The following is a 60,957-nucleotide window of genomic DNA, read 5'->3' as shown; positions in this document are numbered from 1 at the left end:
AACTTCCTCGATTTTGCCACAAACGCAGGTTCTAAAAGAACAATAATCGGTTATGTCCAGCAATGTTGAGAATACAAAGCAAGTAATATTTCTACACCATCAGAGGTATAATATGGTACGTCGATGCAAATTTGATTCGAGTTTGAATGGACATTGTTTATAAATGAAATCATTCAGATAAATTTTGTAGCATAGGTACCGCTTGACGTCATTATCAAGTTTTATTAAAAAATAAAATAAATATTGAAATTGCGATTTGGTGCGATGGCGTCTCGCTTGGGATAAAAAATTATGAAAAACGGTTTAGAATTATTACAAAATAAATTCAATGGGAACTATTTCTACTTGTGTTATGTGCGTGTCACGTTATTGATCATATTTATAATTCATATGATACAAATTTGCTCTCACTGAGTTGTTGATCTATTACGTATGTTTCGTCCTCTCTTCGTATTAGGTGTAACCGAAACTCCAGTGTATTATCCTTGTATACCCTTTTGGAAAGTAATATTTAAGCAAGCATATGAAAATGATACTAAAGAGGTCGTCAAGATTACTGCTAGTTTACCCGCGAACGATCTCAGTCAGGTTGAACATAACTCCATTTTCCACTAATTTGAAATGATGTATGTCATGACAAGTCCTCCGGAATTCATGTGTATCGCCGGGATTCGGGATGTCGGATCCATCGAACCATTTTCCTTTAGCTTTGCTGAACTGAATATATAAACACACTTTCATCAATTCGATGCTTGTAACGGAGCCCATCAGGTACTTTTCCTTTAAACGAATCTGCCCAAAGCGCAAAAACGTGTAGGCCTACAGTAGGCTAGCCTATAATATTTTGTTTTTTTATGTCGTACCCGATCGCTGATTCCATAGATTGTTATACACCGGACGTGAATATTAATGAGAGACATGATTTTAAAGTGGCATGTGAACCTACATTAACATATATATTCAGAAATTTGTATTATTGAAAAAAAATTATTTAAAAGATTTCAGTCTTTATAACTTAATTATAATGAATTTCATATTTAGTTCTGTAAGGAATAATGAAACTAAGTTAGTGATCTATTTCCAAGGTTACCTGTCCCTGTCCCAGTCGATAGCTTGATATTCTTCCATTTTGGGGCAAACTTGGGAAATTGCGGTTCCTCCCAGAAAACATATTACAGAAAGACAACATTTTTTCAGTATCTAAAACCCATGGGCTATTTAGTAAAATACAGTGGCCCAGTGATATTTTTCTTCGGTGAACGTATAATGAGCTACAACTCTACTCAAACGCAGTCTACTGCTCGATTACCAACACCGTCGACAAGGAATATGGTAAGTCATATATATATATATAAATGTTCCCGCGACATGCATTATTTGGGTTGGTGGCGAAAGCCGTGTTGCTTTTAAGGAGCTAGAGCCGAGGATCTAGGACCTTTATGGCATTTTACATTTTCCTGAATTGTCTTAGTAAACGGGATTTGAATCTTTTAAAATAGGTTACTTGTTATCATGATTAATACCATCGAATTAAATGCGTGTGTTACGTTCTTTTGAAATTTCTTTGCATCTAAAAAAAAAAATTATCCGTGCTATATGATTTCTTAATGCTTGTCAACATATAGGGAAGTACTGTAATTTTTCTCTCAAAACTGCTCACGCCTATTTAGGTTAAAAATTGCAAGCGTCACATTCTGATACGACATGGCCCAGTTGATATCCTTTATTTTTTATATCATATTTCAGAGTAATTTAAAATACGTAGCTTGTTGTGACACCAAAGAAATGTGACATGACTATTATGCAATATACAGAGAAAGATTATCGGCCAGACGCAAATAATTTTCAAAAACTTCGCTTCATCGTTTATAGAACATTTATATACAAATTTATTGCAGTCGTTAAATATCAGATTTCTCCTTCAAGACGCACGATGCCCGAGATCACGTGATATTCCATTACCACGCTTCAACTGCTGCAAACATTGCAAGATCAATCGTTTCGAAGGAGAGAAAAAACGATGCGATGCGATGAACTAGCCTTCGGTAATAACTCTAACTAAACTTTTTGGCAATGAAAATCCGTCACATGCTTGTGTAATAAAATGTTGCGTTACAGATATATGTATAGAGTTCAGCTAATAAAAATTACACAATTCTGACAAATGGGCTGACGTCCATTCAAGCGAGTGAGGTTGGAAACGTGCTATACATATACAGCCAAAATATGCATATACCGCTAACTCATATACATACAGAGCCAACTAAGTGTGCATATGCAGTCAATGTTATATGCATAAACAGAAAACCTAATACACAAATACAGCCATTTGGATAATGTACATACATAGCTTATCTCCTATGCATATGCAGCCAATTGAATATACATACTGTATACGTTCATTCATGTAATGTACATACACAGACAATGTTAGTTATATGTATATATCTATATATAGTCAACTCAATATACTCATAGGCCTACAGCTATTTAAGTCATGGACATAATAAGCCGATGCCATACGTATGTATAGTCAACTCTATATACAAATGAATGTGTTTATTCGATGCGAATATCTAAGTCAAATCATATGCATATACAACCAATGTCTACGTATAGTCAATTCAATATACATTCATTTATTTGGTGTACATACAAACGTGATATGCGTCCGAATATACTTATACAGCCATTTGAGTGACATATCCTATGCTGATTGATGACAAATTGTTGTATACTTGGAGTGAACAATCCCAATTAACATTTCTATAATGTGAATTACTGTTGTATTTACATGTGTAGATATTGTTGCTATTTCTCCAAGAAAGCGGGTGTAAGATGACACTGATGACGTCATTATCAATGCTTCACTTATGTCGCTCAAAGTCGCTCTTTGTCACTGTTAACCTCTCTCAATCAAAGACCATATATATGCTCAATCATCGAACTATGTTGTTTACGATGCGATTTTGGGTACGATGTGGACCTTAGGGTCGTTTTGTTATTATTCATGCTGTTGTTGGAACAATTGCTGAGAAATTTTCATTGGTAAAAAAGACCGTTGTTGTCTTCACAAGGCTTTCTCTTTTTATTTATCTTTAAAGTGTCTGTGGACTCTATGGGATTCGGTTTTCTATATGAAATTTTGTGTAATGATGTCATCAAAAGTAAAGAATTGTTGTTTATATAACTTTGTGTGGTTCATGAGATTTGCTAGTGTTAACACTTTTTAAATTTCCTTATGCCCCTTCTCTGATTTCTAAGTTTTCATTTTTTTTTTCTTTTTTGCGTGCTTTCGTTGAATATACTAAATTAAATCATGTCTACTATATATGTGTAAATTTACTTCATGAATGTAGTAAGTTTGTAGTTCACAGTTTTTGTCTCATTTTCATTTCAACAAACTTCAGAGAATATTCCAGGCCTTTCCAACTATACCAGACCACAGATATTCCATATTTCGCTTTCCCTCCTTTGATATACAGTCCATTCAAATTTGTTGCATGACAAGCTCCGTACCAGAATGCCCCCTTAAAAGTAACAGCACAGTTGTCAGATGATGTATCATGATCCGCGTCTTTAGTTGTGAAGGGTCGCCCTAGATGTTGAGAATGTCCAAGTGAATCGCCAGCATTTCCACTGTATTGACCAACCGTTACACGGTAATTTGTTGAAGAATCGCCAATCGAGAATGTTCTAGAAATAATAGAGTATATAAAAAGATGCAAAACCCTAGGGTTTCGGCCCTGCCATAAATGGCTGATCTGTGTCATAATTTGGGTTTATGGCTAAATTAAATGTATTTTGGGGGGTCAATAGTATTTCATAGTGGTCTGCATGTGAACAAAACCAATTTCAAAACTCAAAATGTTTGAGTTTAAATTACCCATGCTTGATCCGAGTGTTCTTAATTACGGTGATGTCATCATATTTTTTTTATGTATAATTTTTATTTTGCAACAAGGTCAATTTTATTTGTATGAGTATTTCAAAGCTTAAAAATAACCAAATAATCTATTGTTAGTTGAAAACGAAGTATTTTGAACGCGCGAGCAACGTTCTTCGGCTCATAATAAACAAACAAAGATACCAGACAGCACGCGATCAAATGCTCTTCGATAAAACGAATATCACTTCACTTACAAATCCCAGTCTTGTTTTATCTTGAAGGTGACGTATATCTCTTCTAAAAGAGAACTCTTTCTCTCGCATATCAATCACGTGTCGACCACAGCGTTAAAAGTGAGAAACTTTTTCTCGAAATTTTTTGAATTTTCTCTCTTCTTACTGGCATATGGTCGGACGAATTTACGCTACGTAATGTGGGCGCGTTTTAGTGGGAAGCGACGAAAATAAGCTTTTCAGGGACACATTAATGGTGTCTTTGGCATTTTTGGTTGGTGAAATATTAAAAAAATTATAGAAGGGTGTCAAAATGACCCAGGAACACCAGGGGTCATTAGGTTAAAAATTGATTAAAGATTTTACATTAAATTGAAGGTTCGATGTCATACCCATATTTTGCATAGGCTTTGTTTCCTTCCCAGTCTTCCATGTCTACTCTGAGTTCATACGTCTTGTCTTTCAATATATGATAGATATTTTCTAAACCTAAAAATCAGTAACGTGAATACGTTTTTTTTTTTTGTCAAATTTGTTGTCCGCATAGCTATATAGTGCATTTCACATAACTGTCTGTTAATCTCTCTGTTGAGGTTAATATTGGGATATGGGCAACATGAATATGGATATTTAAAATGGACGGGATGAAATATATCTCCAGCATTTTTCCATTTTTTTATTTCATTTTTTTGTTTATTTTTTTATTGACAGCATTTATAAGTAACTTGTTGCAGCATAAAAGGTTGATACCATTTAAGTGGATAAAAAAAACTCACCAAGCCAAAATTCTCCAATCGTATTTCCAAACCCATTCACATAATCATTCCATCCACGATAAAAGTCTTCAGAGCCATCCATTCGACGTTGAAATACCTTTGTGAGAACATTACACTTTCAAGTCAAGTTTGAATTGGTTTGTTTTTATTATACATGGAGATTTTAGATAATTTTTCAACAAATTCTAATTTGATTAAGTGAATCGATTCAACTTACGATCCATCCACCTTCATCTGTCATGAGATCACAGTAAACTTCAGTCTTTTCAGAAACAGGGGTAGGATAGATTTCAAAAACTCCTCCGGTTTCATTCCACAAAAGTGAATTGAGTTTGTGTAATCCTCGACAACTATCCGGATAATAACGATCTGAATAAAATTATGAAATTTTGCATATATATATTTTTAATGTAATGTCGTTGTTTTTTCAGGAACAACGTATTACATTAATTGAAAAATGATATTATAATGTACAATCAATCCATTCGCGTATAGTATTCAAATTTATTGGTATTTTTTCATACAGAATTGCCTAATACAAAATTTGCCAGAGCATACATTTTATCGGTGTCAGAGAACGGAGGCAAGTTTAAATCTTTTATTGGTCAGACATTGAGCGTTCAGCAAAATTTCACATTAGTTTTATTAGTTGATTTAGCTCTGTCGATTTTATACCGAGAATATATTTGTGTCGCCGACATACGGTAACATGTCACGAATTGAATCCCAGTAGTCGAGGACGTAATCGCGACAGTTTTTATTCGGCGAAACCAAGTTGAGCCAATTATGGGATCGCTTCATGACTTCAAATACCCATTTTTACCTCTGTGCAATGCTTCTTCCAACTTATTGTATTTTTGATTTAGACGCATTTCCGCTTCTGCAATGTTGAAAAGAAAGTAATTGCTAAAACTAATTTACCAATATTACATGCGGATAAGTTGTAAATTAATCACAGGTGCCGAAAATTTGATGCTTGAAAATGGGTAGTTGATTGGGCGAGATTTATTTACTTATATATGATTGTGTGCCAAACTGACTATACTGTATATATTACATATTACGAATTGCTCGTCTGAATCCATGAAAATTAGAAAAGACCGGGACAAATGTATGAATTTAATATTACATATATATAGTACCTGTAATGTCCTCTGATATTTCGGTATTGACACGATTGTAATCAACGATTCCAGGTTCTCCTTTTTGTCCCGGCATACCACGTGGACCAGTTTTTCCAACCCGACCAGGTTTTGTTTTCTGATTGGCACATGATTCACTTTGGCCACCGCTTGTTTGGTGTATTTTGCAGTATTCGTAAATCGTTGTGCAGAGCCCTGTGTCTTCTTGACTAACGACTGAACTAATACCGTACAATGAAAGTACGAGAACGATGTATATGTCGTATGAGCTCATTTTAATATATCTGATAATGGAAATATATATTCATCCAATTGAACAACACGTTTTGTAGAAATATAGTTAGCAATATACAGAGGTATTCAAATCAGTAATCTATATTTGATTGAATATTTCCCTAAAAATACGCCTGTGTACTTCCTGCTACACTTATTGCTATCTAAAATTCATATATCATGATTGTGACTTGAATTCTGGATTACTATTCCTTGTTAATTGACAAATACAACTTGAACTGTATTTATAATGAATATTAAAGCATACAATGCGCTGGATATTGTTATCCTGTTTTACCCAGGATGGATGTCTGATTACTAATTCTACTACACGTTCTCAGCTGTTTATGAAAGTTGGTACTTCAAGTTTCGAATGCCTTTCGTTCGCTTTAGCTTATCCCCCGGGCGGTAAACACACCATGACGTTATTCTAATCTTTGCATTTCGGTCATTAAACTGCTTCACAGTATGCCAGTTTTTGTTTTTAAAAACATCCTACTGAATAGAACGTAATGCTAGATTCAATATATATAATGGTCTTCTGAAAGTGACGTCGAATGCCGTTTGGAGACAGTAAATATCTCATTGCGGATAGCACATCGTGGCCAATGAGTTGAGTGGACGTGTTTCCATAATACAGCTTCCTCGTTCATACTGCCAAATACAATTCGAATGTTTTTGAGATAGGAAGTGGCAGAAACTTGTGACCTACAAGGCTACAAAGCGAACGTTTCAATTTCTTACAATAACTAACTTTTCTACATAACTTAGAATTTTAAAGAAAACAATTTGACCGTAACAGGACTGAATGAGTCAGTTACAACTGTTGGTGTTAAAGGCGCAGCAGAAAACGGCATTGCCTGAATTCACGGGTGATAATATGAAAACTGGGCTTGTTACGTTATTATTTACAGCATTTTCATGTAAATTTGCCGAAGTAACACATCGAAACAGTCTAGTAACTAGCAAGATGTAACTGGAAAAGTACTTCGTAACAGGAAGTACTATAATCATATGGATACGAAAATCAAGTATAACCCTAAATGCCATAATTTCGAGTTCAGTGGACGGGAAATATGGTAATTTGAAACCTTCGGCACTACCTCCCGAATATACTAATTAGTGTCATTTAATTATAGGTATATGACCAATATATTTCAACTGCCAACTAATTCTGAACTTATCATTATCGTACAATTATCACCAACAATCATATTTTTGATTTTGTATTTGTTAGGATTTCTTGGTGACGTCCATGCATTTTATTATTTTGAATTAGAGACCACCAGAAAAAATTTGTGCAAATTAATAATTATTGGGTAAGTGTAAATTAGAATAGGGAATATTACCTGGAATGGCCCGTGATCATCTTAGAACGATTTACTGATTACTTATTTCCAGTCCTATCTAAATAGAATATGACTACTTTTGAAAACTACGTTGTTTTTTAAAATCAATGTTTCCCCGTCTGAAAAAGATATTCTTTTTTAATTAACCATTCTTCAGTGGTATAGGTTGTTTGTTCAGACTTCAGAGATTTGTTAAAAAAATTGTTTGAAAAGGCTGTGATGAAAATGAGGTAGCTTCATCTATATTGACTTATGCAGCACCATCAACATGGGACCAGAGTTGGATCAATTACAATAATTCAGTTGAATTACAAATACCATTACAATTACTCCCTTAAATTTTTCAATCACATCAAAATTACTCCGTGCAAAAAATATCAAATTACATTTACAAATACATTTACAATTACAACAAAGCAATGCTCAAATATATGGACACGTTACACAGAGTGAAGCAGTTTTTACCCTTGACGCTGCCGATACCCTCAAAAAAATTCCGAGTTTCGCGTAGCAAGAATCAAATCAGACAGCCAGTGTTCCCATGAATAAAATAATACAGCAAAATCTTGGACGAAATATCCGATTTTATACGAAATTTAGAAATGAAAAAAGTAATATCCTTCTAGAAAAAAATTCCATCTTCAACCACTGAAAATTTCACAAAGCATTTGGTCCAGTAATCGAAGAGAAAAGCGACTTTTCAATAACTATGTCAAAGAACAAGAACAACAACACAAAATACCAAAAGTTTTGGTCAAAACGATCATTGTGGCCACTAACCTGACTAGTATATTTTGATTCGTATTTACAGTTTCACTTGCTTAAAAACTGTTGGATTGCACTGGATGAAAATTAGGCCGCGAAAAGTTTCTGACCCCAATAAATTTATTCTTTCTGAAGGGACTGATGTTGATGTTAGTCCCAAATAATTCTTGGCTAAAGAAGCAAGCCTGGGAAATTCTTCTGATTTTTTCTTCCAATGCATTAATGGGTTTTCGTCAAAATGCAAACTATCGAATAGCATTCGAAATCACAAAATGAGGTATTGTTTACGACCACGACTGAAAAACTGTCTGAGTGTCTTAACGGATGCGAAAAGGCATATTGTTACGTCACTTTTTCGGATCTTGCTGATTGACTAATGCTACGAAATAAAAAAGGAAGGCGATTCTCGCAAAACAATCCTTGGAAAAATATTTCGCCCTTTTCGTGTCATTGCGGGCCAGATGAAAGGACGGCGTAGTTTGGTGACCCCTGGTCTAATTGAAAGTGTAATTGAGCCAAAATTTTAGCAAATTACAGTTACACAGAATGAAAATGCCTCAATTACATTACAATTACACGAAAAACTGTAATTAATTACATCGATTACAAATTACAATTGATCCAACTCTGCATGGGACACGTGGAAGTGTGAGCCATTCGTTTAGCGTGCAATGCCTTGCGAAAGACTTCGCTACAAAGGCTGAGTCCATTCTAAGAATCCTAGTCTATCGGCAAGACGACGACATTCGTAAAATTGTTGCGTCATGCTAAGATGCCCTTTGCTCAAAAATATCTTCTTTCTATAAGGAAAATGCTTATACTCATGAAGCTATGCTCTATTTCAGGGTTGTACAACCTCCCATACAGGAGGGCCAGATACGAATAACTGGGTTGACCGCAGATCGCATCTTTGTTTAATGAAGATTTTGTAGTTTTGTAAAACACCAAATTTTCTGAGGGTTCTATACAGACTTGGCAAGATTGTGCATTCGTGAAACTGCACGGCTGGGCGTGATTTGGTTCCAATTCTCAATCAAAAAAGATGATTGACAAGCACTTAGCAATTGCTTTAATATTCGGTTATCAATGAAGGGGTTTATGAAATTTAGATACATTTGCCTACCTAGCGAATTTCATTTAAAATATAACAAGCTGACTTCTAAAAACTCAAATTAAACTTTCCAATAAAGCCAAACCTAATTTCAACAGGATGCAATTAACTTCCAATTACCTACTCATTTCCTCGAAACTTCAGATTTTGCTGTACTCGTTAGCATTGGACGTCTTGTTTACAATTATTATTGATGATTTATCCAGTGCTCATTTTTTCTTTTTGCAAAACTGCGAAAGTGGACTTACGTCTGGAATTAGGAAATGATTACATATATCTGGTTTGATAATAAATAAAATTAAAACGTAAAATATAGTCATGAGAACGATTGGATGGCGTTGTTTCAGTGGCTATAGTTATATGAGATTTTGTATAATTTGCCTGAAAAAGTGTCGGAGTATTCGTAGGATTCAAGCCTGAGTGCATTTCGGAAGCATAGGAAGCATTGAGAAATCCCCCGGCGCTGTGTAAAGTGCGGGAGACAAATTGAAGAAATCACTGAATGTTTCGGCGCATTCCCCAAGCCTTCGTCAATTTCATATCCACTTGCCAACGCTTCGTTTGTCAATTATCGCAATTAAACTAAAAGGTAACGCATTAATAGCGGGTATAATTTTTGTTAGGTAACCTATTTTTCAATTCAATTCATCTCAACGTGGTCAAAAAATGATAGTATGTTACTTGAGTATCACGGTATAATAAGAGAAACGAAACAAGTATTATGCCGTAATACAGGGGTCGGCAACCTACGGCCCGCGGGCCGGATTCGGCCCGCGACGCTTCACTAAATTATGGTAACAAAACATTCGTTTTGACAAATATATTTTTTGTATTATAACCTAACGATTATATAATTCACAATTACTCGTTTATTGAGCATATAATTTAATTATAATTAAGCAAATGGCAACAAAACGCAGAAAAGTTGATGCTAAGTGCAAAGGGTTCAATGGCGCCGAAAATATTCAAATGGAATTTTATGAGATGCAATGAGGAAATAAATCTATATTCTATTCGAGAGATGTATCACTGCTTAATTTTTATGATAAAAGAGTATCATCCGTTCGATTTTTCAACTTTCTAAAAATATGTGCGGCCCGCCAATGACTTGCAACCTTAATTTTGGCCCACGAGCGACAAAAGGTTGCCGACCCCTGCCGTAATAGATTTGTAGTAAGATTGCACGCTTAGATCAATGTATTCAATATACTGTGACCGTATTATTGGTTTGGGTACCCGTTCCGTAATGTTACCTTTAATTATCAGGGATGCCAAATAGTCCTTTAACGTAAGATTTAAGTCAATATATGAAAAAAATAATGAATTTTCCTCTCAAAACTGCTCACACCTATTTTTGATGAATTGAAAGCGTCACACTCTGATACGATGGCCCAGTTGATATCCTTTTTATGTCATATTTCAAAGCAATTTGAGAAACGTGGCTTTTTGTGGAACAAACGAAATGGCATGCCCATTATGCAATATACAAAAAAAGATTATCGGCCAGGCGCAAATAATTTTCCAAAACTTCCCTTCAACGTTTGCAGATCATATATATATATATATATAAATTTATTGCAATTTGTCAATATTAATATTGATTGATCACGTCATAGTCCATTACTTAGCTTGAACTTCTGCAAACATTGCAAGATCATTTGCATTGGAAGAGCGACAAAACGATATGCGATAAACTAGCTATTGTTAATATAAAAAAGCTAGAGTATATCAAGAAATCTTTATGAATCTATTTAATATATCCATCATAAAAAAAACTCTCGATTTGTATAAGTTATTATTAATATTGTTGTAAAGTATATATTTTACAAATGCTGGCTAATGGATATTATATGTAAACCATATAAAATTCGTCTATTGCTTCTGTCTCATTTTCATTTCAACAAACTTCAAAGAATATTCATGACCTTTCCAGTCATACCAGACAACAGAGATTGCGTATTGTGCCTTTCCACCTTTGATATACAGCCCATTCAGATTTGTTTTATGACAAGCTCCGTACCAGAACGCTCCCTTGAAAGTGACAGCACAGTTTTTGTCACGATATGTATCATGATCTGCGTCTTTAGTTGTGAAGGGTCGTCGTTGATGTTGGGCGTCTCCTAAAGAATTTCCAGCATTCCCACTGTATTGACCGACCGTTAAGCGATAATTCGTTGAAGAATCGCCGATTGAAAATGTTCTGAAAATATTAGAGCATACAAAAACAATCAATTATAAACGTGATTTTAAATTAACATGAATGTTCGAAGTTATACCCATATTTTGCATAGGCTTTGTTTCCTTCCCAGTCTTCCATGTCTACTCTGAGTTCAAACGTCTTGCCTTTCAACATCTGGTGGATATTTTCTAAACCTAATAAAATTTTGTAGTTTTTCTCAAAATGAATTAAAATTACACGTTAAAATCGGGAAATGCGAATTGAGAACCCTATGATAGATCATTCTTCGTAACAAGTTAAAAACTCGAAAACTATAAATTTTACATCGACACAACCCGAGATAAATTCTTAAGATCCCAGATTAGTAAGATTCCCACGGAAATAACCTTTCCGTGAACAATCCTGATGAATGCGTTGATGCGTTTAAGAGGAATAAGTTAGGATATAACATATTTGTCTTATTCATCAATGGGAAAAATGAAATGTTTTTCAATAATTAAGTAGGCCTACATTACCGAGCGAAGCAAATTAGAACAAAATGATCAGAAACAAAAAAAAATCTTCTGCTGATTTTTCACGTATCCGGACGCACATTATCCATGTCCTTAAACGAAAAAAATGCACATCGCACATCTATTCGTATATTTATTGAAGGCCATCGATGGTATTTATGTGAATAGGCAAAACTCACCAAGCCAAAATTCTCCAATCGTATTTCCAAACCCATTTACATAATCATCCCATCCCCTATAAAAATCTTCAGAGCCATCCATTCGACGTTGAAATACCTTTGTGAAAACATCCAACTTTTAAGTCAAGTTTGATTTGTTTTGTTTTCATTATAAATAGAGATTTTAGATAATTTTTTATTTCTAAATTCTATTTTGATTAAGTGAATCGATTCAACTCACAATCCATCCTCCTTCATCTGTCATGAGATCACAGTAAACTTCAATCTTTTCAGAAACCGGAGTGGGATATATTTCAAAAACTCCTCCGGTTTCATTCCAAGAAAGAGAATTGAGTTTGTGTAATCCTCGACAACTATCCGGATAATAACGATCTAAATATAATTATTCAATTGTTCCGCGCATATTTTTAATGTCATGGTGTTTTTTCCTAAACAACTTTCCCATGACACCTTTTTCAGGCATAATTTTACTCTATGGTAACTATGGACAAAAGGGGGGTCGAATACACAATCAATTCGTGTCTAATATTCAAATTTATCGGTATTTTATTTTTCCATACAAAATTGCTTAAAACAAAATTTGCCAGAGCATACATTTATTTTATCGGTGTCAGAGAGCCGGTGCAAGCTTGAATCTTGTATTGGCTAAACAATCAGCGTTCAGCATATTTTCACATTACTTTTTCTAGTTGATTTAGATTTGTCCAAACGTTGCTGTCTTGTCGATTATATATCGAAAATAAATTTGTGTCGTCTACATATTCGCTAGATTAAAACAAGGCTCTATGTCAGGAATTAAATCCAATTTGATGAATGTATTGAGAAGATACCAACATAGAGTATTCAGGGGCGTAAGGGCAAAAGCTATTATTAGGCGAAACCTAACTGGGCCAACTATGGGATCGCTTTATGTCGTACGATTTAAATATTATTTTTACCTCTGAATAATTCTTCTTCCAACTTATTGTATTTTTCATTCAGACGCATTTCCTTTCTGCAATGTTGAAAAGAAACTAATCGTTATTACTAATTTACCAATATTACATGTGTATAAGTTGTGTGTTGATTATGGGTGCCGAAAATCGGATGCTTAAAAATGGGTAGTTGATTGGGCTAGATGTATTTACTTATTATACATGACTGTGCCAAACTGCATATACTGTATTACTTATTACTTGTTTAATTCTCAATTACATCTTTGCTATTCTAGCATGTAATTGCAGGTAATATTATTATTAAATATTTAATTTTGATTATATGAACTAATGGATAATCGTCTGCATCCATGAATATCAAAAACACCAGGACAAATGTATGAATTTAATGATTAATATAGTACCTGAAATGTCCACTGATATTTTGGTATTGACACGATTGTAATCAACGACTCCTGGCTCTCCTTTTTGTCCCGGCATACCACGTGGACCAGTTTTTCCAACCCGACCAGGTTTTGTGTTCTGATTGGCACATGATTCACTTTGGCCACCGCTTGTTTGATGTAGTTTGCAGTATTCGTAAATCGTTGTACAGAGTCCGGTGTCTTCTTGACTTAAGACTGAACTACTACTGTACAATAAAAGTACAAGAACGATGAATATGTCGTATGAGCTCATTTTACTGTTAATTTATCTGTAATATATAATATAAGTATATTTTTATTCAATTGAATAAAACGTTTTGTAAAATATACTCAACGATACTCGAAGATACATTTTAACTATAGTTAAAATCTCTAAGAAATGTTCGGTAAATTTTCCCCTCATTTTGTGGGTAAAAAATTACAAAAATGAGTCGGTAACGGATTTTACGAAAAAAAAACGGTAAATATTACAGGCATTGGGGGCGGGGCAGTATATAACACTGCGTGCGCACACTGCTAAAAGACAGCAGCCAATAAGAGGCGGTATTCAATCACGTGAATTATCACGCCATCCGATTCTTTGTCTTTTGACTTGTAAAATTGGACTTTGAGCGATGCTCTTTGTCCGTTTGTTGGTTATCGTCAGTTGTTATTGTTACCGTACCGGAAGCAGGATAGTTGGGCGATATGCAGATTTGGGTTTGCAAATGTCATAATGTATGTGTTGTGTTTGTTTTAGTGCCAACTATTACTGTCTAAATAGGATTCGATACTTCTGTACCGTAGAATACGATACTGATCTATCGTACCGTACCCTGGTACGGTACCGTACCCATCACCGGTCTTACTACTTACTGAATACAGCGCGAAACACCGCAAAGAGCGCGAAACAGCGCAAAAGAGCGCGAAACAGCGCAAAACAGAGGGCTCGCGCTGTTTTCCTCCGTTTTGCGCTGTTTCGCGCTATTTTGCGCTCTTTTGCGCTGTTTTGCGCTCTTTGCGGTGTTTCGCGCTGTATTCAGTAAGTAGTAAGACCCCCTTGTTTTGAGTTGGATTACCACGGCAGCAAATTAAAAACACAAACCAACGTATGTAGCCAGTAATGCTGTAATGGCTTGCTGGTGACACATTTTGGGTACTATAATTTAGAACATTTTCCATGTGGATATGGTTGGCTTTAGGGTTAGGGTTAGGTAAAAAGGGACCTCCAGAAGTGTGTGTGTGTAGCGGAATCAGGTTGTGCGACATATTGGTGCACATACTTCTGGAGCACCAAAAAGATAGATAAAATTTCGCATGATGACCAATAATCCGGTACATAACCTTGTAAATATACCGGAAATAGCGCCATAAAACCATGGCGAGAGGCGCCGTGGTTCTTTCGTGGCAGGAGGTGGTAATGACTGCGTCTCCTGTTTTGCGCTGTTTCCCTCTGTTTTGCGCTGGTTTCCTTCTGTTTCGCGCTGTTTTCCTCCGTTTTGCGCTGTTTCGCGCTATTTTGCGCTGTTTCGCGCTCTTTTGCGCTCTTTGCGGTGTTTTGCGCTGTATTCAGTAAGTGAGGCGCAGTTTTTACCACTTCATGGCAGCTCCTGCCACGAACGAACCGCGGCAGCTCTTGCCATGGTTTTATAGCGCTATTCAGTATTCAGTAATCAGTATTAACGGTATATTCACAAATTAATGTACCAGATTTTAATTGATCATGTGGAATTATATCTACTTAAACCCTAACCCTAACCCCAAATCAATCAAAACTGTATCCATAGGAAAAACGTTCCAACTTACACAATATTTGTCACCATAATAGACAGCCCTGTCTTTACGGCCCACCTGCCGCGGTTACGGCAGCAAAATTTTACCTGCCATTGGTTTTCAATTTGCTGCCGCGGTGACGGCAGCTCGACATTGGTTTGTGGCAGCTAAAAAGTCAGTTGCCATGAGTTTGGCCGTAGCGGCCATGGTATGGAAATACCGCCATGGTTTTGCGGCAGCTGCAGATGCCACAGAATACTTGAAACTGCACTTGCAGTAAGTAGTAAGACCCCCCATCACTGCATCATGTTTTGGATACCGGTACGGTACGGTACCGTTATATGTTTTTGAGATCAGACAAGAGCTAGGGTTTCCTAGTTTATATTTTTCGGACCTGCGGACTTGCAGCATTGCTTTTTACCCATTTCTGCATTTACAGATTTAGACTAACTGTCTGACTGTACCGATATCGGCCACGTTAAGGTCAACGGTACGGTAACTAATAAAATTTTGGTGATGTACGGTACCGGTACCTAACAGATAGTCTTAACTGATTCAGTGATTGCCGGTACATAAGTTCAGTAGTTATTGAAGTATTTTTTAAACTTAAGAATAACTACCGGTACAATGACTTCTGGACTTTATCAGTCTGTATTGGTATAAGGCTGCAAGTCACATTAAGTGTACCGGTACATCCCTTTTAAAGTTTGATTTGTTCCAGAGTTCATATAATCTGCAGCGAATGCCGATAATGTAGTAATAGAATATCGTATCCTGATAGACTACAGTTGTACAGTCGTAGCGGTATGTTCTGGTACATTCAGCATGAAAATGTTTGTGTATATTGTCTACTCTCTGACACTTTCTATAAATCGAAGTGCAAAAATAGCTAACAGTATGGTACCGGTATGTAAGCTGCTGTTTCTGTTTAAAATCTAGTGACAAAAACAGCCGATTGTTATTTTCCAGTGATATCTGGATATTGAGACCGCTGCTCTATTGATTGATTGATTATTGTCTATGGTATTACAATATTGTAGTAGACTAAATATAAAATCACAATTTTATTTTTGTTAACACAGTAACATCACATGAAAAGTATTTAAATTTTGATAATCCATGGAAGTTAATCTAAATTGCTGCATTGCTTCCTGTAGTTTCAAAGGAGATAATTTGAAAGAAATTTTGAAGCATTTGAAAACTCATACTAAATTTGGATCAGTGATTATTTGCCCTTATATAAACTGCTTGAAAGATTACAGCAATTATAGATCACTCTGTAGTCATATTTATCGTTGTCATAAATCCATACATTATCCAATATGTGGAGCAACATCTTCATCCATAGATACTGAAGCTGAAACAAACTTTTCCGACGTGGAACCAGTGGCAATATCAGAAAATCCTTCAGAAATATTTTATAAACAAAGTGCGCTTTTTTATGCATCTCTACAATATAGACATTTGGTTCCCGGTATCACAATTGACAAAATAATACACCAAAAATCATTGCTCATAATCAAACAAAGTGAAATTGTGTTGGATGTCATCAAAAATATCTCAACCAGTGGGGGTGTTCCTGAATCCGTAATTGAGGAGCTGCAGAGTTCTGTTTCTAATGCACTAATGTCAAATCCAATCAGTGATGGCACTCTCTGAACGAAATATTCTCCTGAACAATTTTACAAACGACAATTTCCATTTGTTGAACCAATATCTTTCAATATAGGGCGTTCTACTAACCGTGAATATTTGGAGCCGGCAACCTATGAATATGTCCCAATTTTACAGTCTATAAGAGCTTTGTTCAAATTTTCTTCTATCAGACAACAGTTTTTGAATCTCCCTTGCAATGATGGACATCAAGTAGATGTAAAGGATGGAGAAACTATTATGAATAATACATTTTTTCAATGTAATAACTCGTTACCTCGACTTCAAATAATCCTATATCAAGATGCTTTCGAAATTGTTAATCCCTTAGGATCTGCCAAAAGAAAGCATAAAATTCTGGCTTGTTATTTTTATCTGGGAAACATCTATCCATATTGTCGATCCAAAATAAACTCTATTCAGCTGGTATTGCTGGTGAAAGAAAAATATCTTGAATCTTCAAGTTTTGAAGATATTTTCAAGCCTTTGCTGAATGATTTGAAAATTCTCGAAACTGATGGTGTTGATCTTGGCTTCATCCATAAAGGTCGAGTGTGAGAAGCATCAGTCTAAAGCTCCAAAAACTTTGAGATTTCTGGATCTCTTGGCATGTTATTTCAAAGAGGAATTATCATCCATTTACCAGATATTTGATGTGGGTAGAATTTTGGAATTGTGTAAAAAAACTACTTATTCTTCCTAGTGAGGTTTATTTTAAATTTGTAAGTTAAATATTTGGTCAGGTCCATCTGGCAGTGAACGATATGGGGTGTGATATTTGGGAATTTTAATGATATATTTTATCATATACATTACTCAATCCTTTATTTTATCCATCTATAGGAAGATGTAACAGACGAGAGAATATGTGAGGTTGTGCAGCCAACACCAACAGTTATCATTCGTGGTAAGAAAGTTTTTTTTGTTTAAATTTATCAGAAAAACGTTATAACCTATACACTTCATGATATTGGTCTGTATCTACACAGACATCCCATGCTTTTTGACATAATGTGAATGATCACGGCTAATATCCAGAACGCCATTTGTGCCCACAATGTGGAAAAAGACAATTTCTTTATATCCGGTCTTTACGCATATATGTTGATAAAAATTGTAATGGAATATAATTTGAATATATTTTCAGGCACCTCTCTTATCAATGCTAGCAAGCTACATGTAATATTGGAAAAGTCTGTATATATTGAATGTGCAGATTTCTTCGATGCAGTGACATGCGCCTTTGGATCTTATTACGTTTTCAATATGCAATACCCGAAAAAGGCAAAGAAAACGTACGAGTTTGTACAACGGTGAGCTATTCTGAATGCTAGTTTAACAATCATATTATCACTTAATTAGATATACTCTGCGAGCATTCAGGCTTGCAAAGGCATTAGATTGGTTGGCGGCAAGTATTTAATGCTAAAAATATTAGAACTTAGTCAAAAGTTATTTTTATTTTTGTATATTTGTCGTTGAACCTGTTTACACATTCCATTTCAGATACTTCGCAGGAATTGGTGACAATGCCCCCCGCTCAAAAAAGAAGACTGATGAAAATAGACTACACCCAAAAGTTCAGGCCCTACTGGAAAAATTCCAATAATTCAATATACCATCAACAATGAAAACTTCCACAAACTTTATACAAAGAAACTTGCACTGCTTTGGACAGATTACACTTTTTCACTGTTTAAATTATATTTCAGATGATAATGTGACTTATCCATTTGACATATAAAAATTTGGAATTTTCTCATTTTAAGGTTTTAGCTGTTTTTATGAAATTTAGTTTTTTTTTCACTCATCCTATTCCTCAGTGTTTCTATTTTATGGTTTATCACTGTTTTTTTTATACAATTTTTTTCTTCAGGGTTTATTACTGTTTTCACCATTTCTTTCTTCATGGTTTATCACTGTTGTACAATTTCTTTCCGTTTCATTCGCATAGTTTCCAATTTCATTTTATTTGTAAATAAATTCGGTTTCTTATAATAGCCTGTAATATTTACTGATTATGTCCGGTAAAATGTAATGCCAGGAGGATAACGGTGATTTTTGCCGGGTTTTTGAATGTAAGTTCACCGGATTTTAAACGTAAATTTACAGGGTAGCGTCGGTAAATATTACTACGGATTGCCGGTAATAATTACCGGAAAAAACTTGTAAGGATTACTAGTAACATCCTGCGAAATTCACGGGTGATTAACGGCGATTTTACCGGAAATTCCTGTAATTTTTACGCTAAAATTGCATTAAAGTTTCGCAGCTGCATCCCTGTCATATGTAATGCCAGGCGATTACCGGTAAAAATTTCTTAGAGTGATAGTAACTAGTGGTTTATATTTAACTGGAATTTTGTCGTTCAATTACGCCTGTGTACCTTCTGCTACACCTAATGCTATTTAAGATATTATTATGAATATGAACTTAATACAGAAGTCTGATCTTAATTTTCTACACACTCTCAGCTATTTACGAGAGTTGGTAACTTAATTTTCGAATGCATTTAGCTCGCTCCAGTCTGTCCCTGGGGCGGTTAAATACACCATGACGTTATTCTAATCGTTGTTTTCCGGTCATTGAACTGCTTCAAGATATGCCTAATTTTGTTTGAAAAAACATCCTACTGAATAGAACGTAATGCTAGATTCAATGAATATAATGGTCTTCTGAAAAGTACGTCGAAGGCAGTTAATATCTCATAGCGGATACCACATCGGGGCCAATGTGTTGAGTTGACGCGTTTCCATAATACAGCTTTCTCGTTCATACTGTTACAGACAATTTGAATGTTCTTGAGATAGGAAGTGGCAGAGACCTGTGATCTACAAACCGAACGTTTTAATTTCTTACAATAAAAATTCTATTCAGTTATGGAAATCATCTCAATTCAAATCCATAAGCAAGTTTAGCTTTTCTACATAACTGGAAATTTAATAAAAAAACTTAAAATTTGACAGTTAACTGGACTAAATGAGTCAGTTAACAACGGCTGGTGTTAAAAGCACATGAGAAAACAGCATTGCCTCAATTCACGGGTGATAATATGAAAATTGGGTTTGTTAAGTTATTTTTTACAGAATTTTCATGTAAATTTGGCGTAGTAATACTCGTAACTGTCCTGATGGATTAGTCTAGTAACTAGCAAGAATAAAACTACTTTATTATAATGAGAAGTATTATATTCTTATTGATACTGAAATCAGACATAATTTGAATGATAAATTTAAGTCTAAATTTTGTATTCAGTGAAGCGTCGGCAGCACTTTTCGTAAATATTAATTTTCGTTTGCAGAATCGGCATTTGTAAACTTGCATTCAATAGCCATTGTTAAAATTATTGTAATTCGAATATGGTTGATTTATGAACAATATATTTTGATTGGGAACTATTTATTCACTGTCATCATCAGTCATAATTTCCGAAATATGTATTCGTTATAATTTATTGGCAGCACCCATTAGTTTTATTACAAGGAAAAATATGTGCAAATTAATTATCATTAAATGAGTGTACATTTGAAAAGGGAATGATACCTGGAATAGCGGTTAACCGTCAAAATTATTTGTAACCCGAGACCAAGAACGATTTACTGATTACCCATTCATTCCCTGTCCTAGTCTCATCTAATCAAATTATATCTATGTTTGAAAACTATGGTGTTTCTTCTTCTCCATCCTCCTTCATCTGTCCCTAATGTAACACAAGGAAATAGAAAGGAGCAAAATACAGTTTCGTCACAATTGTTTGCACTGGTTTCACAAATTATACGAATCAAAAGTATACAAAACTCAAATGGAACATTTCGGATAAATACTCAAGACCGTATACTATGAATGAATTAGTAATCAGGCTTGAAACCTGGGTAGAGTAATATCAAGAAAAGAATTAGTCGCATTGTATGCTATCATATTTTCTAAAAATAAAGACTCGTATGTAAAAAGGAATAGTAAGTCATTTTCTTAATCGAGTTGATATTCGTGATATCTGAATTATAAACAGCAATAGGTGCAGCAAAAAGTAAACATGCAAAATTTTACAATAATTTTTCACCCAAATGTGGAGCGTTTATTTCCTGTGTATATTTATTCTAATTATTTTGCAAAATATATAATTCTATTGAATTAACATAAACTTCTGCCAGCATATAATTTAGTAGAAACCCGAGCTCGTACGACACAAACATAAACCTATGTGTTAATCAGATAAGGGAATCGTAAGGTTCACTTACGTGTCATCACATATCTAATACATTATGTCCATTTCTTGATACTGTTAAATGCTCTGTAACAAATTAACCGATAATTTTGAATAAATTGACATCAACACTAAAAATAGTTTTCAACGTCATAATATTGGAAAATTCGATAACATTCTATTATTGACTTCCGAAATTAAATGTAGCCAAAATGAATATTTCGCATTTGATTATTAGCAATATGCATAATTCATCTTCTTGTATATGGATTTCCATCATGTGGATTGTTTTGCAACAATTGAGCCGGAGCAAGATCCTGCCCCGTGAAAACGGATGGTTTTAAGAGAAAAAAGAGAAAGACGATTTTAACGAGTAATATGAATTATATGTGATCCTTTTTAAAAAGCGATTCTCGAAAACAATTGTTTAACTAATTTCATCTGTCAATGATAATAATTTAGAAGTATGAGTTGTCTATGTGTCATAAGTTTATTGTCATATAATATCGATGGAAATAAAATCTTATAGAGACATTCGCTTGATACTTACTGTTATATCAAATTAACAGCTATTTCAGTTACACGCTAACCCATATTCTTTGATATTCTGGAGTCAGATTGGAATCTAGTTTAATTAGTAGTTAAAATTTGAGGCGTTTCAGCTCTTAAATTTTAATACCTAAATGGCTAGCGTTAGCAAGGTTTTTTGCGTTAGCTTGCAAAACCTTGTGTATAATTTGTGAAATCTGTGCAAGAAATTGTCGCGGGACTGTATTTAGCTTTTTGTTATTCACTTATATTACATTAGGGACGTGTACAGTAGTGTGTCGAGTCAGAGTCATAATATAAGCTGATAATTTTTCCACCAAAGTAGATATCCGGTTATTCATGTTTGACTCCGAACACCCCTATCAATGTAACCCAATACAGGCTCCTTTTGTATCACTGATATTAAGGTTGGTCGTGTTTTTGTTGCCCTGTATTTTATCTAATCAATACATTTCTGCTGGATATTAAAGTTTACCTATGAGAGCAAACCATCGAACTAATTATGTGGCTTTATAGCAAACCAATTCCTCGGAGGGTTTTACTTGCTTGGCAAGATTGCGTGTTCGTGAAACTGCACGGCTGCACAATCGTTGGTTCCACCATGGTTGCAATATTCAGGGTTATTGCACATAAATTTGAAAGATTTGGTTGCCTATGTTTCTAACGTCTACTCACTTTAATTATTTTTACCTTAGCCTATTAATCGAACGGATGTTGTCCATTGTCTCTTCATACAGGCGATGTTCTTACGCTACATCTTTTTCGACCTATTTTCTTTACTTTTATCTCATATTTGTTTGTATTAGTATATCTCATATTTTCAAGATTATCATCACGCTCAAATATATTGTTTTCAGAATTGTAAGAACAAGCATTATACAGGTCTATACACATTTATTACCATTTTTAATTTGGACAAGTTTTTACATAAAGCACTGCACTCCATTGGCAGTATATATCTTGTTCAGTTGCCATAAAGTCCAATCTCGCTGTCTATATGACAGCGATAAAGTATGAACAACACTCCTTGGGTGGCTAGACCCTTTGTAAACAGACTATCGGATTTCCAAAAGAGCATTGTCACTTCCTAAAATCATATATATGGCCATTGTGACCATTAAAACTACTTGAATCGCGGAGATAAAACGTTTGTATTTTACAAATGCTGAATAATGAAATATTGTATGTAAACTCATCGCATAATTCGGCTACTGCTTTTGCCTCATTTTCATATCAACAAATTTCAGAGAATAATAATAACCTTTCCAAGCTTTCCAGGTAACAGATATTCCATATTTCACATTTCCTCCATTGATATACAGCCCATTCAAATTTGCTGCATGATAATTTCCGTACCAGAACGCTCCCTTGTAAGTGTCGGCACAGTTGTAAGATACTATGTCATGATCTGCGTCTTTCGTTGTGAAGGGTCGTCCTTGATGTATAGGGGTTGTCCTTGATAGGAGTCTTCTAAAGAATTTCCAGCATTTCCACTGTATTGACCCACCGTTAAGCGATAATTTGTTGAAGAATCACCGATCGAGAATGCTCTAGAAAAAATAGGATATATAAAAACATACATTTATAAACTTGATTATAAAGTTTACATTAAATTGAAGGTTCGAAATCATACCCATATTTTGCATAGGCTTTGTTTCCTTCCCAGTCTTCCATGTCTACTCTGAGTTCATATGTCTTATCTTTCGACATCTGATAGATATTTTCTAAACCTAAAAATTTAATGTACTGGCTTCATAATGTATATCAGTAACACAAATACGGGCTTTTAAAATTGTTGTCCACATAGCTATATATGGTGCTCTTCACGTAATCGACTGATGTCATTACGTCTAACAGTTGCCGCGAGTTAATTTTCATTTTTTACCAGATTGTATAGATTCTATAGAATATCGTCATCCAGTTTCTGGTTTGCATAAGTTTCATGTTTCATACTATGATCAGGAGTTTTTCGTCAACCATTGAAGGTTGCATGGTAGGAAGCAATATATATATATATTTAAAATGGACGCGATGAAGTATATCTCGAGCATTTTTCAATTGTCAACATTTTTAGGAACTTGTTGCAGCAAAATAAGGTTGATGTCATTCAAGTGAATAAAAAACTCACCAAACCAAAAATCTCCAATCGTATTTCCAAACCCCTTTACATAATCATCCCATCCACGATAAAAGTCTTCAGAGCCATCCATTCGACGTTGAAATACCTTTGTAAAACATTCTATTTTTAATTATATACCTTATCGATTTAGTTTTAATTGTACGAAGATTTGGGATAGTTTTAATCTGACACCTTTGTCTGGATGAGTGTGCTTGCATGAGTTTTCATGGAAAAGATTGATCAGATAGATTTCCGATCACTGATGCGCTCGGAGATTTATATTAAAATATACGGTATATACTTGCGATAGCGATCAATTTTTCAAAAGAGTTCCACAGTAATTTTCGAAATAACTAAAAATAGTAGTTTAAGAAAAATGCAACTAGAAGAAACTACAAAAAAGAATACAACAACAATAACAAATAATAATATCAAAACTATCCATACGTCCATTTCGTGTTCAATATTAGAAAAGTACGCGACAAAATTGTTAAATTATAAATAACAATGAATCGATTTAACTCACAATCCATCCTCCTCCATCTGTCATGAGATCACAGTAAACTTCAATCTTATCAGAAACAGGGGTAGGATAGATTTCAAAAACTCCTCCGGTTTTATTCCAAGAAAGAGAATTGAGTTTGTGTAATCCTCGACAGCTATCAGGATAATAACGCTCTGAATTTTAAATTTACAATTATACCGATTTATTGACGAAACATATATTTTTTGTAGTATTAACTTTGAGCAATGACTATGAAGGATACAGGAAATGTGAAATGAATGCACGTTTAATCACTGTATATATATTTAATTTTATTTTTAATACAAGCTAGTTCATGTAAAACTATTAAGCCCTTAAGAATTTTATAGAAAGGCATCCGTAGTAAAATCTATAATGTAATACAAGCAATGCAATATATCGTTATTAAAAGCGACGTGATAAACATAATTACGATGCTGGCTTTAAAATATCACTCAGAGTAATAAGAGTAATAATTTAATATTCCAGATGCATAGGAATAAGTATTGAAGGTATTATTGAAGGTATTGAAAGTATTATCTGATTGGTACATCATTCTCCTCGTTCAACGTTTTCTTGATGTAGTTTGCAGGATTCGTACTTCGCTGTACAGTGTCCAGTATCTTCTTGACTATAATGGCTAACGACTGACCAACTGCATAATAAAAGTACAAAAACGATGGATATGTATGACTTCATCTTACTTCTAATTTATCTGTAAACAAAAAAGTATATGATAACTAATTCGAAGCATATTTTTATCAAAGACATATAATAATAATTAATACTTTAATGAATAGATACTTTGCAAATTTGCTATTCATATTCACTTGGAATATTACGGTTAATTTTTTGCTTGTATATTCGCTATACCTATACAACTGATTAATTAGTACTCTTAGCGTAGTTTTTTTTTCATTACTGTTTCAATTGCATGTCTTTCGATCTTTTTTGTGAATGCCACCTATACTGGTAACAATAAATCTTGATCCATCAAAAAATTTCAACGTTGTCCAAATTTCTACATATTTTGACCACGTTGAAATAAATTAATAAAAATGTTACCAAACGTAAATTACGCGTTTTTTGCGTTATCTTCTAAATTAGTTTTATACTCTCTGATTCAAATCCTTTATAATCTGTTAACTATTTCAAATAAAACTACAAAAAAAAATTATACAAAAAGAAATCGGAAGGTTAGGCAAAATGCTTAACCTCGCCTGTTTTTTTTTTTTTATCAGAATCAAATTGCGTACACACGCGTCTTTCTCGTCTATTTACTTGTTCTAAGAAGGCAAGCTAAAGTCTTTACATTCTGAATCTAAGGCATTGGGGAGTACGACTTGGTACTATCTCAAAAACAACCGATGCCTAACATAGTGTTACTGGTCATGTGAAACAGACAGCCTCTGCGATATATTTATATTTGTTCACTTACCGGAATTGAGCTCAAAGATTGCATGAGTAAAAAAAATAAATTGAAAAAAAATCTTAACTATAATATATATATAAAAACGGATCTCTAGTTTCAATAATTTAACAGGAGGCGCCACATTTCGCATGAAATTCCTATCATATGAAGGGGGATGGCGCCCGTGAATGTGCAATACAATACAAATGCAGACAAAATTCTATGGGAGAAACATAGTAGAAATTGTTCAAGGAGTTTAATTTTGTCCGATATGTCTGTTTAATGTATAACAACTTCCTTGATACGATATAAAATTAAATTGAAACTAATTTTATTTTTCATTATGTCAAATATCGGAAATTGTTTATTTTCTAAAGTATACAATTCATTCACCACACCTGCATAATTGTCATGAACTCAAGGGTTCCTCATTGTTTTCGCGATTTGTGAAAAACAGAAGACGAAAGGTTAATTTTAAATATGAACTGTAAAATTGCACAATTTACAACGGTAATATAATAAAGCTTTAAATCTAGGTAAAGCATATTGCCCAAGTTTGATGAGAATTAAATAGCTAAAAAATTCACGTGGTGGCGCGTTTAGAAAACCAGCAAAATTGGTCCACGAATGGCCGAATATAAAATAGAAAAAACCAATAGCATTTTGGTGACGTTTGCACTTCCATTGCTAACTGACTCCGTAATATGTTTTTGTGGGCGATCACAAATAATTTGTAAATATAGTTGGATGTCGTGTATTCATTTCACTTCACTGAAAGAATTGGTTTTCAGTCGACTTTATTTCGTGGGGTAAAGCACATATCTTCCCATCCTATTATATATCAAATGAAATCAGCTTGCGCCATTAATCGTTAATCAGGAAACATTAGTCAATTTTTTTGAAAGCGTAGGCTGTTTACAAGAAGAAAATAAACGCAAGATTTCATATTTTGAAAAAAAAAAAATGTATTATTTGAAGGTTTTTGTAAAGATGTTGTCGAATCAAATTTTAACCATGAGGATTACCCGTATCATCTTGTTAATATTGTTATGGCTATGATTATAGTTCTACTCTCTTTTTTGTTCGAAGGAGACTGATATGGGACTGATTATTCCAACCATTCTTGTACAAATATGTTGCAGGTATACTGTTCTCAAATGCGCCCATGAAAACTTGGTATTACTTAAATATTTTTTCCGAAATGAATGCCGATATATTTAGATTAAAAAATGCTTTTCAAAGTCAACCGTCTAAGCAAGGGCTATTACTATATGACCCTATTTCCACAAGTGAGCAATTTGTTATACATGAACAATGCCTCAAATCTAATGTGGCCGTTGTTGTTTTTATGTGCAAAGGAAGGCTAATAGAAGTAAAATTTTCGATATTTGAGTATATTTGGTATAACACGAAATGCTAAAGTTGTTAAAGCAGTAAGGGTTGGACAATTACCAACGGTTTATAATATTTGACTATTCAAAATATGAAAATATGAAAAAATATTGAAATCATCAAAACAATACGTTTTGAATAATTTTCAACTGTTTATGGTAATTGACTTTCGATATGTTATCTATTTTTGACTGTCGCATAAATTTGCAAATATTATTACTGTGACACCATTAAATGTGAACGTCCGGCGACATATTTCTTGACTATTTGCCAAGAACGTCATAACTAGTCGTTTACATTTATTTGCTACGACGACTATACTGCTTTTCACCAACGTAAATGATCTCTAGTGAGAATGTTATTTCTAGCAATTTAATAGTTAGCAAAGAAATGTTTTTGAATATTCCGAGAAATGAGTGATTTTATATTCGGGCGGGTCATGAACGTGCGGTCCCACTACTCGCAAACTCAAATCGAACATCGAAGTAACCCCGCGACGGTGAGTAATCCTACCGCACATTGTCACACTTTTCATGAGATTCGAACTTAGGTAGCAAGCTGCGTTGCTTGCCACCTATCCAAGTGTTACGTTGTAAACGTACGTTGTTTACAATTTTATCGTACATTTTGCCTCTGTGTACAGTGCATCGTGCGCTGCCTTGTAAATAATCATTGTAGAACCGTTATTACAATTATTCCCTTTGCTTGTAGCGTAAATTAGTAATTTTATCTGTTGTCTGGTTTAGCGTTTTCCTTTCCGTCATTTTTGCATTACGTATTCGTCGTGTAATAGCCGAAGATATTTGTCCGTATTGTTGACTGTTAACTTATCTTTTATATATATATATATATTGTAATTGTATAAGCCACTCGGATCGGAAAACGTTTGGTAAGAAATTAGCCTTTTGTTGTTGATAAATGCTCTGTGACTTAAGTTAATCAATTGTGTTTTATTCATTTAAGAAAACCGCTGTTATTTGCCAAGTGTATAAAGAAGAAGCTGATTTATGCATGTGTCTTATTTGTGGATAGAGGGGCTGAGAGTGGCGCATTCGATACGTTTTCATTGTGTCTTGTCTATATAGATTCCGGGCTATCAAAAGACGTGACATCAAGAATATCCTCCGACGTTGTATTAACAACACACCCAGATTTAGGCGAATAGCGGTCTTCTATAAACTTGCTTTTGACTGTGTTCAGCAAGACCGTGAGCTATGTTTCATGATTTATCTTGCCTTTTTCAATCAAAACTTCTCTCTAATATGTCGAATAAACATTGTTCTTAAAATCTTATGACTTTGGTGCAGGCAGCCTAATAACTTGGCGATAAAGCTACGCGATAAGATAGGAAGTCGGAGCAAAATTTTTTCTTACATTTTTAAAATCATAATTCTGGCAGCGTGCGCAACTGCTGAAACGCACTGACTTGCCCTAGATTTACAACGATTCAAGGGATATTACAATAAAAATTAAAAAAAAGATACATATATATATATATATATATATATATATTTAAAATCAAACCCGAATTGTAATGAGCATTCGTTGCATTCCCTTTTTCAATCCTGTACCAAGTTAATTGAGAATGAGCGTGAAAATGAAATGGCGCGTGGTAGAAACATTTGAATTGAGACTTGTCTCGCCGTCTGGTGAGTAGTTGGATCATACGCCTTTTAACACGAACGGATATATAACCACTAATTTTCCATGGTGGTAATCCAGAAATGTGTCCATAAATGTTTTGCATGACGTTCACATTTAGCGATGTCACAGAAATAATATTTGCATATTTATGCGACAGACAAAATAGACCATACAGTATTTGGAAAGGTAATTACCATAAAGCGAATAAAATAATTCAATCCTTACTGTTTTGACAACTTTAGCATTTCGTGATTTACCGAACATGCACGTACATGACCTTTACATTTACCGGCTTCACAGGAAAATTACTTGCAAATTCATGCGATTTTTTAATTCATAAAATAAATAGCTTCAGTTCGTTGAACAGTCGGGGGATTTCAAATGTCATATTTTGAATAATCAAATATTATAAACCGTTGGATATTGACCAACCTATACTGCTTTGATAACTTTGGCATTTCGTGTTTTACCGAATATCCTAAAATGTCAAAAATTTTACTTTTATTAACTTACTGTTGTGTGCGCACAAGAACAACAATGGCCATATTAGATTTGATGCATTGTTTTTATATATTGTTTCATTGATGGAAATACGGTTATATAGCCTTTGCTTAGACGATTAAGATTAAAGCTTTTTTTTTCCATCTAAATATTTCGACATTTATTTCGAAAAATATATAAAAGGATACCAAGTTATTATGGGCACATTTGAGAACAATATACCTGCGACATATTCGTGCAAAAATGGTTGGAATGAAGATCGACATATTTTTGGCTGCGATATATTTTTCGGGAGAAACGGCAACTTCTCAGCTCTGCTCCAAAACAGATTAATATCAAGCTATTGACTGGGACAGGGTAAGAAATCTTGGAAATTTATCAAAAACTTTTTCTGTTGGTATAATATTTTGACGAAGTCGCACATTAGTCACTTTTAAAATGAAGAATAAAAATGAAATATTTTAACCTTTTTTAATAATGTAATAATGCTAACTATTGCTAATAATGCTAACATTGGATTATATTTAACCAAGGCAACGAGATTTAAGAATTTCGACGATCGTTTTTTGTTTTCAACAGTTCAATATTCTCAATTTAACTACTATTAAATATCAAGTATGAGCCAGTGTGTTTATTCTGTGCGAGAACCATTTTCAATTATAAAACCTTGATGTTCTGTTACCGGTTTTATCGTTTTATATCAGTCCGGACTTGTCCTTGCTCAATATATTTTCCACAATGCCTCGCAATATTTCGGCCAAATATGATTAACTGTCTTTACCAAATGCGGCAACTTATTTTGATTCTTGAATACCACCGACACTCGACCAAATTTGTGTCAATCTTGGCCGATAGGATCGTCGACTTGAGTTGGAAAAATAAGTCGATTTCTTCGTGAGTGCAAAATAAATGTCACAATATGCATTTTTTTGCGATATAACCTCGTATTTTCGGAAAAGCCATGTCATATAAGTACGTTATTTAAATTATGCGCAAATAATTAATTTTTGATCTAAATTTGTCGCAAATAATGTTACAACATTTAGGCCGCGAAATGATTTAATGTAATATGAAGCATGGTAATGGGAATAACGTCAATAAGTCGGCATCAATAATTATTATAAAATGCTGACTAGGTAGTAAAGTCGAATAATGTTAAAAACGGTGCAATAACAAGTCTTCGTCGCGAGGCAAGCGCAAGTATAATCAAACGAAAGAATACGCTCGTCGTGCCATTGATAAATTGGAAACCCGACGTTTTTTTTTAATACGATTTAAAAAAAGTCAACTATCGTTTCATAAATATCCGTATACCAGTGTCGGTAATGATAAAATTGATCGCATAAAATTGGGACGGTTAATTTGCAAAAATGATAAAGGAAATCAAAGCTAGCACAAAAGATAAAAATCGGAATAAAATTAATTTGAATTCACTCTTCTCTTGTCTTAACATCTGTCGCCGGCGTGTAGTACTGTCAGCAATATGAAAACCCAAACTCGATGTCCCAATCGAAAATGAAGTGAATTCAATTGGTTGTTATGATAGGTTTAAATGTGTGAAAAAATATCGCAATTACGGGGTCATTACGAAATCTATTTGGCCGTAATTACGGAATTGATTTTTGTCAATTACGTGCAAGCCTAAAAAACAGACGAGGCCGTAATAAAACCTCTACAATCTAACCACAAGCCCTACGACTAAAAAACAGCACTCAACAGTAAACCAGACAAACACAACATTGAGAGTCGGCAAACTGCGGGCCAAATGCGGCCCGCGAGCTAATTTGTTGCGACTCTCGAACCACTCGACATTCAATACATAAAACAAAAATTGATCCCAAATTTATTATTGTCCCTACACGAATTTATGTGGTGACAAGTGCTGCTGTACGGCGCTTCTTATGAAACAAGTGGCTTCAGTTGTATGTCGTTCGAGTTAATTTCGATTTTTAAAATTTAAAAATGTCCGGAAAACGGAGCGACAAGGGTCGAGCATTCCAAAGTGCTCGGACGGAAAAGTATTTTCTTTCGTGGGCATTACAAAACCAGTTTGCCCGATATGCCCAGTCAGCATCGCAGTTATTAAGAGTTTCAATGTTTTAATTAAACTCGTTACAAAACGAGTCGTCGAAATTTCGATCCCGAAACCCGGGACTGCGCCACAGCTCATCTGTGCGTTAGGGCAAAAGGTGTAAAGTCCACGTTCGGAAGAACATATGGCCTTGAGCAGCTTTATCTGAAATGCATTAAACTTAGATTAAAATTTGTACTCGCTTGTCAGATCATCACTTGGACGACGAGTTGCCATAAAAACATCATCTTTCACATTAATAATAGATAAATAGAAACAATGTATTGTTGGATAATATATTAAAAAAACGCTACATACACATCTCATTGGGACAGGCGAGAAGGGCAGCAATGCAAATGCGCCATAAATTGAAGTTTAATTAATGTAGCGATTGTTCGAAGGCGGAAATATTGCGGCCCGCGCGCTACCTGAAACGTGTATATTTGGCCCGCAAGAACATGAAGGTTGCCGACCCCTGCACAACACTATTGATCAGCAAGTCTGACTTCATAAACAATTGCCATGTCAGTATGTTGCAATAATGCTGGGCCAATTATTTTCTCTACGCCCGTATAGGAATGTCTCTCATCAGTCCGAATAAGATCTCCCCAACAATTTGATGCAAGCATTGTTAACCGGAAATCTTAATGTGAGGCCTGGTTATCAATATTAATAACTACAAAAACGATATAATATCGAAGTAGGTTAGATGTACGAACCATGTTACGTGTGTCAATGTCTCGAATATGAGAACAGTTAATGGCCATCAAACAAATACAGATATCGCATTAAATAGCATAACCGTCGTTTTTAGTAAATTTCCTAATGCGTATGATTTATTGCATAGGCTTAGTTTATTTGTATAAAGGTGGTCCGCCAAAGTTTTGTCAGGCTTTACCGGTCCGTCAACCGAAAAAGGTTGCCGACCACTGGTATAGTTGACGAATTGAGAAGTTGAATTCGACAATATACAGCTGTACACATTTTCGTTCTTTTTCTTGTACACAACCTTCGTATTCAGATAAATTAGCTATAGGACCCCGATTAACGAACGATTCAGGGCGGTACATGCAGTGGAATTCAAATAATTTTCAAGTGTATTTGTATTTCAGTTCGGCAAAATAAAAGGAACATGGTTTGATGGACTTGACATTCCGAATCCTGGTAATACTGGTAAATTTCCGAGAACATGTCATGATATACATCATTTCGAAGCACCAGAAGATGGAGTTATGTTCAACCTAACTCTGAGCGTTCGCGGGTGAACTAGCAGTAATCTTATTCAAATATAGACTGTCTAGTTTGATCGATTTGTGTAAACTGTAAAGTTCTATGAGTGCATTTGACAGAGCAAATCACGTAGCAGCGTTTTTGTTTATTTGTTTGCTTAATTTATAACCTTTGTTAAAGGCTATTCAACAAGAATACAATGGATTTCCAGTTACACTTTATCCGAAGAGAGGGCGAAACATACATCATAGATCAACAACTCAGTGAGCGCAATTTGTATCATTGTGAATTGTAATCAACAATGTGACAAAGACACAACATACAGAAAAAATAGTTCTACATTGAATTAATTTTGTAGTATTTCTAAAAAAGCATTTTATAATTTCTTATCCTAGGCGAGCGCTAATCGCACCAAATCGCAATTCCATTTACTGTTCCATTACTTGTGTATCTAGTAAACTTTTCAGCCACACAATTTATCGAATTAATTTCATCTGTAAAAATAGGCACTTAAGCTCAAACCCGCATTAGCAATATATATTACTGATAAGACAATGTCTTATTTACCGAAATTCTCAAATTTGCATCGACGTAGCGTATTGAAAACCTGCTGTTAGAAATATAACACACTGTATTCTCGACATTAATGAACATAACCAATATTTTATTTTTTAGAAACTTCGTTTCTGGCAAAACTCAAGAAGTTGTATTTTGATACCCCAGGTGGTGGCGCAACAAATGAAGAGCTAGATACTTGTAAGTAGAAATTGTTGGTTTAATTGCGGATATATATATACTAATATATAGACCCAAGACTTGCCGCATTCTGCTTTGACCGTCTAGAACAGGGTGGTCTGAACCCAGGCCCATTTTCCCAACCTTCATTATCTGTAGCCCGCGTCGCATTCGGCGAGTAATCAAAAAATCGCATTTAGTGTTGTTTCGTAATAACATTTACCAGAAAAAGCTTTTGTTGTTTCATCGCTAATGTCACTGAATTGTCTGAGTTATGACTAACTGAGGCAACTAGCGAAGTTGAATGATGTTCTCGGCAGGCTTAATTGTTATCTGTCTGTCTATCTTTTTGGTCAGGAATATATGCTAACAATTTTGGCATCGCAGAGAACTTAAAATTGAATGCGGATTCTGATAGCTTAGGTTGGCTATGCCTGATAACTTAATATTAATGTTAAAGTCTAACAATATAATTAATGCCAGGTGTTTTTTGCAACCAGCCTAAACATAATTGCAAAAAATGCTGCCTATATATATTAGAAATTACCCTCAATATTCGGAAGCACTTACATTAGCGGAAGCCCTTTTTCAGTTTGAAAGAGTTTGAAATCTTACGCTAAATATAAATATAGAAACACATTTGCATGTTTTAGTAAGTTTTTGGTGGTTTCTGCATGTTTTGCTGGATAAATGACTACTTATCAATTTGTTTCCATAATTAAAGCGTTTGTTTTGTATTGAACTGTTTACCTATTCTTGGCACTATTGTGGCCCGCGAACAATGCCCCTAGAGCCGACAATCTTTTATTAAGTATTTCCATGGTTTATCACCTTGCAAAATTGCAATATTTGGACCAAGGTTTACATTTATTAGCTCCCACTTACAACTATCATTTCAGATGCAGACAACCTATTTCGAGGCGAGTATTTCTTCATGACAGATTACGACACTTATTTTGTCATGGGATTCTGCACACCAATAGGTAAATACAATAATGTTACATAGTGATGTATAAAATTAGTACATGCAATGATATTGCATTTTGCATTAAATATTTTCAGGATTGAAGGGATTTTCACACTTCAGAACCATAACTCCGACAGCAAAGGCAATTTATAATATGTGGAATGTATTTGCCAGTCACAATCAAGTAACAAGTATAGGATGGGAAGATATGTGCTTTGCCTGGCAGTAGTAAATTCGATTAAAATGTACTTCTTTTGATATATTCACTTTATAAAGTGTTGTATTTTGATTCAATATTTCATCGTTATAAAACAAACTCAACGACATCAAACTATATTTGAATATGGAAGTTATTGTATATTAATATCATGTCAGTAGCAAACCTTTATTAGATTCAACGTCATCAAAGTAAACAAACAAATGTGTACGTATAACTCGCAGATTGCAAACTGTTTTCCAAAGTACATATTCGAAATTCGGCAACATTAAAAACTCCTACATGGGTACATTTTAGAGTCTAATATATCTGGTATTTGTTACCGAATTCATAGATTGAACTTTTTATATGAATCATTTGTTGCTTTGGTTTACACATGCAAATAAATGACAACTCATGCTGCATTAAACTATTTGTCTCTTGGTCGTTACAATTGTGTGTGATTATTCTCTGTTTAATGCAAGATCTACAGGTTTACAGAATATATATACTATATACCGTAATAGCCAATAGTCCATAGCTAACCTAACAAGCATCGCTGCAACGGCTAGTCGGTTGCGGCCTTCTCGCCAACCACGTTTGTTGACGTGTTTTTCTCAGCGTGAGAGAACGTGTACGGGAAAGTCAATCATATCTTTGGCGTTCCGAAGGATATTGACGTCAAGGATCGATTGGGCAGGTTTTCACATTCACTTTTTTGTTTTAACCGGGGTAGTTCCCAACCTTTTTCTATATTTTCCTGTATCGGGTAGAATTTTGCGATGGAGAGACTTTATACAACTTCTTTTCTGCCAGAAATACTGTAAATACTTCGTTACAGTACCCATCACTGATTTTAATAAACTGGCGCTTTGGCACGACATAGCGTAATTAAAGCCGAAATTGTTGGCGCTCGGAAATTTGGCGGGTCAAAAGTCCAACACGTGGTGGTGTGGTATGACACGAGCGGTACGCTCCATGTTAAGAAGGCGTATACGGTCAAGTCATTCATACTTGTTGGTTTTTGAAGAGGATTAACAGAACGAAACAGGTGAAAAAATGATTCAAATCAATTGTTTTAAAACAAATCTTTTTTAACGAGTCCCTAAGTAAAATCAGGTTTATATATAGGTTTACCATCCGTCCCACCCAGAATGACCGGGACAGTCCCGGAATTGACGTCTGGCGTCCCGTGTCCCGGACTGGACTACGGTTGTCCCGGAATTTACTGAAAAAAGGCGTTTTAAAATAGAAGGACATCGGATTCGTTCAAACTGGAAACGGATGTTATTCACGCGAATTTTTTTTTAAATAAAAATTACGTCTGTAGGTGTCACTCAAACAAAGACATGTTTCGCCAACTGTGACTTCCTGGTGACATAACATTCAAATAAGTTAAACAATTGCAAAATGGATGGTATTATTACATACAGGTAGTTTTAAAACGGTTCCGTAGCTGTAAGTGTGCGCTGAGAAAGGTTTGCAGTGAACTTTTACGCTTAACTGGTGGCCAAATACTTAGTTTAAAGATGATTCTTGAAAAGATCAGGGAGGTGGGAGGAGACATCCTCCTATGTTTCATCAATTATAGAAAAGCTTTTGACACTGTAGTACACGATGTCCTCTGGAATGCGATGGTAAACATGGGGTCCCCTATGCTTACCAAATATCTGAAGTAAAAAACCGGGTCGATGCGAATTGGACAGGCCAAAATCGGTTCAATTCAAGAGGCTTATTTATAGTTTAAACATTTTCCACACCATTGTGGGTAGATTACGGACATTCGTTACGGACATCCATTCAAAAAGCAATTTTGTAATAGTATCAAATTGAAAAACTATTTTTACTGTCATCACGGCGGAAAAACTTGCAAAACCGAGAATTGTCCCGACTAAATCGGGACGTGTGGTGGGCCTACCTATGCATATAATTGATCTTTTAGAGAACCTTTATCTGTTTATGACTCTCAAAAGGCAGCAGTAAGATCGGCTCACGGGATGACAGATTTCTTTGACATTGGCCAGGGTGTCACCCCACCTCTTCAAGCAAGTCATGCGAGAAACTCTCAACATCATGTGGATGGGCCGCAACTAGTTGGAAGGATAGTTAATAGACTGAGATAAGCCGACGATGTAGTTCTGAAGCAGCACTCTTGTTCATTATCAAGAAAACTGAAGTGATAAAAATTACAAAGGTTACAAATGAGGAAAACTTAATTTTGGAAAACCAGAGCGTTGAAAATGTAGAAAGATTCAAATATCTAGGTGTAGTTCTAACAAACAAAGTAGACGAGACAAAAGCGGTAAGACGAAGCATAGCAATGGCGAAAGCTTCAATGATTTCTCTGAGCAATATCTGAAAAGACAGATCAGACAGATCAGCAGACCTCAGCATGTCTCAATTGTTCAAACTGTCTCTGAAGCAGGACCAATAGCGTCAATTTGTGAAGAGTGTCAGCAATGACCCTTCCGTATAACCCGGCTAAAACGCTTAAACGAGAGATGACGTTTCAAACAGATAGAGTGAAGATCTTTGCCACTCAGTAGCCAGACGATACACAACCTTACGTATTGTACCATTTGCCCTGCCAATTCGAGTGTCAAACGCGAATTGTGAAAGAGTGTTCAGTATTATGAATGCGGTTTGGACCAATAGTAGAAAAAACTAACTTTAATCCCGTCAAAGTTGAACTGAAGATGAAATTGAATTTTCATATTATGTCATGCAATGAGTTTATCAGCCACGACAAAGATCTTCTTGAAGCGGCACAATAACAAGAAAAATACAAATTTAAGTACCAGAAAGACTTTTTTTGTGATTTATTGTTAAATAATTAAATTTTCAGTGGTTAAAGATGGAATTTTTCTCCAGAAAGATATTACTCGAGTCAGTTGGTATTTTAATTCACGTTGAAACGGAATTGTCACAGAACCTGGAAAGTACCTGTCCTGTAACAGTTCCGCTTTGACGATATGGATGCCCAGACAGTCTCTTGTAAGCGGGGCGTGCAGTCACAGTTATATTCACTGTCCTTCAATATGGGGCACAGTCTCTCGAGAGATGGGCCTATAGTCACAGTTATAATTAATGTCTTCTAATATGGGGGCTTTTTTGGAAATAGGTAAACTGTGCCGTACTGGGTACGGATACTGGTAGTTAGTTTCACTGTTCAGCTTCGTGTAGGATACCCTATGGATTTCGGTGGAGCGATGATAAATTATTCTACGGGTTCATATATTTAAGCATAGCTCGCTTGTGTTCTATCTAATAAATTTTGAGGAAATTAATACAAACCCATTTTTAATTTTTTAGCGTTTTAGATGATTCGAAATTTATCAAAATAAGTATTTTTTTCCAAATTTCCAACGTTAGTCCCAGTAGATTTCACGAATAGGCCCCTTATGTAGTCACCATCGTTTACTCATTGTACTGTCATCGGTTACGGTCATTCACAACCTAATTATGCCGCGAAAAACAGCAAAAAGGGCAAATTTTAAATTTAACATTGTTGTAGGTCCCATTTGATGCCGCCCTCACTGCCAAAAAAGCCAGTACTTTTCATTCATCAGGAACTGTTGTAGTGAGAAAATCTGTCTAATATCCTAATGTCAACATCAACATGAAAGTTTTATAAAGTCACTTTGTAGGCCTTTATTTGTTATTTTAACAATTTAACTTGAGGGAGCGTTATGGTACGGAGCTTGTCATGCAACACGGGCTACATTTGAAAGAGGAAATGAGTAATATAGGATATTTGCTTTTTGGAAAACTTGGAAAGGTAATGACCAATTTATTAACTGTCTCTAAGCGGCCTTTGAAGTCACTTTCATAAGACCATTATATATATTGAATCTAGCTTTACGTTCTATTTAGTTCAGTGGTTCTTAACATTTGTGAGCCTGCCGAACCCCTACGCTATTCCGTTAGCTCCTGTTGAACCCAAAATTTTTGAACTAAGAGCGCAACCTGAACTTATTAAGGTGAAGTCGGATTTATACAAATTTATAGAAAATTTGATCGACTTCAATTGATAGAATATGAACTTGTTGCCTTACTGTTGAGCATAGGTTGTTTTTTCGGGTTAAAATTCAAAGAACATGCTTTGTCAAGACCAAGAGAGTATCAACCGCCGAAAGAACCGCTGGTTACGCCATTGGTTGTAGCAGAATAAATTGCAATAACACAGTAAACTTTATACATTCATTAGATTTATTAGTGACACTTCTGCTACTGTTTCTCTGTGAACAACTGAGAGATACGTGGCTTCGTTTCAAAATGAACAATTCTCATGACATTTCGCATTGGAGTCCCGTCATGTAGAGCAGGTAAAGCCATACTGCACATTGTCATCAGACCAAGTTCTTTGATGACTTATTTCACGAAAAAGACTCCTCGGAGTTGCAAAGAGTTTTTGGAGAAAAAAAAACGTTGAACCACTCTGAAAATTGCGGTGCAAACTTAGATAGCAATACGCCGTGTCGAAATATCCATTGTTATGTCACAATGGCAAGGACTAAAAGGGCTGGGCAGGGCATTTTCGATTACCTGATGATTTCGAATACTCGGGGAGTCAATGGGAGATATGTAATTGTATGCACTCGTTGTAATTGCGGAGCGTTCAAACACAATAACAAAACGCTTATTTATCGATAACTCACTACAGAAAAAAAACATACCGTATGTCAGAATTGCATCGAAAAATATGGCTACAATAGAATAAATGGGTAATTCACCTCGACCCTGAGGCCATACGGAGGTACACCCAAGCGCTTGATGTCTCTCATTGACAGCTCTAAAAATATTTTTCCAAACAAATTTGACATACCTTGCAGCAGTTCAATGACCGAAATACATCGATTAGAGCGCAATCGTTTATTTATTTACCTCCTGGAGAGAGACTAAGCAAATGAAAGGAATGTGAAACTCGAATTAACAACATTCTCAAATAGTTGAGAGCGTTTAGAAGAAATAGTAATCAGACTTCTAAGTTTAGTTCATATTCATGATATATATCTCAAATAGCAATAGGTGTAGCAGAAGGTACACAGGCGTAATTTTACAAGAGTAATCATATGGAGCATTGAGCGTTTAGACTACCTCTTTATATCGTTAACTACATTTCTACAAAAATTATTATTTAGTTTAATGGAAATATACTTCAATTTCCAGATTATTAAAATTAAAAGTAACATGAGCTTATACGACATATACATCGTTCTTGTACTTTTATTGTACAGTCGGCCAGTCGTAGGTCAAGAAGACATCAGACTCTGTACAAAGCTGTACGAATATTGCAAACTCCAGCAAACGAGTGGTGGACAGAGTGAGCCATGTGCCGATCAGATCTCAGAACCGGGTCGTGTTGGAAAAACTGGTCCACGTGGTATGCCGGGACAAAAAGGAGAACCTGGTGTCGTTGATTACAATCGTGTCAATGCCAAAATATCAGAAGAATATGTGTATTGTTAATTCCATACATTTGCCCTGGTCATTTTTATTTTCATGGATGCAGACGACGAATTGGTGATAAGTAATACAGCATATCAAGTTTGACACACATTGTCTTGTATAAGTAAACACATCTTGCCTTATAAAATTGCTTTCAAGAACATGCATAAGCAATACAATATTTGATTCAACAATCTGACTACAAAAGTCGAGGGATGTGAGTGAACTTTTTTTTTTTTTTTTAAAGTATAAAATTTATCACAATTAAAAACTGTAACCTAAAATAATCACAAATAATTCAATCAATCAAATCGTTTTTTATTAGCCATCCATGCAGGCAAACGGGCACAACAAAGTTAAAGCAAAATGAAAATATATATATATACATATTCATGACTTTGCCCAGAATGGACAGGATAACCGCGAAATGACCATTCGGTATACCTGTCAGCGGCTACCTTGGTTAGGTAATTGTGATTACGGTAATTCTGTATTCCCTACTATAACTTATTGTCTCCAAGACTGTGCCGATGATGCATCAGCAACTGTGTTGTCGGTTTATGTATTAGCAACGACCAGAAAGTAAATTTGAATATCAGCCTGTAACAATTTGATGACCACACAAAGGAACCCACGTCTTAATCAACTTCCATATAGGTTATATCTTTATACTATATACCAAGCGTGGAGTATACACGTTTTGATGCATAAATAACGTAAACCATGCTAAATCTATTTTACCTTTGCTCGTGATCACCTTACCTTTCATGTCATAGACAAATTATTATGACTACCCAAATAAGAAACCTGCAATTGCTTGGAGTTTCGAAAAAAGGATTTTCATCGGCCTTACATATCAAAACACTGTCTATAGCAGTGGTTCTCAACCGGGGGCCGATGGCCCCCTAAGGGGGCCACAAAGCAGTTCAAGAGGGGACACAAGACCAATAATTGATCATAAAGCAACTTAGTTTGCATACTTTTATTTTAAAACAAAATCTCCCGTTCAGGCGTTCACCGCAGTTTCATTACATGAACAGGTTATTTGCGATTTCAGGGTGATTTCCCATACGTGAATTGTTTCATCATATTGCTCACAATACGAAAATGGAACAACAGTCGCATTGGCGTTGGCTTCACCAAAGTAAATCTGGTGCTCCCGAAGTATGCGAACCAAGATGGCGGACATCGGAACGTAACATGGGTAACAGGTTAGGGTTAGGCGATAATTTGTTTTCCAATTTTCCTTATTTTAGTCCTATTATCAGTTCGAAGACTAGCCAAGAGCCTCCCGTAGTATTTATAGCTAAAACTATGGCTTAACCCTAACCTAGTACACATATTACATTCCGATGTCCGCCATCTTGGTTCGCATACTTCGGGAGCCCCGTAAATCTAGATGACAGAGTGAATGTAGCTATGAAGTGGCATTTCGTATTCTTAGCCACTACTTAGCATGAAAGCTTCTTCACTGATAGTAGGCCTATGACTTGCCACAGCCCATCTGGCTTTTCTGATCTTGTCACCATCAAAACAAAATCTAAAAACCGTTTTGATGTTGACAGTGGCATTCGTCTCTGGCTGTATCAAAGACTGTGCTCCATATAAGAAACCTTGCAAGGCAGTCCCAAGTGCAAGATTCCCATTGATTGTATACTAAAAAGCTTGGACTTTTTTTGTCTCTATATAGTTTGAGTTTTTTTGGATGGTGAACACGGGGGCCACGAGTGCAATAAGGCGCCAGAAGGGGGCCACGAGCCATAAAAGATTGGGAACCACTGGTCTATAGGTTTGAGTTATAGAATGTAAAGCCATTTGGTTGCGAGGTCGAAACCATATAAAAAGGTAGAAACTGAGCGATTAAAAAATTGTTGCGAGTCTTAAGTAAATATAAAATAAGCCGTGCCGGAATGTCGAGATGAAACGTTTGTTGTTGCGGAAACTCAGTAAAATTATAAGATAATCCAAAGAAATTATTTTAAAGTGCATAAGGAAGTGAGAACAGATACCAAATTATAAGTCGCAAAAGACATTCCAGGTCAGTGCGTAGATTGAGGTTATCTTGAAAGAATATGATGAATAAACAAACAAACATATTGGTTTATAAATGATTTTAAGGTAAGCTTATTACGGATAGTTTTATTGTCCAATTCGGAATCGGAGTTTAATTTTTAGTTTCAAACCATTTTCAAGTTACCCGAATTCAGAATTTTGAGTATCAGTCTATTGAAAGTCCATACCAGTCCATACCTTTTCAAAGATTTGTGTCTTTATATGTTTTAATGGAAAATTAGGATTATGATATAGTGGTACACAGCAGGTGAAGTTTAAATATGTTTTGACATATACATATATACTAATTAACTTATGCAGAGTTTATATCTATAGAGTACTAACATATAAAAAATACCTAGTCGGTACCTTCAACACTTTACTACCGTTCACGTCTTCCGCATGTTGAATGTAGCTGAGTAGTGACTAATAATCACCTTATGTTATGTTATGACTACCTAACATATATAGAGTATAATAGCAAATACCTTTGAAAAGTTTGCGAATAAAAAAAAAAGAATATTGTTTTATTGGATAAAATGTGTAGTAACTTTATATATTTTGCTCATCGAAATTCACCTATAATTTAAAAACTACGTAAATGCAAATTATGGAGAAATTCGTGGTTGTATAAAAAAGTGTGTCATCAGTGACCTCTTAGCTCATATTGTTTCAAAATATATCGGTCGAAAGTTAAATTTGGTCAAGCCTTCATCTGATGCATGCAGCATTGAGTGATGGAAGATGTTCATTTATATACCCGTTCTTAGTTGTACTTTAGGACACAGAGAGCAGTTTAGAATTAGGCTGTACATCAATACGTCTAATTACTATAATATGTTAAAATGGAATCTATAACATTCATACAACAACAAACCCGTGTGGTCTCCAATCGTGATGGTAGTATACATTCAAAAATCGGAAGCTTCAGAACAGTGTTTCCCAACCCGAGTCCGCGGTCCTAAAATGAGTCCGCGGAGCGTTCGAATGAGTCCGCAACAAGCCAGAAATTCACTGCGCGCCGCAAACGTTTTTGCGAAACCTAACTATCAGCCAAGTTACAAATTACGTTAGAATTTACATAAAACATAGCAACTTTATTCGGTTCCATTACATTTGAACCCATGACAATTGCACCTATGGGATTTTTTTTGTTTCACGGATAGTTAAACCCATACTAACCCTAACCCATGGGTTTTAGCACCCGCATATAGATTGAACCCGTGGATATACGCATGGGTTCAAATGTACATGGGTTCAAATGTACGGTCACCACTTTATTCACATAACAATAATCAAGTCAATAATAATTGGTTACTGAGTAGGACTGGGCATATATTCGAATATTCAACTATTAGAATAGCAATTTACTATTCAAAAATTTGATGCCAGGTGACGCAACAGGTCACTCGCGCGTCGCTTCATTGAACGATGAGATTTCACAACTCGCTTGCGGATTTCCGACGAAAACAAGAGTCTGCTGTGCACAAGCGTCGATAGATACCTAAGTGGTGTTTCTCGCGAGTTCGAACAACGAGGAATAAATAATTTATTTTTTGGTAGGTGTAATGGTGGCGACCCAAATTTCCTAAATTGAAAAGCGGCAATACAAAATACTGAAAATGAAACGAAGAGCCCATAATTTTTTGTTTTATGGTGGTCCGCGACCAATTGAAAACGCTTTTTTAGGCAATTTTCCCTTTGTATTCTTCGCTTTACTGCCGCCACATTGGTACGTGCAGTACTGCCGTAGGTGTTGTACGAACAGCTCAAATTTGTAGAATTCACAAAAATACGAATCAAAATATAATCGGGCACTTTACCACGCATTTTAGTGTCCACGGATTGTCATGATATTTTCTGAGTACTATTGCTTTTATTTCGTCAACACAAAGTTAAAATGACCACAATTAAATTAATAATAAAGCGAGTCGACGAATATGTATTTTTGATTTACAAATATACTTTGAATATATTTTTATTAAGTACTATAAAACAAGTTCTTTCTGGAAATTTATAGCAGATAGTAAGATTTTTCTAACAGCGATAACAAATTCGCAAGATCGCAAAAAATATGTATCAAAACTAAATATAATCGGGCAATATATGCTCACATTATTATGTTCGAAGATTGCCGTGGCATTTTAAAAAACTAATGCTTTCAACCGCAAGTTACAATGAACACAAATAAATTAAAATAGAAAGACATTTTAAATTCTCGTCGTTGTCATGGATTGAATGTTGTGCGACAGAAAAGGCCATTGTTAAAATTTGTGAAAATTATGTTGTGCTTGGTTTTATTGCCCCCTGCAATCAACGCACCTTGAGTCCGCAAAGGTTTTCGCCGGTGAAAAAATAGTCCGTGACCAGAAAGGGTTGGGAAAAGCTGCTTTAGAAGACATGGATACCAAACGGAATTATATGACCATGGAAGGTTAGATGTTTCGCAAACAATTTTCTCTTATTTGATATATCTGGCCTTACTTTGTTTTAACGTCACATCTCAATATCTAAAAACGCCTAAAATTTCTCCTGGTTCAAAAGTCTAGTATAAATAAGTATGTGTGTTCAAAATTTGAAAGATTTTACAGATTATCATCCCTTAGTGTCGTCATCATCTACGTAACAATTGTTCATACACTGGTACAAATATCTAAAAAAAATATTGATGTTCTAAACCTCACCTATATATAAATGAATATGCAACGGGTAATAACGGATGGTTACCATAAAACGGATCCAAACTAGTAGGGGAATCGATTAGGTAATAGATTAGATTTTAAAGCACAATACGTACAAGCGGGCAATGTGCTATTTTTGAAAATAAATAAAAGGCACTCTATAATCAGCCCATCGGTATTTGAGAAAAACCAAGATGGATAGATTTCAATCATCGAACAGTTATCATTTCTCTTCAAAAAACATGAATCATAGACAAAGCGCCCACTGATTTGGCGACTGTATACGAACTCGACTCGAATTTGCGAAATACAATGCAATACTAGTTGTCGAAAAGTTTGGATCGATAGATGCATCATCACTGAATAACGACAAGTTCAGGGGAAAGGCAATTTACTCTCCATTTCAGGCTCTTCTTGGTCTTGGTCCATTTTGAGTTTATTTTAACTCGATATTTTGTATTACAAATTAAGCAAGTGACTGACTGGAACTTGTTGATGAGAGACTTGATATTAAAGTTAATCATGAGCTACAACGTTTTGTTTGGGTACACCTGGTGATAAAAAGTTAAGTTGGCGGGACTAATGCATAGTGGGGTAAATGTAGTTTTTATTCAGCGAATAGGAAATTTCCTCGCGACACACATCTTACTACCAAAATGCTTTGAAAAAGGTCTGTCAAGTGTCCCTCTGTACCCCATTTGTGGGGCACATCCGGACAGACCCTGGGGCACAATGGGTCAGTCTGTCAAAGTTCAACGAAGTATGCCCTAAAAAATAAGCAATTAATCAGCATAATCGTCTGAAGAACAGGGAGACTTCAAATTTGAAGATTTAATATTTTTAAAATCAATGTTCAACTGAAATAGTTTCAATATTTTAACAAAAAATTGCGCAAACAAATTTGATTATTTCCTAAAATCTAAATCGAATCTAAATCTGGAAATATTATTGATTCTGGAATATATTCCATATTGGGCCATGGGTCGAAAGAAACCATAACCTTACACAAAATATACCGCATCTCTAGGTCTCTGAGCACTTATTGTATCAAACACTCTCGAATTTTGCCCTGTAGGGCATGTCCCACTGAACCCCGGTCCATTGTTCCCCATAGGAAACAAATATTTTCAGACCATCCCACGGCGAAATTCGGGAGGCACATCCACTCGCCAACGTTATGAATATTTTACAGTGAACTTAAGCTGAAAAATATCAGACGGTAGTTTCTCATGTTGAAAAGGTTAAAAAAGAAGAAAGAAAAAACTGGAACCGTTGTCCGTTCGCGGGGACGCTGTAACTCACCGAAGGGCGGATAGAAACATCGACCCGCGGACAGGATTGCGGATATAGTATCAGTGCGAGATCTGATTTTCCACTGTGCCCCATGTCCCAACGTGCCCCATCTTCCCCTACAATATTGGTTATAACCACATTTATTTATTAGCACATTTGATCTGTTTCTGGCACTGAGCAAAAGCATGTTCCGGCCACGGAAATGGGATGATTAAATGTCCTTCAAACTAAACAATATTATTTTCACGATGACTAACCCCGAATAATAGTAATGTTTTCAAATGAAACTTCACAGCACCTATGGAATCGTTTGTAATATTTTTATTACTTGACAATTAACAACCTCCGAAAATATTTCATCTAAAGATTTAGTTGAAAAATACCACTGAGAAATAAATTCTTTAAAAGAAGTTGAAATAATATTAAATCTTAATCAGTGCTGGGTTCAAAAATTCAAAATTGGGTTTTCTCTCGTATCGCCCCACCAACAACAGGTTCTACGGAACGCCAAATATAATCGTAATCGTTAACTACGGTGTTGCATTTCTTTAACGTCTATAACAAGAACGCGTTCATTCCAATAACGAGTTCGCACGAACCCGCTGAATCGTACCACGAATCTTAATCGCAATTATATTTTCGGGTTTTCCCAAGTCCTACTTTACAATACTAGGTTTCAAAATCACAACTGAAAGAACAATATTTTAGATATTTCAATATGCTTTGTATGAATGAAAAAAAAACGTAAGGCTCATAAAATCAAATAAAAACAACGATACCACAGCAAGCAAGTTTTTAATATTATGACGGTATACAATTAGCACGGATAGAATTTAAAGGAAAACTCAGTCACGAAGGGGAAAAATTTTGTTTTTTTTCCCGAAGCTAATTTTATTTTAACCATATTATATATATTTACTCATTTCTTCGGACTAAATCTCATAACGATCTCATGACTCATAACGATGTCAATAACGTTCGGGATAAAAGCTGTCAATGTTCATATATCTCAAGTTTAGTAACGTTTCATGTCAGACATCTTTGTATGTAAAATATATTGTTGACATATTATTAAAAGTTGTATATTTATATATGGGTCGTAAATACAATTCCTCGCATAATTTGATGAAAGATATTACAAGGTCTGATTCATATTATATTCAAAGAGGTGAAGAGCTCTTTTTAAGCCAAATATAACAATGATTGGAAAATAGAGCATTACTCGAACTATTCACTTGATTGCCGCTGTATGGAGTATCGTTACAACATTTGCGCTGGCGCTCCTAGTACTGTTAGTAAGCTTCATGACCGATATCAAGAGTTGCAAATATGACCGGTCTCAAACTGTTTCGGGATGCGTCATTTTTCCCACCATTGAAGTAGCGAGGCACATTAGCTTAAAACTTCGATGGTTAACAGCAGCAGCAGTAAAGGCAACATTTTAAAATAAATCCATTTCTTCAATTTGTTTATGATTCTTACAGCAGGGGTTCGCAAACTTTTGATGTTACGGAGCCCTTGAAGAGGTTGGTTATTCTTCACGGAGCCCCACAAATAAATTTGGAAAATAATGCAGACAAAAACCACATTGTTATTTACTGATTAATATTCCTGAGTAAGTTAAAATTACTTTGGGCTAATGACAATACATACTTCAAGTAATTTAAATGCTCAAACTTTTTTATCTAAATATCACAGATAAAGTATATATATTGGGGCTGTAAATTTGAAAACTTGACAAATACATTAATGAACTCGGGGTCGAACCCTCTCCCTTTTGATATTTTTGGAAGACTGAAGAAGTTGCTCATAACATGCGCGATTCCATTTTGTCAAAATCGTCAGCGTGGCGTATTTTTTAGACCGTAAACATCTTTATGTGGATGTTTATTCTCACTTAATCACAAATTTTCCTTGCTTGTATTGTTCCCCGAGGACGACGATAATTACTTTTTTGTTCTCGTGCGGAATTTTGAGTTCAGTATGGAAAACGAGTTAGTATGTTATAATCATCGGCGACGAGATGTGAGGTTCACCTAGAAAATGTGCAGATATATAACAGTACATGGAAGAGAATTGTAAACAAAGCTGTAGAAATCATGTAGCATCTCTGGATACGTCATTTCCTATCACGTCTGATATCTATATGGAATGACTTACATCTGACGATATAATTCTGAAAATCTTGCTGGAAGAAGGTTGTATAAACTGCATTATGTTGACATGCAGCCTATTTCTAACAGCGTGCATTACTGTGGTTATAGATGTCCATAGCCATCCAACCTCGTTCATTTATGACAAATGTGGTTTGACACCAAGACACCAAAAGAGAATGTAGACTGGTCTCAGATACCTTCTTCAGTCTGGTATCTGTCATCTAAATCTCCAGATGGAATGTTTTCGAGAGTAGTCAATTGGCAAGCTATAAAAAATATCACAAATGACTTCCAAGTCATTTCGACCCGGCGTATTGGTATCTGAGATTGCACCACAATTTTCAGATTTGTTCAACGTTTCTTTACTACGAAAACTCTTTGCAATTCCGAGGATTTTTTTCGTTAAATATGTCATTCAAGAAAAGAACTTGGTCTGATGACTATTTGCAGTATGGCTTTACCTGCTCAACTGAACGTGACTCCAATGCGAGAATGGCGTGAGAATTGCCCTTTTTGAATTGAAGCCACGTATCTCTCAATTGGTTACCAAAAAACAGCAGCAGAAGTATCACTAATAAATCTAATGAATAATTGAAGTTTACTGTTTGTTGCAATTTATTCTGCTACAACCAATGGAGCAGCCAGTTTTTTTTTCGGTGGTTGATACTCTCTTGACAAAGCATTTCCTTCAAATTTAACTCGTAAAAACAACCTATAAGGCAACGAATTCATTTTTTATCAATTGAAGACAGTCAAATTTCTATAAATTTGTACAAAATCGACTTACCCTCAATAAGTTCAGGTTGCGCTTTTATGTTCAAATATTTGGGGTTCGACAGAAGCTTGCAGAATAGCGTAGGGGTTCGGCAGGCTCACAAAGTTAAAGAACCACTGACTTAAGCGGTCCTCGAAAATTCCTTCATCGTGGAAACTTTGTGGAAACGTTAGGCACTACGTTCTAAACAAATATATAGAATCAATTTCCCCAAATACATTTTTCGTAATACCCCGCTATTGAAATAGAGTGAAAGAGAGATTGATAGAGAGATCCGATAGTAAATAAAGCAAGTATTCCAAACATTGTCTATCAAACAAACAGTGAAATAGGTGAATATTTTTTTGTTATGTGTCTGAATATTTATTTGCTATATCGTTCTATAATATGATGAGTGGATATAATATGAGTCAAACAATCCAATTCTCGGCCGTGGCATTGAGAAACATTTAGAGGCGATGTCACATTCCTGACGCCAAGAAGATCTTCCGCTGTTAGATATGGTGTTGGTGTAAACACTCCGATTCATCGAATTCCTGAAAAATTTGAGACTATGTTGTAATTAAAGTTGTAATATGAAAATAATTACTATAGTGAATATTGGTAAGAACTGATCAAAACTAAGTACACCAAGGTATCCGTTTTGGTATCAAATTTTACACAATTTGGATTTTATTTCATTTTATTAGATTATGACATCTGTTATTTTGTGCGTGTCTGATTGCTCTGGAAACACAATGCTACTATGTTTTTTTTGTCTCATTTAACGCATTTGACGTTTCTCGAAACGGGAACTTGAAATATAAGATTTCTACTCAATTTTAATTAAACGCAAAGTAAAACTAATTTGTTCCCTGTAATTGTTACATTTCAAAAATTACCTTCAAATTTATTACAATCAACAGCAAGAATATATGTTAAATAATCTGATGCAAATAAGATCTTTGTGTTGCTATTCGCATGAGATTCAACTGTAAGAATAAACACATAAGGTATACAAATGTTTGTGTTACAAGTGGTCACAATAGAAAGTAATGTACAAGTATTGATTAAATCAGATCATAACATAGGATTTCCATTAGATTTCTCCCGTTTACTAATGGGTTACTTGGTATATTTTATACAACAGTATTGCATATCGCCTTTTTGTTATGGCGATAGTTTGCAACAGTGCTTAGTTTGTTTTATTAAAAAGGCATAAGTTTCGGCTTTTTGTCAAATATATGACTTTCTATTTTTTAAAACTTTTCCTTAAAGATGATAAGCTGGGGTATATTAGCGTTTGATATATAGTGAGAAACGAATCAAGAACATGCGAATATGCAAAAAAAATCGACGCAAATAATTAATTTCTGTAAAATCCCTTAAGAAATGCATTGCGCGCATCGGAAAATTTGGAAGCATATCGTCAAAACGAGAGAGACTTCAAACGATCCCGCGAAAACGAGAGAGAAGCACACTCTATATTTATATATCTCTGTGAAAAAAGCTCACAATGTACTAGAGGTTATCATAATTCATTTGATTATGGATAGTTTGAAATAAGTTACGCCAGTTAATGTAATTAGTATCATGTATTTCCAACAATGCGAAAAATCATAGTGACGCCATATGGTTTTCATAGTGAAATTAATTTTGGGGTCATAACAAAGATGTTCATGTAATATGATGTCATAAATTAATATAAAAATTTCCGTTGTACGGAAGATCTGTATGTTAACCACGCAAGTATACTAAATAATAAGTTGAATATAAAAAACTAATAAAACGCATTACCTGTAAACTTGAAGTCAGAGTAGCTATTTCTATTTGTGCCAAGGGAGCAGGAACTTGACCCAAATTCTACCCTTTTTGTATTTTTTATGAAATCGCTCATCTGGGACTTCAAAGAGAGGGGTGTAGAAGTATTATTAAAACGTATCTGGGCATTATTTAATATGTACAATAGAGATGATATGGCAATATTGTTATCAGCGCAATGCAGATCGTGGCTTTTTATGGAAGTATGTTTGAGCAGCATAAATCGCCCAGCTTTACAAAACTGCCAAAATTATCAAAACCAACTGGTAACGTGACAGTAATTACAAGTAGAAAAGCTCTTGTACAAGAAGATCAATCCATTTTTTCAACTGTTGGTACGTCGCCCATCAAGATCCGTCTGTCAAAATCGGTGACAGCAAAGTTACTTTCGCTGACCATGAAGTTTAGAGTGACTGTTCTGTACCATTGTCCGGCAAACAATTCCATTGTGAGAAGATATTACAAGTCATCGTTGTATTAAAATCTCGATTTGGGCACAGATAGCAAACGTCAGCTTCAATAACAGATGCTTCGTATGCCATGAAAATTACAAGATTGCAAAAAAATCTTAGCCCGCTGCTTCAGGCAAATACTTGCTTCGCCTATGTTTGAATTTTGTGACAAAGGCCCATGTCTAGGCAAAAAACAAACATGGGTGGAAATATGTTAGAAGTCTTGCACGTTCATTATTATTCTGGTAATTGTGAATAAAACTGCAAGCTGGTTCCTATTCTGCCAATTGCCATAAGTTTATAGGATAAAGATTCCCGTAGTATGTGAACTGGGTTAGCGTTAATAAGCAATAACTTTATTCAGATTTTCCTTATTTTTGTTATATTTTGAAATCAAACTGCCTGTGTTGGCCAAGTAAATATACCCCTTACTGTAAGTTTCAGTCCTTGATGTAAAGTGGGCAACAAAATTAGTTACCTCCATATTTGTACACACACTTCTGGAGCGCCGTTTATGGGGCTCAGCTGGCATTTTAAAACCTTGTGCAAGCTTTGAATGACTGTCATCGGGTTAAATAACTATCTTAAGCAGAGACTTAAATTAATTAATTAACACATCGACGTAACATGTTACAGACAAAGTTTCTTTGTTTTATTTTGTACATATTTGACCGTGTTTATTTTAAGAGGTATCGGTCATTGAGCTTTGTTTTATGGTCGACCGCTCATAAATTACTCCGTTTTTAGAACAATTTCACCATCTGTCCGTGTGCAGGAATAGGCATGTCGGCGTAAACAAAACCCTTTATCAATCTTTTCTTTTTCTCATATTCTTGTTTATTTAATATTTCGAATCATTGCCAGTCGGCCGTTTACTATTTATTTATTGTTAGGAGTTTGCCGTTGAGTAGTGCTAATATACTTGCCGCAATTAACGGATATGTTTGCTTGATTTTAAGTTAAATGATGAGGTTTGATTTGTTTTGCATAATTTAATGTTGCTATTGTTTGCATATTTTAGAATGAAGTATTTTAATAACCTGCCTGTTGGGTTTGCCGTAACCTTTAGCAACCCTCAACATTACTATATATTTATTTGGACCTCTACATTACAAGAATTATTTACAGGTCTATATCTACGATACTGGAATCATTTGTTTTTATCACCACACAATTTCGTCGTTTTAATTCATCACATTTACATATTCAAAGTGGTTAAGTTGTTAATTATCGTGAAACCTGGCAGGGATACATCAAAGGAAGTTAATAGCCCGAAGTGTCACCGCCCAACACGTTATAGGCTTCTTGTGGAGCCTCATCATTAATACTAAGTCGCTTATATTCTACATAACATATTGACACTCTCTGTTGTATTAGCTTAACATATATGTACAAAACTGCGTGACGAAACTAAGGATTGGCTGGTATAAATTGTCACGTTTTTAAAAAAAAAAAACAAGATCTTGGTCAAAGTGACCCTAGAAAGAAAATTCTCTATGCATGACGTTACAAAGTAAAATTGACTATGCTCACTCATGCATGAATGACATTCTAAAGTAAAATTAGCTACGCTCACTCATGCATGATGTTACAAAGTAAAACTGACTACGCTCACCCATGCATGACGTTACAACGTAAAACTAACTATGCTCACTCATGCATGAAGTTACAAAGTGAAACTGACTATGTGCTCACTCATGCATGAAGTTACAAAGTAAAACTGACTACGCTCACCCATGCATGACGTTACAAAGTAACACGGAGTATGCTCACTCATGCATGAATGATGTTCCAAACTAAAACTGACTACGCTCACTCATGCATGACGTTACAAAGTAAAGCTGACTTCGCTCACCCACGCAAGAAGCTACACAGTAAAACCGACTACGCTCACCCATGCATAAAGTTACAAAGTACAACTGACTACGCTCACCCATGCATGATGTTACAAAGTAAAACTGACTATGCTCACTCTTGCATGAAGTTATAAAGTAAAACTGACTATGTGCTCACTCATGCATGAAGTTACAAAGTAAAACTGGCTACGCTTACTCATGCATGGCGTTCGACTAGGCCCACTCATGCATGACGCATGAAGTTACAAAATAAAACCGACTACGTAAAACTGACTACGCTTACTCATGCATGACGATACGAAATTAAAATGACTATGCTCACTCATGCATGAAGTTACAGTAAAACAAACTTAGCTCACCCATGCACGGCGTTACAAAGTACAACCCGATGAATAAACCCGACTACGCTCACTCATGCATGAAATTACAAATTAAAACCGACTATGCTCACCCATGCATGAAGTTGCAAAGTAAAACTGACTATGCGCACCCATTCATGAAGTTGCAAAACTGCCATTCGAAGTTGCAAAGTAAACTGATTATGCTCATCCATGCATGAAGTTACAAAGTAAAACTGATCATGCTCACCACCCATGCATGAAGTTTCTTGGTGGCCTCTCACTGCATTTCCTTTGGTGATTATCACTTATCACTTTAACTGTGGAACTGTGAACTAGCTCTGCCATTTCGAAACGGTATAGAACAAGACAATCAAAATTTATCAAAGTAAATAAATTTTATTATTATACAGATATATTTTCTTCATTTATTATATATATGCAAAATACAACTAAAACATATTGCAAAGTAAGTGGAGTAGTCACATATTTAATTAAAATCTAAATAGATTTGTCAGTAATATATATTCAATTGCATATGGTAACATTGCATTTTTTAATAAATAAAATAAAAAATGATTTTCTAAAATGTCAAAATATAATACCGAGCTTCCATGTGGACCCAAGGGGTGTCGGTTTTCCCACTCGTTAGGACTTGTTGATGGGGTCCTATCGCGCTCCAGAAAAATCTGAAACGCCCTATGCCCATATTTAAATGCCAAACGGATACATGACTATACCAATAAAACCACAGTGAACAATCAAAACGTTGACTCCCACAAATAGTGGCTTGTAAAAATCATAAAAACCCACCCAGTCATTAATGCATTATATAATACCTCATAGTGATTGTTTTCACAGATCTTGTTCGGCTTCTTCTATTTCTCGGTAAGTTCTTCTGAAAACAAAAACCATTTAATAAAAATATTCAATAGAATCGAAATTATTAATAAAATTCACTTAATTGAACTCCTCGCCATTAAAAATATCTAAGCCTAATAAAATTCGTAAAAATATTTACATGTAATGTGTAGATTTTCCTTGTATCTGTCTTTTTTAATTTTTTCAGTGCCTTCAAAGTTCTGTGCCTGAGAAGCTAGAATAACATTAAAAAAATCTAAGCCTAATAAAAACCCTATCATTCCTAATGGCGGGAATAGGTCTAAATCTAACTATACCAAATAAAATGTTAAAAACAAAAAAGCCATGGTGACCCTGTTAATACTTTTCTTCTTTGTCGGTGTCACGATATCCTGGTTCCTGTTGAAAATATCTTAAAAATAAAAGAGAAATTAATAATTATGACAAACGAAAATAGAAAAATATGGATACAGCATATTACTAAAAAAGCTTTATTAATAAATATTCAATATCAGCAATAAACATAATACTTCGTGCATTATTGTCTCAGTATTAATGAACAACAGATGAAAAGAGTAATCCTGCCTAATGAAACACATGCAACATACTGACCGGTATTTAAGATTTGTCTCTGATTTCGTCTTTTTTCAATTTGTTCAGTCTTCAAAATTTTGTGCCTGTGAAGCTGAGATAACATTAACAATATCTAAGCCTAATAAAATTTGTAAGAATATTTACATTAAATTTGTAGATTTTCCTTGTATCAGTCTTTTCCTATTTTCTTCATTGTTTTCTTGTATCAGTCTTTTCCTAATTTCCCTATTGCCTTCATAATTCTTTGCCTGAGAATCTAGAATACCATTAAAAATATCTAAACCTAATAAAACCGCTGTTAATCCTAATGGCGAGTATTTCTAACGATGGGAATGGGTCTAAATCTATCTCTAACAAAGAAAACATTAAAAACAAAAAAGCCATGGCAACCCTGTTAATACTTTTCTTCTTTTGTCGGTGTCAGAACATTCTTTCCCGTTGAAAATACCTCAAAAATAGAAGAGAAAATAATGATTAAGACAAATAAGATAGGCAAATATGGATAGAGCATATTACTAAAAAAGCTTTATTAATAAATATTCGATGTCAGCAATGAACATAGTACTTCGTGCAATACTGTATCAGTATTAATATAATCAAAAAAATATTATATCAAACTAAAATTGAAATGAACGAGTAAGCCTGACTAATGAAACACTTGTAATATACTTACTGGAATTTCAGATTTGTCTCTGATTTCGTCTTCTTTTAATTTCTTCAGTGTCTTCAAAATTTTGTGCCTGTGAAGCTTAGATAACATCAACAATATCTAAGCCTAATAAAATTTGTAAGAATATTTACATTCAATTTGTAGATTTTCCTTGTATCAGTCTTTTCCTATTTTCTTCGTTGTTTCCTTGTATCAGTCTTATCCTAATTTCCCTATTGCCTTCATAATTCTTTGCCTGAGAATCTAGAATACCATTAAAAATATCTAAGCCTAATAAAAACCCTATTATTCCTAATGGCGGGAATGGGTCTAAATCTATCTATACCAAATAAAATATTAAAAACAAAAAGCCATGGTAACCCTGTAAATACTTTTCTTCTTTTGTCGGTGCGGCGATATCCTGGTTCCTGTTGAAAATATCTTAAAAATAGAAGAGAAATTAAAGATTATGACAAACACAGATAGGAAAATATGGATACAGCATATCACGAAAAAAGCTTTATTAAATAATATTAAATATTCAATATCAGCATTGAACATAGTACTTCGTGCATTACTGTATCAGTATTAATATAATCAAAAAAGTATTATATCGAACTAAAATCAAAATGAACACTAGATAGAAGGAGTAAGCCTGACTAATGAAACACTTGCAACATACTTACCGGAATTTCAGATTTGTCTCTGATTTCGTCTTCTTTTAATTTCTTCAGTGTCTTCAAAATTTTGTGCCTGTGAAGCTTAGATAACATTAACAATATCTAAGCCTAATAAAATTTGTAAAAATATTTACATTCAATTTGTAGATTTTCCTTGTATCAGTCTTTTCCTATTTTCTTCATTGTTTCCTTGTATCAGTCTTTTCCTAGTTTCCCTATTGCCTTCATAATTCTTTGCCTGAGAATCTAGAATACCATTAAAAATATCTAAGCCTAATAAAAACCCTATTATTCCTAATGGCGGGAATGGGTCTAAATCTATCTATACCAAATAAAATATTAAAAACAAAAAAGCCATGGCAACCCTGTTAATACTTTTCTTCTTTTGTCGGTGTGACGATATCCTGGTTCCTGTTGAAAATATCTTAAAAATAGAAGAGAAATTATTGATTATGACAAACACAGATATGAAAATATGGATACAGCATATTACGAAAAAAGCTTTATTAAATAATATCAAATATTCAATATCAGCAATGAACATATTACTTCGTGCATTACTGTATCAGTATTAATATAATCAAAAAAGTATTATATCGAACTAAAATCAAAATGAACACTGGATAGAAGGAGTAAGCCTGACTAATGAAACACTTGCAACATACTTACCGGAATTTCAGATTTGTCTCTGATTTCGTCTTCTTTTTATTTCTTCAGTGTCTTCAAAATTTTGTGCCTGTGAAGCTTAGATAACATTAACAATATCTAAGCCTAATAAAATTTGTAAGAATATTTACATTCAATTTGTAGATTTTCCTTGTATCAGTCTTTTCCTATTTTCTTCATTGTTTCCTTGTATCAGTCTTTTCCTAGTTTCCCTATTGCCTTCATAATTCTTTGCCTGAGAATCTAGAATACCATTAAAAATATCTAAGCCTAATAAAAACCCTATTATTCCTAATGGCGGGAATGGTTCTAAATCTATCTATACCAAATAAAATATTAAAAACAAAAAAGCCATGGCAACCCTGTTAATACTTTTCTTCTTTTGTCGGTGTGACGATATCCTGGTTCCTGTTGAAAATATCTTAAAAATAGAAGATAAATTATTGATTATGACAAACACAGATATGAAAATATGGATACAGCATATTACGAAAAAAGCTTTATTAAATAATATCAAATATTCAATATCAGCAATGAACATAGTACTTCGTGCATTACTGTATCAGTATTAATATAATCAAAAAAGTAGTATATAGAACTAAAATTAAAAGGAACACTAGATAGGAGTGAGCCTGACTAATGAAACACTTGCAACATACTTACCGGAATTTCAGATTTGTCTCTGATTCCGTTTTTTTTCAATTTCTCCAGTGCCTTCAAAATTTTGAGCCTGAGAAGCTAAGATATTAATAACAATATCTAAGCCTAATAAAATGTGTAAAAATATTTACATGTAATTTGTAGATTTTCCTTGCATCCGTCTTTTTCTAATTTTCTCAGTCTCTTCATAGTTCTGTGCCTGAGAAGCTGGAATAACATTAAAAGTATCTAAGCCTAATAAAAACCCTATTATTCCTAATGAGGGGAATGGGTCTAAATCTAACTATACCAAATAAAATATTAAAAACAAAAAAGCCATGGCAACCCTGTTAATACTTTTCTTCATTTGTCGGTGTCACGATATCCTGGTTCCTGTTGAAAATATCTTAAAAGTAGAAGAGAAATTAATGATTATGACAAAAACAGATAGGAAAATATGGATACAGCATATTACGAAATAAGCTTTATTAAATAAAATTAAATATTCAATATCAGCAATAAACATAGTGCTTCTTGCATTACTGTATCAGTATTAATATAATCAAAAAAATATTATATCAAACTTAAATTGAAATGAACGAGTAAGACTGACTAAATAAACACTTGTAATATACTTACCGGAATTTCAGATTTGTCTCTGATTTCGTCTTCTTTTAATTTCTTCAGTGTCTTCAAAATTTTGTGCCTGTGAAGCTTAAATAACATTAACAATATCTAAGCCTAATAAAATTTGTAAGAATATTTACATTCAATTTGTAAATTTTCCTTGTATCAGTCTTTTCCTATTTTCTTCGTTGTTTCCTTGTATCAGTCTTTTCCTAATTTCCCTATTGCCTTCATAATTCTTTGCCTGAGAATCTAGAATACCATTAAAAATATCTAAGCCTAATAAAAACCCTATTATTCCTAATGGCGGGAATGGGTCTAAATCTATCTATACCAAATAAAATATTAAAAACAAAAAAGTCATGGCAACCCTGTTAATACTTTTCTTCTTTTGTCGGTGTGACGATATCCTGGTTCCTGTTGAAAATATCTTAAAAATAGAAGAGAAATTATTGATTATGACAAACACAGATATGAAAATATGGATACAGCATATTACGAAAAGCACTATCAAATATATCAAATATTCAATATCAGCAATGAACATAGTACTTCGTGCATTACTGTATCAGTATTAATATAATCAAAAAAGTATTATATCGAACTAAAATTAAAAGGAACACTAGATAGGAGTAAGCCTGACTAATGAAACACTTGCAACATACTTACCGGAATTTCAGATTTGTCTCTGATTCCGTTTTTTTTCAATTTCTCCAGTGCCTTCAAAATTTTGAGCCTGAGAAGCTAAGATATTAATACCAATATCTAAGCCTAATAAAATGTGTAAAAATATTTACATGTAATTTGTAGATTTTCCTTGCATCCGTCTTTTTCTAATTTTCTCAGTCTCTTCATAGTTCTGTGCCTGAGAAGCTGGAATAACATTAAAAGTATCTAAGCCTAATAAAAACCCTATTATTCCTAATGAGGGGAATGGGTCTAAATCTATCTATACCAAATAAAATATTAAAAACAAAAAAGCCATGGCAACCCTGTTAATACTTTTCTTCATTTGTCGGTGTCACGATATCCTGGTTCCTGTTGAAAATATCTTAAAAGTAGAAGAGAAATTAATGATTATAACAAAAACAGATAGGAAAATATGGATACAGCATATTACGAAAAAAGCTTTATTAAATAATATTAAATATTTAATATCAGCAATAAACATAGTGCTTCTTGCATTACTGTATCAGTATTAATATAATCAAAAAAATATTATATCAAACTAAAATTGAAATGAACGAGTAAGACTGACTAAATAAACACTTGTAATATACTTACTGAAATTTCAGATTTGTCTCTGATTTCGTCTTCTTTTAATTTCTTCAGTGTCTTCAAAATTTTGTGCCTGTGAAGCTTAGATAACATTAACAATATCTAAGCCTAATAAAATTTGTAAGAATATTTACATTCAATTTGTAAATTTTCCTTGTATCAGTCTTTTCCTATTTTCTTCGTTGTTTCCTTGTATCAGTCTTTTCCTAATTTCCCTATTGCCTTCATAATTCTTTGCCTGAGAATCTAGAATACCATTAAAAATATCTAAGCCTAATAAAAACCCTATTATTCCTAATGGCGGGAATGGGTCTAAATCTATCTATACCAAATAAAATATTAAAAACAAAAAAGTCATGGCAACCCTGTTAATACTTTTCTTCTTTTGACGATGCGGCGATATCCTGGTTCCTGTTGAAAATATCTTAAAAATAGAAGAGAAATTAATGATTATGACAAACACAGATAGGAAAATATGGATACAGCATATTACGAAAAAAGCTTTATTAAATAATAATAAATATTCAATATCAGCATTGAACATAGTACTTCGTGCATTACTGTATCAGTATTAATATAATCAAAAAAGTATTATATCGAACTAAAATCAAAATGAACACTAGATAGAAGGAGTAAGCCTGACTAATGAAACACTTGCAACATACTTACCGGAATTTCAGATTTGTCTCTGATTTCGTCTTCTTTTTATTTCTTCAGTGTCTTCAAAATTTTGTGCCTGTGAAGCTTAGATAACATTAACAATATCTAAGCCTAATAAAATTTGTAAGAATATTTACATTCAATTTGTAGATTTTCCTTGTATCAGTCTTTTCCTATTTTCTTCATTGTTTCCTTGTATCAGTCTTTTCCTAGTTTCCCTATTGCCTTCATAATTCTTTGCCTGAGAATCTAGAATACCATTAAAAATATCTAAGCCTAATAAAAACCCTATTATTCCTAATGGCGGGAATGGTTCTAAATCTATCTATACCAAATAAAATATTAAAAACAAAAAAGCCATGGCAACCCTGTTAATACTTTTCTTCTTTTGTCGGTGTGACGATATCCTGGTTCCTGTTGAAAATATCTTAAAAATAGAAGATAAATTATTGATTATGACAAACACAGATATGAAAATATGGATACAGCATATTACGAAAAAAGCTTTATTGAATAATATCAAATATTCAATATCAGCAATGAACCTAGTACTTCGTGCATTACTGTATCAGTATTAATATAATCAAAAAAGTATTATATCGAACTAAAATTAAAAGGAACACTAGATAGGAGTAAACCTGACTAATGAAACACTTGCAACATACTTACCGGAATTTCAGATTTGTCTCTGATTCCGTTTTTTTTTCAATTTCTCCAGTGTCTTCAAAATTTTGAGC

At 34.5% G+C, this 60,957-nt stretch overlaps 4 protein-coding genes and 1 pseudogene across 4 annotated transcripts; 2 read left to right on the top strand and 3 right to left on the bottom strand.

Annotated features, from left to right (window-relative positions):
* Window positions 1-1,708: 1,708 nt before the first annotated feature.
* LOC144411811 (microfibril-associated glycoprotein 4-like) lies at window positions 1,709-6,343 on the bottom strand. Its single transcript, XM_078109411.1, has 6 exons — window positions 6,041-6,343; window positions 5,722-5,778; window positions 5,116-5,267; window positions 4,899-4,995; window positions 4,515-4,611; window positions 1,709-3,696 (listed from the first exon to the last, which is right to left on the bottom strand). The coding sequence occupies exons 1-6, from the start codon at window positions 6,312-6,314 to the stop codon at window positions 3,372-3,374; spliced, it is 1,002 nt and encodes a 333-aa protein (XP_077965537.1). The 5' UTR covers window positions 6,315-6,343; the 3' UTR covers window positions 1,709-3,371.
* Window positions 6,344-11,162: 4,819 nt separating this feature from the next.
* Window positions 11,163-12,790, bottom strand: LOC144411810 (fibrinogen C domain-containing protein 1-like; the record flags this gene model as incomplete). The annotated part of the gene is made up of 4 exons (XM_078109410.1): window positions 11,163-11,738; window positions 11,815-11,911; window positions 12,409-12,505; window positions 12,629-12,790. Coding segments are annotated over 4 exons (684 nt in total), but the record flags the coding sequence as incomplete, so codon positions are not given.
* A 4,786-nt stretch (window positions 12,791-17,576) lies between these two features.
* Window positions 17,577-19,173, top strand: LOC144411896 (uncharacterized). The gene is made up of 4 exons (XM_078109586.1): window positions 17,577-17,828; window positions 18,017-18,080; window positions 18,321-18,486; window positions 18,680-19,173. The coding sequence occupies exons 1-4, from the start codon at window positions 17,691-17,693 to the stop codon at window positions 18,780-18,782; spliced, it is 471 nt and encodes a 156-aa protein (XP_077965712.1). The 5' UTR covers window positions 17,577-17,690; the 3' UTR covers window positions 18,783-19,173.
* Window positions 19,174-23,134: 3,961 nt separating this feature from the next.
* Window positions 23,135-24,730, bottom strand: LOC144411809 (ryncolin-1-like; annotated as a pseudogene).
* Window positions 24,731-29,705: 4,975 nt separating this feature from the next.
* LOC144411667 (uncharacterized) lies at window positions 29,706-35,027 on the top strand. Its single transcript, XM_078109626.1, has 6 exons — window positions 29,706-29,873; window positions 32,700-32,848; window positions 32,998-33,080; window positions 33,493-33,573; window positions 34,452-34,535; window positions 34,615-35,027. Exons 2-6 carry the CDS (start codon window positions 32,820-32,822, stop codon window positions 34,746-34,748), a joined length of 411 nt encoding a protein of 136 aa, XP_077965752.1. The 5' UTR covers window positions 29,706-29,873; window positions 32,700-32,819; the 3' UTR covers window positions 34,749-35,027.
* The last annotated feature ends 25,930 nt before the right edge of the window (window positions 35,028-60,957 follow it).

Source organism: Styela clava, chromosome 15 (genome assembly GCF_964204865.1).
Source record: "Styela clava chromosome 15, kaStyClav1.hap1.2, whole genome shotgun sequence".
Taxonomy (NCBI): Eukaryota; Metazoa; Chordata; class Ascidiacea; order Stolidobranchia; family Styelidae; genus Styela; species Styela clava.
The sequence above is the reverse complement of the archived record's forward strand: the minus strand, read 5'-3'. Positions and strand labels throughout refer to the sequence as shown.

What these genes read in the sequence shown, in the direction of transcription:
- LOC144411811 (XM_078109411.1), bottom strand. Translation starts at nt 6,314, where the DNA reads ATGAGCTCATACGACATATACATCGTTCTCGTACTTTCATTGTACGGT. An exon ending in AATATCAGAGGACATTACAG is followed by an intron (nt 5,779 to 6,040) that starts GTACTATATATA and finishes TCAACATTGCAG; the next exon opens with AAGCGGAAATGCGTCTAAAT. An exon ending in GATTGGAGAATTTTGGCTTG is followed by an intron (nt 4,612 to 4,898) that starts GTGAGTTTTTTT and finishes ACTGATTTTTAG; the next exon opens with GTTTAGAAAATATCTATCAT.
- LOC144411896 (XM_078109586.1), top strand. Translation starts at nt 17,691, where the DNA reads ATGGTGTTGATCTTGGCTTCATCCATAAAGGTCGAGTGTGAGAAGCAT. An exon ending in CCATTTACCAGATATTTGAT is followed by an intron (nt 17,829 to 18,016) that starts GTGGGTAGAATT and finishes ATCCATCTATAG; the next exon opens with GAAGATGTAACAGACGAGAG. An exon ending in ACGTACGAGTTTGTACAACG is followed by an intron (nt 18,487 to 18,679) that starts GTGAGCTATTCT and finishes ATTCCATTTCAG; the next exon opens with ATACTTCGCAGGAATTGGTG.
- LOC144411667 (XM_078109626.1), top strand. Translation starts at nt 32,820, where the DNA reads ATGTTCAACCTAACTCTGAGCGTTCGCGG. An exon ending in CATCATAGATCAACAACTCA is followed by an intron (nt 33,081 to 33,492) that starts GTGAGCGCAATT and finishes TTTATTTTTTAG; the next exon opens with AAACTTCGTTTCTGGCAAAA. An exon ending in AAATGAAGAGCTAGATACTT is followed by an intron (nt 33,574 to 34,451) that starts GTAAGTAGAAAT and finishes CTATCATTTCAG; the next exon opens with ATGCAGACAACCTATTTCGA.